The sequence below is a fragment of the Schistosoma haematobium genome, chromosome 2 (assembly GCF_000699445.3).
Source record: "Schistosoma haematobium chromosome 2, whole genome shotgun sequence".
Lineage (NCBI taxonomy): Eukaryota > Metazoa > Platyhelminthes > Trematoda > Strigeidida > Schistosomatidae > Schistosoma > Schistosoma haematobium.
In genome coordinates, this window is record NC_067197.1 from 16,969,319 (window position 1) to 17,025,656 (window position 56,338).

A 56,338-nucleotide genomic window follows, 5' to 3' on the forward strand; every position below is an offset into this window, starting at 1 on the left:
GGTATTCACTGCCTTTTTATGTCTAAAGTAGAATTTAATAGCGTAACGTTTCAAAGGATTCATTTTAAGATCACTCTAAAAGACCATCATACAATTTCCAAAAATTCACTGTGAAAGATATCTAAGGGAGAAAACTGACCGAAACACTGTAACAAGATAAGCAATATACGAAAATGGCGGGAGAAAAAATCACTTAAAACACACAAACTTCGGCTAGTAAAGAAATGGATCACTTTCCTTAAAATATAAGCTAAACATAACAAAACATTGCGTATATTCCAACCATAACCAGTTTAACACTATGATCGATCCATATTCTATTGTAGCTGTTCTGAAAATATTCTTTACCCGATAGGCATCTAATAAGTAAAAACTACATAATGTCGAGTAACGTGGAAACATTTACCAACTTGTATATTTAATCTGATAATGTAAACACTTATCGATTGAAATGAACCAGTTAAAATAGATAAAATCATCCTTAACATTGTGAACATGTTAAGAAAAAATCGATAAATTGTTCAATGACTAATAGTAAACATTAAATCGTCATAAAATTTTCTATTACAGATCATTCGATTCTCAGTGTACACATTCTCTGTAAACTGACTAATTAGATTACAATATAGATCATATGAATCCATGTTCTCGGTATATACATAAATAGACTGATATATTACCTTTAATAAATTTATCTCTCAACTAGAAAGAAAAAGTGATTTCGTAAATAATAATCACTGAAACTCCAAAATGAATTTGAGTTTATGCATCTTTATGCATAGTGACATGTAAATATGCATACAGGCATCATATGACTTGTCATTACTGAAGATTCCATTTACATTCAAATGATTACAGATGTTTGTGAAAATTTAATCTATAATAAAACTGCAAACATATCAGTTGTTGAATAATCAAGATAACAGAATCAGAATATTTGACAATGTAAATTATTATGTGAGTGCATATGCACGCGTGAAGGAGAGAGAGAGAGAAAAGGTAGTTGATTAGACGATATTAATTAACATTAGATTTTGATATATTAAGTTTTTCACAAATCATATGGATTCCAATAGCTAATTATGTACATATTCGAAAACCCTAATAATCATATATTTTCTATTTTTGGAATTAATTGTACATTGTAGTCGCCATATTATTTGAGATATTTTCTAATATAATCTCTTCAAAATCATAATTTATATTTATTGTATGTGATTCACTTATTCATTGAAATGCTTGTCAAAATTCTGATAATTTCATGTGTAGGATATTTTAAGGTTACATAATCTTAAACAAGAGTTTTATTATAAAGCAACTGTAATTGTAAATTTTTGTTGATAACTTCAAAGAACGGTTATATGTTTACAGTATTCTAAATTACGTGATGTTGTATTCATAATGCTGAAGATAATTTTAAATGTAAAGTTTAGTTTATAAGACATTCCTCATTAAGATATTAATCGCATAAGTTTGTAGTGTGACGTCGAGTCGCGGTTGACTATGATCACCACTACAGGAAGACTACGTGCCAGTTAACCGATAAGACCACCTATAAGCCAAATATCAGAAGGCAGTTGATGGCTGTAGTTGAGATGTATTTGTTGGCGATCTCGTGGTATCTAAAGAATACCGAAATCGTGCCAGGTTACAAGTGGAGTTACTGAGCGTAACCGAATTCGTGCAAGGTCATAATCAAAGGAAGAATGTATGTACTTTTTTACAGTTAAACAAACAAGTACGGTAAAACAACCCATGGTACAATTGGTTATAATAAAAATTGTTTCCATTACACCAATCGCGTTCTCTTGATAAAAGTAGGTCACTACAAATTCACCAAAGAAATATTTCTTTTCAATCAGTTCTTCGTCAAATTGTACGTTAAGTTTTAGAATTCAGAATAAAGACATTACCAAGTGAATCATAGTTGGTCAGTTAATGTTTTCTCTAGAATAGTAATTACTTTAAAGCCCAACAAATGAGAAATTAGACATAATGATACTATTAGGTAATCGATTAATTATTAGAATTTGTTATATAAGAATAAGAATAAACTGAGCTCGAAATTAAGGAATTAATTATAAATATTTAATGTCATTTGTCAAATCAATATGTTGCTAACAAAGCGGGTATCAAGAAAATTAGATTAATATAACAGATAGACCACGTAGAATTTTATTATAAATTAAAACAATAGAACTGACTAGTCACCATCCAGTTAGTATTGATTTTATTTTTAGCTGTAAAAATTTCAATATTAGCTTAGAGTATCTATAAGGAACTGTTTGTAACGAAATATTTCTTCCATCAATCTGTATCTTTAATTTAAGAAAATTTAATGGATTTCTTGTATTCATTTTTAATTCTAGTTTACTCTATATTAATTTGTTTTTCAACTAGGCTATCAATAAATATGAAATAATTATTTGAAATGATAACTGCAAGAAAGTGACTAGATTGGAAATAAACACTTCTGATCATTGCCTTAAGGTGTTGTAGATTCCTTGACTAATATTGTTGCATAGTTTTAAGAATCTTACCAGATTGTGTACATTGTGGGTTTATGAGTGAAGTACTATACTAGAACTAACTAGCTGTTCCAATGCTTCCTGCTTTTCAACGATGATCGAAATAATGTCAACCCTTGATATGAGACTACAAGGAGAAATCATTCAGCTGAGAAACCAGTGAAAACTAAAGAGCTATAGATGATCACTTCCTACTAGTTTATGACTCCATGGGAATACTGATTGATAACTCTATATAAGGATGAACTCAAAATTTTTAAGTTTAGTAGTGAGCACGATACCTTTAGACCACTGAATCGAACTAGACGTGTTGAATGACCTGTTGTTAGATTATTTGCCCGTCATTGTTGTTATCATTGACAAACGATTGAATCAACTATTGAACAATTGTATCCCAATCCCCAACAACAAGACTTGTAAAAGTCCATATGAATGTAAAATGTAGCATTGAAAAAGTTCCTAAACACTCTTCTTATCTGTATTCTTTTCATGTAGTAGTGATATCACCAAAATAAACATTACTTAACAAACACGACAGTTTAAAATGTATCTCGGATTAATACGGTACGATATCCGACTTATGTGTTTATCCATCTTCATAATACTCAACTAACTAAACTGGTAGAGGAAGGAGAGGAACTACTTTAGAAATCAGACGTGTCCACTATTATAATTTACAATTCATGCATATTGATAGGTAATCAGAATGATCTAGAAAATGAGTATTTGTGTTTGATAACCTTCAGCTAGATAAATGATCTAGATATTTATTACAGCCCATCGATACATATTTCACTTATCCTATAATTTTGACTTTACAGGCGTTGTGTAATCTCAAAGAGATTAGAGATATTTTCAACCATACATAAACAATTACGTACATAATGTTTTAAATATATGTGTAGTTGTTAATGTCATCCATTTTGATACTGTTGAAAAATATTAAAAAATAATAATCAGCTACATATTTGTTCAAATTGATAGAAAACTTAATCATAGTGGATATAAAGACAGAAATACATCCATTTGGAGTAAAAGATCAATGCAGAAGACAAAATAGGCTTGTACGAAATGTTTCTGTTATGCTTGCTACTTGATTACGCTTAATAAACCATACAACTTCGGGAATCGAATGTATAGAATTCCCCCCCCAAATGGCGAATCAAAAAGGTAGAAAAAAGGACAAGCTTCTACTACTGTAAGTATCAATATGTACAGAAAAACAGGTGTATTTATAGTTTTTGGAATAGTCTGTAAACTTTTTCATAATCCACCCAATTCACAAACAGGAAGTTTATACAATTGTCCAGTCACATTATGCCACATCTACATTCTAGAAGTTCTATCGGACTGTAATTGGATGGAGTCTTTTGGAATACTTTAGAGCGTCTAAAGGCTTCATCGCACTTTCTGGAAGCCGTACCAACGGTTTTTTTATCTTTATATATCTACATATAGGTGATTTATAAAGCTGAAATGACATAAATGTGACATTTTTCAACTGAATGCAGAAGAATTATCATCACTAGCTTTACTCTACCAAAAGTGACTCAAGGTATTTTATTTGTTATTTAACATGAGGTAATTTTACCTCAACTTTTCAATAAAAACTGTATCATTTAAAAAATAAAACTGTTAATAATATTTCACATTCCCAGGCTAATAAAATTGTGATGGGGCTTGGCACACAATGACAGGAAGAAATTTAATTAGTAGTGGTTATAGTGACTTAACATCTCATTGAATAATACTATTGTATTTGGAGAGATATACTCAATTCGTGTATCAATGGAACCACTAGTAATGGTATACTGGTACATCATACTAACGAATATTGAATTCCATTGATAGCTGTCATCTGAAATACAATATGCTTTAACCTAGTTTTACACTTTCTGATACCAGTCTGTTTAAAGTCTGCGACAAATGGTGGTTTCCTTAAACTTGTAAACGAGCAACATTCATCATTTCTACTGTATTTTATGTAGTTGATTCCATTTATAAATGTAAATAAAATAACAACGACAATAATTTCCAGAACACGATGATTTCATCTTACTTCATTACTTTTTATTACGTGTAAGTTAATAAGTTAAATTATATTTATTGACCCTGACACGGTTGAACGACATTAAGTACTGCTAATTATATCATTTTATGATTGACGAGATGATGTAACTGTATTAAGCTTATTTATGAATAAACAAATACTCAAAATATATATATTAAAAGCTCACGTTTTTCTTTATTTTTTATTTATTTAACAAAGAAACAATTATTTACGATCATTGTCAAATAGTTACTATTTTGCTCAATGCATATCTAGTTAATAAACTATTTTATTATTATCACAAGTATGTTGTTAATTAGAATTCAGGTTAACAACACAATGTGTACTTTTCTTAAGTTTGTTTTGTCTTACTGAGTACTATACTATTTACTAAATATCATTATTATTAAATAAGTACATTAAAAGATTTCATCTAGAAAAATAGAAGAATCGTCTAATCGTATTACTTACTTACTTACTTACGCCTGTTACTCCCAATGGAGCATAGGCCGCTGACCAGCATTCTCCAACCCACTCTGTCCTGGGCCTCCTTTTCTAGTTCCATCCAATTCTTGTTCATTTTCCTCATGTCTATCTCCATTTCTCGGCGTAATGTGTTCTTTGGTCTTCCTCTTTTCCTTTGACCTTCAGGATTCCATGTGAGGGCTTGTCTTGTGACGGAGTTAGGTGCTTCCCTCAATGTGTGTCCTATCCTCTTCCAGCGCTTCTTCCTGATTTCTTCCTCCGCTGGGATCTGGTTTGTTCTCTCCCACAGTACGTTTTTGCTAATAGTGTCCGGCCAATGGATCTGAAGTATTTTGCGTAGACAATTGTTAATAAACACCTGTATTTTCTGGATGATGGCTTTCATAGTTCACCAGGTTTCTGCCCCATACAGTAGAACTGTCTTGACATTTGTATTGAAAATCCTGACCTTGGTGTTGGTTGACAGTTGCTTTGAGTTCCAGATGTTCTTCAGTTATTATTCATTAATTGATATAAATCAAGTCCGGTTTAATTTATTTATTGATCATACAACATGGTTAATAATGAACAGTGTATACTGACTACGCGATTACTACTGTAGTGAACAGAACACGGGTGGGGACAATCGAATTATATATGGCACAAAATTACAGACTTACTTCGTAAAATAAAAAAACCATACTATAATACTTAATTTGCAAAATGTTCAATAATTGTCTCGAACTTCATTGTTCTTGTATTTCCATACTAATTGCTTTCTACTCCCGCTCTTCTTTTCTTGATCTTCCCCATCTTCTGCCTCCAGACATTACATTCCTGACTCTCTTTATATACTACTCATGTCAATATAAGTAGCACACACCACACTACAACAATATGATTTTGTTTAACAATTCAGTCCCTTTTACAAAAATAATCAAATTATTAATTATAGAATTGCAAGGAAATCAATTATGGTAATTCAAGATTGTATCAATATGGGTCAGTGTGTATTATTTCATTTACCGAAACTCGAATAATTTTACACACCGTCTAAATTATCGATAGATGAAGGAATAGAGTTAGAAAACTATGTCTATACTTCTGCATAAAAGAGTGAATTGAAAGCATTAAGGTGAAATGGAAGAAATCTTAAATGAATGAATATTTGAAACATCTTTTGATTTCTTGACTAAAAAGAGATGAAGTTAGATCATAGTTTCGTTCTTTTATAAAACTCATATACCTAAGTATTGAAAAGATATGTCGTACTAAATTTCAGGTATCAAATATTATAAAGGGTTAATAAATTATTATCAGACTACAATAACTATTCAAGCAGTACGGATAATTCGATCTTGAAATCAATACCTGTGCTACAGGAGAATACAGGAACACTGAATAATAAAAAGATGTTTAAACGAAATTAAACTGTTACTTGCATACAAAATACTCAATTAAATTAAAATGTATTGACAGTTAGAAACATAATAAATCAAATATGAAAATCAGAATCGAAAAAAACATTCAACGATCGTTTGTTTCTGATATTCGATTTAGGAAGAAGTTAACTTTGTCTGTAGCTCTTCTAGGGTCAGTGCCGGTCCCAAGACCGAGTAAAGGATGACGGTTGGGTGTGGGGTAAACAACCTCATCCCGTACAAAACAACATTGCTAAATAAACACTAACAAGAATAAACAGTCTAAACCAATTAAACTCTGACACCCGAGTTCAACAATCTTCATTCAGAATAATTATCATGCCTCATTGGGGAAGACGAGATACTTCACAAGTCACGAAGCCGATGCCACATCTGACAGCCACAACAACATTCAATACAGACACATCAAATATTCAGACAATATGTGAAACTGGGAAAACAAGTCAAATACATTCGGAAATGAGGAGATACAACAACGAGGTTCTCGGAATAAGTAAAACACATTGGACCCAAGATGGACAGGAAAGATAAGATTCAGGAGAAATGCTGTTGTACTCTGTTCACGAAGAGGAAAATCCTCCACACACTCAACGAGTTGCCCTGATGCTATCTAAAGAAGCACGTAATGCACTCATAGGATGCGAATATCATGGATCCACAATCATCAAGGCCTCCTTCGACCAGGCTCTCTGTTACAGATGAATATGAAGTCCCAATTCGCTAAGATTACACTATGGACGATTAATTCATTCCGACGATTTTAACAAACACTACCAGTTTTTTAAGATATGCATATGTTTAGTGTGATGTCTATTATCTTCATTTCTCTCTTAAAATTAAGTATCTAGTTGCTCCATGTTTCATTCTTTCATTATAAATACGACGAAATTGTCGCTCTACACTATATACACTCCAAACAATATTCTTTTTAACAAAGCATAGTGTGTTAATGAACAAATGAAGAAAATAACTGGTTACCATTATTATCGTTTTATAATTCATATACTACCTGAACCTTTATTTAAATAAAATAGTTAAAAAATTCTAGTTAAATATTTCTCTAATTGTAATGAACAATTAAATAAATACTTAGATAGCTAATTTACCAACTACTTGTACATAATTATCTTGTTTTGAAAAGAGCAAAAATGGTTTGTTTACTCTACACTGTGTTTAACTACATAAAAAGTTTTATTGTATATCTCAAGTAGGAAATATATATGCAGAATACGTGCATGTATATAAAAGTAGTGGTATTTGTCAAGTATATAATTATTAGAATCAAAACAATATGGTTAGTGTTTGAAATTGATGTGTAACTGTAGTTGAATCACAAGAGATTGTGTAAACTAAGTACTATAACACTGTAATTGGGTATATGGAGGATGCCAGACTCGAATTAACATTAACTGGATGTTTAATTTCACTCTAGTTTAGGACTGTTCAGTAGTGGATACAAACTACATCACAGTGGATTGAACTTAATACACTTCTATCTTGTGCCATGTACAATATATTAGGCCTATTGAGTTGGAATTCGATTATCTACGCTTATAACTTAAGTTGATACATGATTTATCGTAACCTTTAACCAGCTAATGACAATTAATGATGTAAACTGCTATAAATTGAGTAACATTATCATAGTTGGAATGAATAGTAAATGAAGACAGGTCGCAGATGGAAACAAAAGTATTAAGATAAAAATAGAAACTTTAGAGTAGAAATTATTTACTAGCACATAAAGCATATCAAAGTAAAATAAATAATAATCAATGCTACTACAATAATCATTCAACTATGGGTACCATTATTATCTAGTACCCGACTCTTTCTCGTGTACAATAGCGTTGGACAGACACAATGTCTTTATTTAAGACCAAGAGAAAAACACTGATTTTCTCATTTTTGTCAGTATGGAGTTGTGGAGATTATTAAGATTTTGATTCAGATCATGAACAGATTGATGTTAGACCACCAAAGAAAACCTGAGAGCATTGGACGGCCATTTCGTCCCATCACGGCACTCCTCAGCAGTGCACATCCACGGTCCCGCTAGCGGGAGCCAAACCCAGGACCTTCGGTCTCGCGCACGAATGCTTAACCTACAGACTACTGAGCCGGTATCCAACGGTGTCAATGTCTAACCTCAACCAATACACGAAATTGCGCAACCATCTTCCATCATACTGAGGTAGATATCTGTCTGTACCTGACACGGATTAATTCCACTCGTCACGGCTTCTCATTAGAACTCCGAGAATTCCCTGACGGTACTAGTCACCAGTGAGCACATGGTAACCATCAGCATTTTTTTAACAGGTTAGGAGATTAAATGTTAGACTGTTTATTGTTCATCCCCGTCTATAATTAATATGAGTTTAGGTAAACTGTCTCAACATAAGACTGAAAACTGTTAAAATGCTCCTTAATTTTTAACGATTCTACCACTGTTATTAGTGAATTCTTTAAATGACCTTTAAGTTAATCAGCTCTTTTGTAGCATTCAACGGTTAATTTCATGTTATACACTAATCAATAATCTGTAAATGAACAAACACGTTTTTTTGTTAAGCCTACATTATTTTTAAATTCATTTTTTATAGACCAATGGAAATCAATGAAGTTCATGATCAAGTCACTCAAAGCTTTGAAAATATAAAGGGACTGAGATTTTTAGATAATCTCAAAAAGAAATTATGTTGAAATGTAAATATTCATATAACTAGAAACTTCGAAATTGAAACACAGATTTAGTTCTTGCATTAACTGGTCATTGTGAATTAACTGATTTCGTGTTTGTATAGACTTTATTGATCGAATTCTTTTGATCGAGATGCAATGCGGTGATCAGTTAATGTAAATATAACAGTCTTACAAGAAGTCTTTCGTGATCCGAACAGTTAAGTAGTACCGTCTAAGCCTGCAAAGCCAGGTGATGCAGATTTGAATCCCATCGAGAATAGAGTTTCTCTCAAGTTTCCAGGTCCACCTTATTGGTGAATGGAAGTTAGCATGTATTAGCTCTAGAATTACTACAGTTATCCATGTAGCATTTACGATCTAAGGAACCATAGCTGATTTAATGAGCCATTCGCGGTTTCACCGTTTTAAGGTATGTACTTAGACATGCATGGCTTAATCTCTGAGACAAGCATATGACTACTGGCAGGATCAACCAGTTTGTTCACAGTTATATAATATACCCTTGTGGGCCAGGGTAATTTTACATTGGTTTTCAGGAGAACCAGACACCATCCGGACTTTCACGTAAAAACCCAAACAGTGCAGCTCAACCCCGTTTAGCAGAGGAACCAGACACCGTACAGGCTTTAACGCTACAATCTGAATAGTACAGCTCAATCCTGTGGCGCAACCACACAGGTACCAAGAACCCTGGTGGACCATTCGCACCATTCATATACATACTCACATCACATGTATAGTTATTCCGATCAATGATCGCGTGATTCAATTATGCACAGCATGAAAAGGCCAAAGTTAACCTATTCCGCTTACGCGACAGTCAAACTCGTTAATATTAGCAATGGCGACATGCCTTACAATGTCCCAATGACAATGGCCCTCGGGAACACTGAAAAGCAACCACCCGTATGAATGAAATCGGTTAACCAGCAAACCAATTTTTGCATGAACAGTCAGCAAAACTTGCCAAAGCAATGCCGAACCGTCCACAATAACAATGGCGAACCTCCAGTCTCATATGAGACCTTCAGCTCTATATAACCATATAGCTTATAGTGCATACAACACATGTATAGGGTAGTAAGCGAAATAGCCCAGCCTGAAGCGTTAGGGCCTAAATAACGCTTAAAACCCATTGTCTGATGTCGGAATACTATAATTAGACCACCAAGATCGTTTTTATCGCATTTGCGAAAATTTCATTTTTCCGACTTTTCAGACCCTGAGTTAGGGGTAGTATCCCTAGTCTGAGTGTTCCTTAATGACTAACTCTAGCCACCTGATATTAAATTAGATTCCACAGTTTGTTTGTTTCAGAGTTCTCAAATAAACATATACACGTATTCACGTTCTCCCTAAAAAAAGTATCGGTGATTGAGATTTCGTTGAATTCATTGTTTCCTCCGTAATCTCTGGTTCTAGATTCTTTGGGTAAATAGTCAAAATGAGGTTTGAAACTAATCCATACCAAAGGCTTGTCAGGTCATGTTAAAGATTTATTTGATCCTCATAAAATTTCTCATTAAAGATATGGATATCCAAGTAGAGAACCAGAAAAAATAGTGAATATTTTATCGTTAAATATCAGGTCTTGCTAATCAAACATATCTTTTAGTTAACATGTCAAAATTTCTTCAGATACAACGGCGTTTGTTAATCCGTAGTATTTTTATTGAATGCTGCGTAGGTTGATTTCATCTACTGAATGTCACATCTGTATGGTCATATGATATTTTCGTGTACATTGTTTCATTTAACTTATTGTTATTCGTTATAAAATATTATAATCATAAGTAGGTAAACACACTATATGAAAAAAATTAATAGTTAAGTGAAAGTACCTGAAATACAAACTTAATAAATGTGCATTTCGTATACAAAATAATTAGTAATTGGTTAACATTATCAGCATTTGACTATGATTTGATGTATGTTGTACTAAATGCAACTTCTCTATTATGCATCAATAAATCTAATGTTAGTGATAATAAAATGGTATCATAAGCAATTCCCCTACCTATTTAAAAATTGAAAATCCTTCATCAATTGGTAGCACTAATATTATATAGTCGATTAACTACTGTTTGCAGGCATCACTAACTAAAAAACTAAACTACTTAACTAAATACAACCTATGTAACATGAGTAATTACTAAATAATTGTTAGTGATCAAACAAAGTTAAGCCTAGACTAAACAGATCCATTTATTTTACCATAAATTAATACTGTAAGCTTACAACCAACTCTCTTCTGTGGGAAGATTTCGTGGAAATTCTCATATATAAAGTAGGGAAGAATACTGATAAAAAATTCAAAATGAAAAAAATAACGAAAATCTTTGTTTCATCCATGTAGATTTAGGTACGATATTCAATAAATAGATCTAGTACTCAATTCATTACAATGAACTTATGGAAATCTGTTTGGTACTAATACTCTGAGTATATTTTCGTTCTGCTTAAATCTCCAGTGGAATAATTCAATGGAAACGTTTACAATAAACCTTTTTCAGGTTCATCACTTACTCCAATGAAAATTTCATATTGATATTTCATAGTCAATTCATTAATTTCAAACCCGTATAGAATTCACACTATGTTAAGATGAGTAAGAGCTATAGCTTTACTGTTGGCAAACGTCAGTTCCATCGCAACACAGAGGTAAGGCACTGATGCCTAGGAAATAAAACTCAATAAATAGGCAGCTTCCTACTGAAAAATAAGTGTTTTAAAAGCAGAAAAGAATCATGAAATACTTTTATTTATAGTCTTTATCTACTTCCGTAGTCACTGAAGTCAAGATGAATTTAAGGTGTTTGTATTTAGTCAAGAGTACACATGGTGACTTGAATTCGAAGGTTTGGAGTTTTGATGAGAGTGACAATTAAATATATTATAACTTTAAGAGAATTTCATCAGAACTCACATGTTTCTGAAAAATACTATGGAAAATTTTTACCAAAAGAGATGATGGATATCATTCCACAAGAGTTCCCAATACCCCTTGATACTTTTGAACTCACGTTTTCATGGAAACAATTTTCAATAAGTCCGAGTATTTTTTTTGATTAACATTTAGTTCGATGATCGACTGACTGATATGAAGTATACCAACTAGCACCAAAAAGGTAATTTTCATTAAAACGTCTCATCAATTGTAAAACCGTTGAAAGCCATAAACTACTAGAAAACTGTAGTGTCCTAGTTCATGACTGTTCAGAATTCCTAATCTATAACGTCACAAAGAATAGAGCATAGGACCTCCCAACTTTGAGGTTAGTATGATATCCATGAATAACAGAGTAGAAATATGATTATTCTTGTTTAAATTCAATCAATTTTTGATACAATACAATTCATCCAGTGTCATTTATGAGTGACTTACAATCTAAATGACTAAAAGGTAGAAAAATCGATTCTTATGCATAAAATAAAATTTAAATAACAAATCAATTTAGAAACGTATTTGAATTTCAACTAAAAATCATGTACAATAATCAATATTTGCACTATAAAATATTCAATAAAAATATGTGCAAATCAGTTCAAAATCATAATAAATTTTTAAAAAAAACTCACAAACCACGATTAATTGTAAACATTCACGTATTCATTCTGTAAGTAAATAAAATCTGTATATTTTACAAATAGAGATTTACACATTCAGATAATATGTGCCATTCAAGTTCAATCACTTGTCAACACTTTTATAAATAGAAATTTACACACTTCAAAATTATTCAGCTATCAGTCAAAGGAAATGAAGAATTGTGTTGTTTTCTTTTTGAGTTAAATCTCTAATTTCACAAATCCCTTCTGATAAATCTCTAATTGATAAGCAATTTTTAAAGACCTATGGTTATTATCAAATCTTAATGTGTAATATCTAGTATTAGTACTAGGCTAAATATACGTTGAATAAAAAAGGAATCAACAGAGATGGTAAATGATTGCACATATGTGTGTATTATATCAAACCAATTAAGAAGACTAAAAAAAAACATCATTTAATTGACATATTTAAACGCTAGTTTTTAGTTTAGTTTAGATAAAGGAAACTAAAATCAATTGAACTGCCGTTTAATTGAATCTTTTTAAGCCTATAATTGATACAATTTAAATCTGTTATCAGAGGCTATTATTTTATGAAATACAGTTCAATGAGTAATATCAACTTTGCATTACTATAGACAAACAATTAAAAGGGTTAAGTATTTTGGGTTAATTTACTGTATTAGGGAAAAATCTTGTAGCAAATTGGTCAATTTATTAAGCCTTTCCTCAAATGAGGAGTCTTAGTTCAATGGCACTGGTTTAGTTGAGGGAAAAATATGTACTAAATCAGCTACGAAAATTAACCCAATTTCTAAATCCATATAATCTGAAAAAATGTATAACTCATTGACAAATACCCACAGAAATCTTATCGAATGCCAGTACATAGCTTCTGAATCTTTGTACCCCTATTTTATGATGGCACAACGGATAAAATAGTGTAGCTGAATAAATGATTAATTAGTTCAACCAAGTACAGAATGATGAATAAGTATATATATATATATATATATATATATATATATATATATATATATATATATATATATATAAATGAATAAAACGGTCAATTTCTTCTACTGCACCATACAATCGCTTGAATAGAAATGCTTAAAACACCAAGCTTGACAGCACGTATTCAGCAAATTCAGTTCACTGATTCGGTAGACTTTTTATCAAAACGACGAGCTACCACATGACACTTTGTTTGAAAGGTCAAAATTTACGCGAAAATTAGGTAAGAATATTTAGTATTGTAATGAACGTAACCACCTTAATTTGTATACATAATCATTTTTTGAGCTACAGGTTTGTCTCTGATAGATAAAAGCCACTAAAATTTAAAATACCTTACCAATACCAGATCGTTGAGAGAAAGGTTGTCACATCAATTATGATGTATAGGTCGTAAGTTTTAACTATATTATCAATAAGTTCAGTATCTTATATACAATTTTCGAAAGATTATAAACCAAATTTTGATAGTGAAACCATTTCGAACTAACCAAAGTACTTTTTTGAACAATTCACACTTTGAGGAAACGCTATAATTTTTAAAATGCTTGAACAGAATAATCTAAAACGATTTTCAGAATTGGGTAAAGTTAATTCGGGTCCATTGAGACTTGCTTTACTAGAGGATAATTCGCAAATTTTATCTAAACTATGAATACTAATGTGTTTTGAATATCGGTCAGTGATGAAACAAGCTCTCTGACTCAATCTTGCATTCTTGATTATTTAGGTTTGTGTCAGAAAATTATTGAAAATATTGTGAACTTGAGTTGTTCACATTCTGGACAAGAAAACAAAAATAACATTTATTTTATTTAAAGAAATTAAAATTATTCACTATAGTGAATGTTAGATTATACGTTTTAGTTTGTATGCTTACTTCTGTTGACTTTCTTCATGTGACAATTTTAGGAAGAATAAAAACATTCTACGGAGGAATGTTTCACTCATGTAATTAATTGAATTCATCATATGAGCATAGCATAGGTACATGACGTTTTTGTTTTTCACTTCGAAATTAATTAACTTGTATCTTACTCTAGAATCATTTGGTTTAAATAAATTGATCTTTATCACTGGTAGTCAATGACTTATCACCAGAAACAATAATAACTGTAATTGGTAATCTACTAAAGCGATAGTTAAGAGCAACCTTGATATTCTCGCCAGTAATTGAGTAACTAACTGATGGTTCTAATTTATACAAAGAAAATAACTTGAAAATCAAGTCGCACGTGGGCAAAGCATCTTGCTATTAGTAAACTCTGAAACTGTTTGAGGTATCTATTTCGTATGAAATTAAAAATACTGTCCTAGACATTTATCTTACAGTCTAAAGGATAATGTACTTTTATCGACATCGGGCAGTTTCTGAGATTAGATGAACCTTCATTCAATGGACTTCGTAGACATAAGTTATTACTAGGTTGTTGATGGACTTCAAATGTGATCGATTTTGGCTAGAATATAAATAATTTCATTCCTTAACAATTTCCGAATAAGTTCTCGTTTGTGATCTTGTACGAAATCAAAGAATTCTACAAATGAAGATTATTCAAGTACAATAAAATACTTATCAAACAGTCAGATGTTTAGTTGATTTTAAGCTGATAAAGTGTATGGTAAAAAATCTTTGGAAATTCAATAAAATATTGACTAACCGAAAGATTACACTGAACGTTTTACAACAAGAGAGCTTAACACATTCAAATAGTCAAATAGATAGCAGTTCCATTCCCTGATATAACTTAATACAGAATTTGAGGTGAACCCTCACAAAAGAGACAAGCCAATCAAAATTAACATAACGTCTTCCAAATTTCTCACGAAATTCAATGGTCGCGCGAAATCATGGATTGATTGAAGTTAGACATTGACATCGTCAAATGCAGGCTCAGTGGTCAAAAAGTTGACCGTTCACTCGCAAGACCGAGAGTGCCGGATTCGAATTCAGCATGCAAGACCGTGGATGCGCACTGATGAGAAGTCTAGTGCTGGGACGAAACGGACTTCCAGTGCTTTAAGGTTTTCAATGGTGGTGTAATATTGATCATCTCGTGATTTCAATGAAATGGTTGCTATTTAATGTCATTCTGACGAAATCACTTGAATAAGATTTATTAAGATAGATGGATTTGTGACTTATGAGAACTTTAAAGAGTATCCCTTCTGAGATTAGTAATTCTACAACTTTTGTTTATATTCCTTTCCTTAGTATTCATACGGTACTCGTCCAGCTCTGTTATTGGCAAAATCCGTAGTGAATTTTCATAGCTCAGTCATTGGGACTAACTTTGAACTAAACAAGTGAACGCCTCGTGAAACATTTACTAATAAACTGGTTAGCGATCGACTCAATCCTTCCTAGTCGATATATATATTAAGGAAGCTAATTATTTTCACAAACATATATACAAATGCGATATAATGAGAATGAACTACATTAATATTAGTAAGAGAAGCAAGAAAATACAAACAAAAATGAAAGACGGTCCATATGTGACATAAACGCAAGAAGTTAATCAGAACTCGATTATATATATGCAAATCTACTGGATGATTATAAAGGTTAACGGCACCTTGAGGTCATGTACATGATAACATTGTATTTAAATACTCGGTGCTAGTGAATCGATACATAGTTTAATAAAACCAGTGTTTCCAAGCGTTAATTATAATTTCATGGTAAATGAAAAATAGTAACTGTAAACAAGTTACTAAGTTTATAATATAACATCTGTCGTAAGAAATTCACATTATTCCACGAATATGATACTTCTCTTGTTTTTTAGATAATGAATAAGTGACAGAAACATATGATTGGTTAGTCATGAAACAAACCAGGATGACAGTAATTTTAATAATGAAGTGCGATCATCTGGATAACCAATAAAGACAATGGAGTCCGAGTCTATAGACTAAGCAAATGTTCGATGATCTCACAACATCAATAGTTCTTCAGTTTATGTCAGCTACATATCTTAATTGGAGTATACTGAGTGAACGTACTATTTTGAACATATCAAAGAGTTCGATTTTCAATGTGTTTTCATAAATCTACCAGTATAGTACTATACGATAATTTATTAAATTAAAATATTTCTAACTGGATAAAAGTTATATATACAAAAGAACATAACAAAAGTCAATAATTTAGAATATATTTCTTAAGTACAAAAACAAATTAGACTTTTTGTTGTGATGGAATCTGGGTGTTGAAGTAACCAAAGTTAGTAAATAAATAGTTGGTCAATGCACTCAGTACTCAAATCTTAACTAAATCTGGTCTTGAGTGCTGTTAGACGTATGAGGTATGCCCACACCGTGGAAGGGTTCTTCTAGAGGTACCTAAAAAAGAAATTGGGTTAGAGTTGGTCTTAGTGACCTGAGTGTGTGACCGCAGTGCCTAAGGGACAACCGCTTGAGGCCTGTCGTGCACGACCTTTTCGTGAGTGATTTTTGTATTAACCCCGCACTTGTTGAGACTATACCGATGGAGACGGATATCCGTGGGATAAGGCGAGGTGTGCATTTTTAGGGTCGACCTTTTCTTACCCTACCCTTCGTTTTTGGGAAGGCAGCATCGCTGTTATGCTGGTTGTGAGGGAAACACCTAACTGCCTTCACACCTCTGTACAGTCAGCAGTACGAATTCACCCTCGGACCTTGTGCTTGCTGCTTTTAGTTATACTTTTATTCAACCGACTTGCCCGACATGGTAGGACCTTGAGGAACGACTGTTCCAGCCAGTATAGCCCGATTGGTTCATCACGATGGGCAACCCCGAACACCACGTCAAGGCAGTAGCAACGGTCGGTCCGAAAAGTAGATTTGGCTATTAACGAAATATTCATAAACTAAGGTGGTTAGGAGACGCACTACGTACGCCTAACCACCACTTATTGCAATGAGTAATGGTTGCTAGTACAAAAATAGGTTGAAAGAAAGTTAGGAGAGGCCAAACTAAAATGTCCCATCAGTCTATGACATCACTGACTGTTGGTCTGAGCCATGTTGATAGATCCAGACTACCTGGTTGAGACCACCGCAATAACCGTGATTTGTAGTTGAAAACTTTTAGTGAAATCACTCAGAATCGTTCACAATGTTGTAGATGAATTACTACCTTTATCTTCCTGATCTTGAATCCCAATATCTCTTCATACATAAATCTCCACTCTGTCTTTTGAAACCAAATACCAAGGTTTAATATTTCTTATTATCATTGTCACTACACTATCTTGATCTACTTTGTTGTTTTCAGCTCGTCGCACTATTCTAGTATGACAACCTGGGCCCAACGTACATTGGTGCCAGGCTCCATGTTAATGATGTCAATTTGTCATTCTGACATTCATAAGCAATGAATATACATTATTTCGTCAATAGTTTTCTTTAAAAACTACATGTTATGAAACTCTTAGTACTGTAACAAGAAAATGAATTTAAATTGGTGCTTCCATTTACTGGCAAAATACTATATGTAAATAAATAGTTTTTTTCATTACAACTATCTTGTCACTTTTAAAAGAAGTAGCATTTACTACCCAAACTTAAATTGGTTTTGTATCTTTACGAATTCAATTGGCATAAGAAATCGATACCAGTTGAAGAGATGCTGAAAATTACGAAGCTCTAGGTAACAGTTAGTCTCATCCCAAATATTGTGACTGTTTAAAATTGCGTACCCAGCACCATGCGCAGATTGAAACCTATAACCTTTAAATTTCAAAGTAACCAGGGTACTTTCAAACTACACAATCAGATTCAAAACAAATTACATTTTCGACTTTCATAATTTTTTGTGCTATCTTCGTACAGTGCATTTATGTTAAAACTCACCTTCAGATTATATCATCACACATAAAAACTAGATCAATAATATTATCATGTGAACATCAGATAAAGCTTCTGAATAAATTTAATATTATTTGAACCAACTATTTTACTGAGTAAGAATTTATGAGCATGGCTTTGAATTATACTGTTTATATGAGGGTTTGTGATACTATTCGATTACTTAAAATGAAGTCGATAGGGCGAGTTTTGAATCTCAGACCAGCTAGCTGAAGTCCAAATAATAACCATTAAGTTTGCACTCTTGTTGTTGTTGAATTTGGAAGCTTTTATAGTGCATGAAGACCCAGTGGAGAAAACTAACTTATTGTTTAATGCAAAATCATAGTGGCCTAGTAAAATATGAAAATCACACATCAAATACATCATTTCCACAACTTCTTTACGTTGTACTTTATATACTTCGTTATTCCTTTAATTCTGTTGTTATTTTGATTGCTCCCCCGATTTCCTTCCTGTTCTCTTCATTTCAATCTTCTACTTCCAGTCATTCCATTTCCAACTGATGCTATATATTACTTGTGTCTGTCAGCATAGGTAGCATACAGTACACTATGACCTGAGCTATATCACAATCATACTGAAGTTGAACATCCGGTAAATTGGGTGTGAACTCAGAAGTCTAGATGATATTTTCCCGCCTTAAAATCTACTGGTATGTCCGGAACTGGGGACAGAAAGTGAGGTTCAGTACTCTCTGTTTCTCAGTGGTTCTTTATCAGTCATCAATTATTGGTTAAACTGACCTTCAACTGATTTTGCGCAAAACAATAAATATGTATATGATTTGAAGAACATGAACTTCACCTATAAACTAGACTCAAGTATACATATTTAAAACGGACTTAAACAGAAAAGTTGAAGATTTACAAAATTTATCGACTTAATTTATGCGTAATTTATTCTGTTTCAACTGATGTGGTTGTTATTTTTGATTTTATCAATTTCTTGTTATTGGATGGATTCACTTCATTCTATGCTTACTGATCAATATTTTCGCAAAACTATCAATAGTGTAATTAACCATTGCCAACATCATCACCATCGCAATGTGAATACTTATTTAACTATATACATATGGATATTTACTGCATAAAATTCACGTCATATGACCACATTTTAGTGAATGATTAAAGTTAAGCCACTGAATGACTGCTTGTGTATATATACAAATAAATACGTACTTACGCTAATAAGAATAACGGTGGTATTCAATAATAGAGAGAAGAAAGTTTATCACTATGATAATGATAATTTTAAGATAATATTCCAGTTGTGATTTTGACTTCTTACTGTCTACATTTATCAATATTAACTAAAATCATCTTACACTTAATTTTATTGTAAAACCAGAGAACAACGTCTTTTATTTTTATTCAAATAGATTAGAAACACGCAACGATAGCAAATAATTAACTATTGATGAAATCATCATGAAAATCTCTGCTTAATAGATAGAGGGTTTGAAAAATTTAAATCTCAAATGGATCAAACCTATCAGCCTCTAAATTGTCAAGTAATTGTAGATAGTTAGCAGGAAACCCTCGACATAAGAAACATCAATCCCATCACGTTTGCAAACATTGCTTGTTGACAAGTGCTAGCTAACACGAAACTTAAGTCCATACTTTCCTCTAAACTACCTCAGACAATCTAACACCTCAATATAATGCATGAGGTGTTGGGTCACACAAACCATATTTTATTTTGATCGGTAGACTTCGACCAACAGTAAAGAACTAAATAAACATGACATTCGTCGCAACTCAGTGATAAATCTATTGTAAGCCTGTGAATTATTAAACTTAAGATGCACCCACTAATTAAATCATACTTCATAAAGCAGAGATTATTAGCGATAGTGAAGTTAGTTTTAGGTAATTAATTTTTTTAAGAGAAGTCCACCATAGTGATAAATTATATATCTTAATACAAGTACTTAAACTGTCACTTATCAGTCAAAACAAAACACAATGTCATGAAAATATTTTCAAAAATATTTCATATGAAACGAACTACTAATTTTCTACGTAATACAGTGATATAAGTATTAATTAGTTCGTTATAATTTTTCGAGTAAATGTTCTAAACATAGAATCATAAGGTTTATTAATAGATTTACGTTGATTTATTTCAGGTAAGTAACAATTTGTACTAACAGATAGCTAATGTGTAACATGATTAGTATGGTGAGACTATAATTTATGTACGATCTTTGAGCGACGCTAAAGAGACCTTGAGAATGTCCACCTACATACTACGGCTAAATGAGGATTATAAACCAGCGTGGGGAATTAGGATTAATATTTACAGTTGATGGTTAAGGTTAGAAATTAGATATAGGGTTTTCATCACGAACTGACATCAGCTATAATACCAAAACTGTATTTAACCAAATGGATGAGTGAATTTTGCGCCAAAATTCAAGACCTGTTATCGTAAATCTGAATGGTTCGTCCATAAATTATAGTCTCGCCATTAGTACTATAGAAATAAAAACAATATCATTAACAAACCAGCAGTCGGTTTATTAATATCGACTTACTTTGTTTTGAAATTAGTTGAATGATCTGGTGACAGTTGGATCTTAAAAACTGATTTCCTACAATTCTGAAATTTTACAACTCATGTTTAGGAGCTGCTATATACATCTAAACAATTTGAGGACAGTTTTCAGATACTTCAGAGAATTACTTTTACATTAATGCAATGAATAAAATTATAGTGGATATGCATTGATATCATTTCGAATAAAAGAAATACATTCAGCTTTAAGCTTCATATTTCAATTCCTATTTAACCAAAGAACAATAGAAAACAATAAGCTTTGTTTTGATGCATATAGATGAGATTAGTCACCATGTCAATATAAATCCAAATTTTGTTGCCGTCTATAGGATTCAAGTGAACTTAGCCTGTATCTAGAATTCAGGTCTTACGTAAGTAGAAGCCATGGGAATACATATCAATAAACATAACCTATGCATACAGAAAACATTTGTACAGCTTCTTAATCTACCCTGGCCTTCTACTTAGTCAATATTACGCCCATCAAATCCTGTCCGAATTTCCAAGACATTTTAGTTATTTATAGTTTATTAAGTACTAATTTTTAATGTGTTTAATAAGCTGACCATCTAATTTTCTTCTCGTTTGTTCTATTAAATACTTATAAATGCCATTGATGACAAAACATACACATATCCAACATCAGTCCCTTCAAACTAAGTGTAGTAATTGACTGATTACAAACTTTCACCTTTGTTTAAATTCCCAGAATCCAGTTACTAACTGAATAGAATTAAATTGTTATATTGACTCACCACCAACTATTTGGAATAGATTTAATACTTTGCCGTATAACCTATAATATTAGAAGAGAACCTTGATAATGAACTATTTGAAAAGAAATATTTCTTAGCTCAATTTATATCTTCAATATCGTAGTGAGAATATTTGGTGAAGCTCTATATTTTTGAGCAGTGTAACAATAAAAATCAAGACTAGAGCTTACTTTCATACCACACACAAAACCTAATTTGTCGCCCAATGATCCAATCATTTCTGATTCAATATTGGTGCAACTCTTTGATGAAATATCCATTATCAGAAATCTGCATTTTGAGTAGACTATTTTGTCTGTAATATTTTAGGTATCTCTTTTCCCAACGGTATAGCATTCATTTCGAAAAAACCAATAACATATATCGCTTGACAGTCTGATGTAAGTACTAAACCTGTTTGTTAGTAAACCAATTTCACATTCTATAAAATCATCACTTAAAATAGGCCCCTATGATAATGAAAGCTGTTCAATTAAACAACCTGATTTACAAAAAGTAGAACCATCAAAAGCTGTTCTTTCTCCATTAAATTACAACAAGAGAACTGATGGTTGTTTAAATCTGTCATATATTTTTCATCTACTACGAACAATTAATGACTCAAAATTTATGTAAACATCATAGACCATTTGTATGTTACAATGGTAGCAACTAGATTTTAGTTGAAACTATGATCGTAGCTTATTAGTATTTCTGCACGAAATTAGCAATTTGAATTAATATTGAATAATGATAAACTTGGTTAACTCCGCCTGTAGCTTCTGTAGGGTTAGTGCCGGTCCCAAGACCGAGTAAAGGATGACGGTTGGGTGTGGGGTAAACAACCTCATCCCGTACAAAACAACATTGCTAAATAAACACTAACAAGAATAAACAGTCTAAACCAATTAAACTCTGACACCCGAGTTCAACAATCTTCATTCAGAATAATTATCATGCCTCATTGGGGAAGACGAGATACTTCACAAGTCACGAAGCCGATGCCACATCTGACAGCCACAACAACATTCAATACAGACACATCAAATATTCAGACAATATGTGAAACTGGGAAAACAAGTCAAATACATTCGGAAATGAGGAGATACAACAACGAGGTTCTCGGAATAAGTAAAACACATTGGACCCAAGATGGACAGGAAAGATAAGATTCAAGAGAAATGCTGCTGTTCTCTGGTCACGAAGAGGAAAATCCTCCACACACTCAACGAGTTGCTCTGATGCAACTCATAGGATGCGAATCTCATGAATCCAAGAACATCAAGGCCTCCGAAACAAAGAAGGAAGGGATCACAATCAATGTCATCCAGTGTTATGTACCCACCAATGATAGCAAAAGAAGACGATAAATAACAGTTTTATGAGAGGCTGGGATCGGTCGTATAGAAGTATCTACGAAATCACTTAACCATGCTGATGGTAGACCCAAACACCAACATCGGAATTGACAACAACGGGTATGAAGATACCATGGGACGACATGGACTGATTGGGAGAAAGGAAAGAGAATGGTGACAAATTAGAAAATTTATGTGCATTCAACAAAATGGTTATGGGTGGGACAATACTCCCACACAATCGCATACACAAGGTTACACAGGTCTCACCGGATCACGCTACACAGAACCAGATCGATCATATTTCCATCACAAAAAATTCAGAAGAACAATGCAGGACATGAGAAGCAGGAAAGGAGCTGACATAGCTTCACATCACCACCTGGTGGTTTCCAAGATGAAACTGAAGCTAAAGGAGCAATGGAAAAACAGCATTATAAAGGTCAAGCTCAACCAATTCAACGCAGCTCCAAGTTTTACAAGATCTACTCAAAGAACATGACAATAATACAAAAAATTGGAAAGGGATCAAAGAAGCACTGACTTCAAAATGCCAGAAAGTGTTGCGCTGAAAGAAGCGTTATCACAAAGAGAAAGTCTCTATCAAAACCCTCAGTAGGATTCAAGAAAGAAAGAACAAGACAGAAACTAACAACAGTCAGACAAGGTTAGAATAAGTCGAGGTACAAGCTGAATACACAGAAACAAACAAGCAAGTGAAGCAGAGCATTAGAGCTGACAAGAAGAAAGACGTCGAAGACCTAGCAGTGACAGTGCGAAAAGTTGTACAAGAAGGAAATATGAAACAACTATATGACACGACGAAGACACTAGCAGGCAAATATAGTAAACCAGAGGTACTGGTCAAAGACAAAGAAAGCAAGCCAATCACTGAGAATCAAGAAAAGAGGAACAGGTTGACAGAAGATTCTAAGAAAATTATTGAATACACCAGCTTCACTGAACTCGACGGAAATAAAAGCAGCACGCACAGACCTTCCCATAGCTGTTTACCCACCGTTAATCTAAGAAATCGCCATGGTCATCAGACAAACCAAGAGTGGGAAAGCAGTAGGACCTGACACTATACTAGTTGAAAAATCATCTTCGGACATAGGAGTAGCTACATACGTACTTCACATTCTATTCAGGAATATTTGGGAGGAGGAACAAGTGGCAAAAGACAGACTGAAAAGAAGAATACCTCATCAATATATCAAAGAAAGGAGATTTCAGTGATTGTGAACTATGGAGGCATCACACTACTATCAGTACCAGAAAAACTTTTCAACAGAGTGCTGTTGAACCGGATGGAAGATTCAATAGACATTCAACTTCGAGATCAACAAGCCGAATTCCGCAAGGATCAGTCACGCATAGAACAATATGGATCATCGTTGAGCAATCAAATGAACGGAACTCACCACTATACATCAACTTCCTTGATGATGAGAAAGAATTTGACAGTGCGTATAGGGAACCTTACTTTGAAGATTACACTGCTGAGTTATGATTTCAAGATAAAGCATCAACCGACAACGGATTTCGGACAGGTAGATGCCCTCTCAAGATTAATTGGTTCCCATACGAAGTTCACACAGTGTTGGCATACTCAGTTTCCGGACTGCCGGTCACATTCGAAGCCATTAAAGAAGCTAGAGAAAAAGGTAATACATCGAAGATTATTCGCCGTTGTATACTCAACAAGTGGCCTTCATCTCGACTTTTACGACCATCATCAAAAAGGTAAAAGTATTTGTAAGCAAATGTCTACACAAAATACTCAATGTTCGTTGACCGGATATCATCAGCAACAGTCGACTGTGGGAGAGAATAAACCAGATTCCAGACGAAGAAGAAATTAGAAAAGGACGATGGAAGTGGACAGGACATACATTGAGGAAATCACCAAACTGCATCACAAGGAAAGCGCTAACTTGGAATCCTGAGGGGTAAAGGAAGAGAGGAAGACCAAGGAACACATTACGTCGGGAATCAGAAGCAAACATCAAAAGGATGTATAGCAACTGGAAAGGACCTCCCAAAACAGAGTTGGATGGAGGATCCTGGTGGGCGACCTATGTTTCTCCACGATGGGCAACAAGAGTAAGTGATAAAATGGGAGAACTAAGTTAACATTTTGTAATTGTTTCTTGCCAATGTAAATGGTTAATACCGTATAAAGTATTTATCACAGATGCGAGTATCAGTTAGTCCCATAAGTTGATGATAATAACATCGACTGAAATACTTGATGAATAGAGCACAAGTCAACTATGATTATCGGTCAAGTTCCATTACTTAACTCATAGATAATAATGTTAATCCGGTTATCCTAAAACTTTGTTAGATTTTAAATGCAAAAATTAAGTCTCCTCTTAGCTTTCATCATCATACTCACTTAGATATTGTCCTGGTTAATACAGTTTTAAGAAATAAATATTTTAATGAATTTTGAGATGGTGAAGATTTGTAGCTCAGGTGGATGATTTTGATGGAGTTTTGTTTTCTGAGCTGGATGGTTTGGTCGTGAAGCTTTCATCGTTCTTCTGAACGACATCTGTTTTATCCTAGCGAAGATTAAATTACGAGTAACTTCTGAAACCTATTAATGGATTAATATTATCTATATATTATTATGGTATAACCATTCAGCAATTAGATTACGTTTTATCTACATTCCCCTTATTATAAGATTCGTTTTGACCTATAGATTATTATTGTATGATTTACTGTTCTTAAGTTATACTCAGTTTATTATTTGCTGTCTCCCGCGCTCACAACCACTTTTGACTATATTTTGTACAAGTGTTATTTTCTATTTTATGGTGCGTTGCGGTCTGTTTGGTTGATGTATAAACTCAGTATGTCTGAAATAAATTATCCGCATAATGGAAGCTGTATTGGTGTTCCGGACCCAACTGGACAGGCTAGGCAAGCAAGGGACCAATAAGGACTCTAGGCTGCTCATACCGGTCGAAAGTCATTGGTTCAGCACACTGTGAAGATCGTTTAAGTCGTATTTCGATTGGCGGATGAATCACGTGATAACTAGCGAACTTAAATTCACAACAACATCATCAGCACGAACTTCAGGTAGAAGCAGACTCCATCAAAAACTAATGAATGTTTACCTCTCTACCAGTAGGGATGAGTGGTATCGTTAACTTTTAACTTGGTACACAAATTTTCATATGGTTACATTAGGTAGGTGAATGTATAATGTACGTACTCTCCTAATTATAACTAGTCAGTTGGATTCTAGTCTGTTAGCTATTCAACTGAGCACCTATTCCACACCCAGGATTATGTAGACAAATACTGCTGATCTTACGTAACTATCGAGTTGGATTCTTATAGCCACTGCCTTAACATAGTGATCAGATCTGTCGATCTCAGAAACCCAATTGTTTTTATTGATGGAACGACTTATTATTTGAAGTTTTAACAAATTAATATAGTAGGTTGACAGGTAGCAAGATTAAAAGTAGCTACTTTCACAGAAAAATTATCCCCTTTAGGAGAAAATTCAAAGATGAAACTGGACTAACGTTTATTGTCGATGGAAAGATAAAAGATTCATCTGTATTCAAAAAGTAGTTAGCTAGAGAGGTGATGAACCTTGCACAAACAGACAGGTTAAATATTGGGAGCAGTGGTTAAGGTAACTGTCTCCATTCTCATCAGTTTGCAAAACGAACAAGAGCAGTGGCGAATAGCAAAGTTAAATAGGATGCGAAAGACACTGATATGATGTTATAAATACCTATTATTCAAGCCTTTTAAACACAGCGATTCGATAAAACCAACGGCAGTTAAGATCGCTATCTGGAAATAACGTGAAAAACTTAGGTCGAAACTCGCGAACTAATATGTAGTTAACTAGGAGCTAAATGGTACTAACATCAGTCCCTTAAGCGATTACAACAAATCTAAAAACTCGTATTTCGTTGGTCATAAGAATCAAACTTAGTCCCTGTCATTCATACCATGTTTTTTAAAGTATTCCATAAGAACTTTAGTACTTCCATTAGATTGCATGACAACTATATCTGAAGTGACGATTAGTAACATTTTGAAAGTTTCAATTCTGTTCAACCTTCATACGGCTAGAGTTAACAAAAACTTTTTAGGGGTGATTTCTTATCGGATTGGTTGATTTACAATACACAAATAATGTAAATCTGTTGTCTTCGGAATGATAGAAATCAGTGGTTAAAGAAATAAGGTGATGTGGTTTTCTGAATCAAATTTAGTTACATAAATCTATATTCACTATACTGTTCCTCCAAGTCGTAAACTATTTTGTTCTCCTTTTCGATTCAACAACCCATCTTGTCTGTTTTAATATCCTAACACTTTTTTCGGTAAATTTTTCGGTTACAAATTGTGATTATTTGAACTGCAAGGTATTTCTGTACAAAAACCTGCGTTATTTTATTTCACAACTTAGATATATTCTCATTTTAAAACAGTTCAATTACAAATTGCTAATGTTTTAATACATGTTCTAATACGATGCATCTATTTTACAATCTATATATAATAGTCTCGTAACATATCGACAGAATTTTGGTGAATTATTTGACAAGAGTCATAGATGTTCTATCGATCGTTCGTAAAACCTATACCTACGTCACATGATACTTAGTTTTAAAGAAGTCTATAAATCAAACAAAAACAAACATCTAATTAAACATTATCGTTTGAATAAAACTGGTTTACAAATCAAAAGTTTCTAGACAACGTTCCAATGAATTTAGACTATACGTTGGAGGATAATTTCCACTTACATGTAAAATGAATAAACCGAGTTTAGATGGGCGTATAATAAGTCCATCACCTGGACTACCAAGTTCCATTGCATCAGTGAACGGCATTGAAGTACAATAAAGACTAGAGTAAAATAATGATAAATGTAATATAGGTTATAAAATAGGTGATAACATTTCAAAATAATTGTAGTGATATAGAGAGTAAGGACATTATGTCTATAGAGTAACAAATATCTATTGTGATAGTCAAAGACGGTTACTGAACCAGTGACAACTCGATGTAATGCTATATGATCATACGTTAAATTAGCTACACCTCAACAGAAGAAACGTACATTTGCAAGACAGGACGAATGCACATATTGGATAGGTGTTTCACACACCACATAAAAATACATATCAGTCAGAAACATTATATTAAATGCCAATCAGTGACTAATTAACAATAAGTTACCAATAAAAGTAAGATATTGTATCAGTTACATAGTTAACTAACTGACCTTCACAAAGTATGGTATTTATAATACGATTCTGACACTAACTAGCTCAAACCTTATACAAATCTAGAGACAATCATACATTGATTCAACTTGTAACAGTCTTCAGAAATTATTTGAAAACAGATAGTCAATATGAAACTATAATTAATTAATTTTAGAGAAAAAAACACCAAGTGTATATTGGACAACAGACAATGATATATTCAACATCCGATAGCGATTTTTATTATCTCAGTGATATTGACTATAATAAATAGTCGCCTAGATAGCTTATACCAATTTGTTAATTGATGATAGGTTTTCTATTTCGACTTAGGATCGCTGTAATATATTAATCCTGATCCAATTATTATGTATGTTGTAGCAATCGATAGGTAGTCAAGCGCCTTATCGATTCATTTAATTTCTTAATCCAATATTGTCCCCTTCTGATACTTCCAACATAGATGTATAACATTCTGAAAGCTCCAAGAAAATAACTTCAGAAATAATTTCTTGAACAAACTAATATGTAATAAAGTAGATGAAAAGTTTGCAGTATGAATAGCTTATTGAATTGCTGATTTTTATCAATCATGACTTTATAAAAAATGAGTGAATTAAATAACATATTTTAAACCTGTTACAGTGGCATACATGCACACTAATTTGATGCCATTATGGAAAACTTCAAGATTTGGGAACTTTTCTATAGTTGACCGACATACCTTATATGGTGTTTTTAGACGGATTTTTAAGATATATTGATTTGTCTATTTCAGTAAATTGAAAAGTATTGAAATAATTTAGATGACAAGCTACCCTACACGTCTATGTAATTTAATTATAAATGTAATTGATAACATTACAATCCATTAGATACGTTATAAATGAATATAAAACGGATCAAGAAGTTAAGCGGTTAAATTATTTGTCACACCTTCAAGTGACCATACAACAATATCACAAAAACATTGGATCTAATCATTTTAATAACTAATGAGAACTGCAGGTGAACTATACAAAACATGTATTTATTTCCTTAATGATTAGTTTCTGTTAGTTGCACGTTTAAAAATATCTCATTGATAATATAACGCAAACGAGATGCGAATGTTTTTTTTGGCAAATATATAAAGATTTAAATAGATTTAATTTAGGTGTCACAAACGATACGGAGTAAATTGGTTAAGATAAAATCAATAACAAAGTACTTAATGTTGACAACCAATAAACAATTGATTGTTTAACGGATTCTACTAAAACTCTTAAAATACCTACACGAACTAATACACTATAATAAAATATACGAAATAGTTATCAAAGAATAAAATAAATTTAATGGAGTGATAAAAACGTTACTTAATAACTATCAAAAATGTTCCATCTTTGTTACATTATTTATTTAATTAATGACAGTGACTAGTGAATTTTCGTCTAGTGTTTGGTATACATTAGTTGAAATTCTATTTATTGATGTTGCAATACAGTTATTACACAGTGTACTCTCCTCGATCTTAGATGCTTAAAGGTTGGTGTCGATGAACAGATATAAAACTTTATCTTGTGCAAAATGGTATTCTTTATTCATTATCCACTAATTTAATTAGACCAATCAATCGTTTTTTTCTGGTTACTGACTATATGCATTGTTTGAATCATATTTATACAAAATTAAAAAAACGAGTTAAAAATCCACTGAGATACATTTTCAAATTTTTTTTTCCAATGGTTCATTATTCGTAAGATCATTTGGAAAATAAAAAATAACAAATCAAAGCCTAATATGTACTGACAAATCCATCACACAAAATGAAATGACAATATTGTGAAACAAAATAGTAAAAATAAGAATAAGAAGTACTGAAGGTCATATTTTAAATGAAAACACAACCAGGGTATCCACTGATTTCAGTCTTGAATAGTTTGATAACGTCTATCGGCAGTGAAACGCCCAACCACTAACAGCCTCATTGAAAGAATCATGATAATTCAACAGAAGCTAACTTGATGTAACTATTTTTTCAATCTAAAAGTTCATTTTATAAGCTAACAAACTCTGTCTTTAACCTTCAGCTCCAATGTCGATGCACATCTATGGGAAGTTCTACGTTGTTTATGATTGATCTGACTTCACCCCAACATCAATAACTAATCATCAGTATGCAAGAGCAAAACATGTCTAAACGGGTGAGGCCACTTTCCCAAGTTGCCACCACTTGTTGAGTGATATAAATTGTCTACAAACACATAGCTGCCCCTCGGCATTACCTGCACAGTGCTGTGACTAAATGAAAGCAATGATTATTAAACACCCGCATCTTTGAGAATCGATTTCACACTAGTAAACAAAAGAACTGGTATTAAGGCACTGTTGTGCACTCGACCCTTTTATAAACAAACTAACGTGACGATCGCGAGAAAATCGACTCAGACTTACAATAGGCAGTTATAAGTTTCGCTGTACATAGAATGATCTCTTCTGCCAGATCATTACTATTACCCATTTAAGTACACTTATTAACCAGTGCTTTGACTACTTCTAAAACTTCACCATCAAAATTAATTGTAGGCGTAAATTCCAGTCAATCTTTAAGAAGTAATTTGTACTTTGATGGTAATAAATACACATCAAACAGCGATAAAATTTATAGTTCACGAAACTATAAACAATAAGTCTATTGACTTTAATCACTGAGTTATTGAGTCTTAAAAATACGAAAGAGAATAAGAAAAACTAACAAACCTTGAATCCGTATACAACAATGGCTTGAAAGGACGCTTTATTGTATGATAACTTTCAGTTTCATTATTCAGTCTTCCCAAAAGCTCGTCAGCCTTTCGTTGACTTTCTACACCATCAAGACCAACTGCCACCGTAGACGGCATTTTTAAAGGGATAGGTAAATGTAGCATACAATCTCGAAGTATGTTTCCACGGAATTCTGGACGATTATCAGAAACTAATGGCATGAACAGTAAATAGGCATTCGATTCCCATGAATCGATCGATGACAAAGTACCAAAATGTAAAGTCGATTTTATATTGTTTAAAATCTGAGCTGCACCTAATCCTGGTCCTTTTGGATACAAAACATTATCTGAAAACCATGGAATGAGATAAATCACCACAAGCATCTCAAACACGTTTTAACAACACACAGACACGTTAGTAGAAGTTAGACTTTAGGCTTTCGTAAAATTTGTTCATTAAATTAGAAACAGAAGACTGGGTCATATCAAATACAGTTAATTTTTGTAGGCAATAAATATGAAGTGCATCTAAACACCAATTGATACTACACGAAAAAAACGCTGCTATAAATAATTACGACAAAGAGCACTCTACAATAAATCTTTTCCTAAAAACTATTTATAAGTCAAATCTTTTTAATACACTCGGATAAAACTAACTAATCCAAAAGGCACTTGATAATGAGCCATACTGCAAGTGTGAGCCCTAACGATACTACCCGGTTACCCAGAACAAAGTAGGTGGAGAGGAGGTCAAACCTGGGACTTAGTAGCTGCGATTCGGACGCTTTAGTCTTAAAGCCGCCTCGATACATTAAATGAACATTGTTACGGTATCGTTTCCTGAAGACAGTTTTCTTTCAGAACTCAGAATAAAATATGTTATAATTCCTAGTATGAAATAACGAATCAGTAAAGTCTAATTAAATTTAAACTTACCTACCAAGTTCTGCAAAAATTATTCAACTTATATAAAAACAAAATAATGATAAGCTCGAGAATCTCTGAAATCTTTACGCACAACTATCAAGTCATAAAAATAAGTATAATATAACATGTTTATCTTGTCCAGTTAGTTAACTTGCATCAATATGTTAACGACACTACCTATACACTTGCCTTCCATTGGTTAGAAACACGTATAGAAGTGTAGACTGAAACTTGAAAATAACGATGGAAAATGCAATAACATTTTAAAACAAAATATTTAGAATATCAGGAATACCACTTCATTACTGAATATTTCTAACAAATCTAAGAGACAATAAAAGCAAACAGCACTTAGTACATGCATACACATATTCGTTATGTGTTGAAGAATCACGAACCGCAGTTTACACTTCAGTAGTCTCAAATTTTAAGAGTTCTGTGTTTGTTAAATATACAGTAGCTGGTTACAAATGCATTGGACTCCGTAATCCAAAGCTTACAACTAATTTACATATTGTGTTTATTACTTATGGTTTAGCTGATAACTTTCACAAAATCCTTTGTGTGATCAAATCATAAGCAAAAGTCCTAAAGAATTCAACCCAGTTTTTGTTGGAGAAGTGAAATAAAAATACATAAATCGAGTTTCTTCATTCATTCTAAGACAGCTCCCTTCTTTTAAACTCATCAGAACTAGAATTTCATTAATATAATAACATCGTAAAATCAGAGGATAGGGAATTACGTTCTATATACACAATGCGTGCAAAGTGGTGTTTACATTTTTAGGAACTAAAAGAGGTAGCCATCAAAAGAAATAATTATAGCTAAGGATTAAATAAGAATATTACAATTCTTTTACAAACTTTACAGTATCTGAATGCTTTGGAATCAGTGAATTTGGATGGGATTTGCAAGCTATTTATCGAAAAATGTAAACTTCGTCTAAGTAAATATGTTAGTAAAAATGATCAATTATTGGTGATCCTCCTTTAAGAGCAAAGTATTCTATTCGCAAATTTGCTTGATATACAAACCTGTCACCAAATAGCAGATAATGTCCGAATTTATGCCCCTCAGTAGTATTAGAAACCGATCGGTTGCAATTGCGGTTCGACCATTAAGATCAATCACCTGATATTATGATAGCAAAGAGTGGGCAATAGTCTTAAGCTTCATGTTTGTTGACACTTATCAAAAAAGCGTACTTGCAGGGTTTTTAGTAATGATTTAACTAGAGAAATTACAACGCAAGTCACTTATTTTGACGACCGGAGACACCACCACAAAAATTTTCGTGCAGCGACCCGATTGAACCCGAAACTATTTGATATCTAAGTCCTTATTTTGTAGTGTATTACGGAAGTAGAAATAAATTAAAAAACAACATGCTACACTTAAAATTAAGTACTTGCTGAGTTAAATAACTCACTTGTTCTTAAAAAGAGAGGTACTAGCACTGTCTCCAAATAAAACAGCATAAATTATTTACAAAGGACGTTTGAGCACTCAACTTCCAGCCAAACTTTGATTGTGTGCAAGCCATCAACAATACGCACATACTCGGAATAAAATAGATAAGACGAGATTCAAACATGAACCATCTCCCCAGTATAGACTATTTCGTTTACTAGTTAAAACTCAATTGTGAACGCCCGGATAATATCGTCGCCCAACTTACCAGAAACTTACCTTTACTTATCTTACATCCAGATCGTAACTGCATACACCTGACTTTGGATCAGTGGATTACAGGTTCACACTATGTACAGCTTACTTCGAAATAGACATCACTTAACCTTATGAAGTGTGGTTTAGTAAAATATGTGTACTTGGTTACTTGGTAATATAATGACATTTCAAATAATTTTACATACCATTTAACGAGTATTTTACTAGGAATGATAACTTTATTTGTAAAAAAAACTAAACAATTCGTGAATTAGATGGTATACTAATCAGCAAAGATATCTGTGGATACTATTGTACAGTTATTAATTAAAACGGTCTTTTTGCACCGTATTCTCAATGTTCATTAACTTATTAACATCACTAAAGCATTAACTCAACTCCATTGCTACTCATCTTGTTAATCTTATCTAGCCGTAGCTTGTGACAATTCAAGCTTTTGCCAAGCCCTAAGGTGATTATGACTGACTGATAGTAATGGTGAGGGAGTGATGAATCTCTGAAATTATTTCGTCTATCAAAGTTTGTTAATTATCTCCTGAGGACGCAACAGCCACTCTTTATAGCAGCCCCATTTTCTATGCGACTATACTGACCGAATCAGAGTGGATACTATCCCAACATAAATGACATGGCTCGGTTATGTCGATCACTAAAGATTCACAGCCATATCTAATTATTCATAATTTAACCACCAATGATTCGGTGGACTCATTGAGTGATACCTGTAATTTATTATAAGTAGTCTTGAGTCGTTTAAATTCTACGATCATTTCCCGAGGAAGTAAAGCGACACAAGACTGCCTTCCATGCAATATGTCAGATTTTTAGGATAAATCCAGATTCATAAGATAGAGAAAGCAAAACAATGATAGTAGATCTCAAGTTTACGCTGATATTTTAACGCTTATGAGAGCTTTCGTATATATTTAACAAAGCAATGAGACTACTCAATTTTAAGTCTAAATGCGTCAACTTGAATTTTATAGGTGCAAAAAACATCATGAACCTCGACAGGTTCTCAAAAATAATTAAAATCTTATTATTTTTGTAATTTAAGTTAAATACGTGTTCTTTAGGGAGATAAGTACGAGGAATCTCTATTTCACATGAATTTCGTCAAAGGTATGTACGTAAAAACTTCTCACGGATTGACCTCTATTCCCTATAGATTATGACTGATTAAAAAGCGTAATAGTTTCTTTTAGTATAATCCAAGATAATGTCGAAGATGGATGCAGATGTAGACCCGCTAAAATCAATAGCAATTGATGTCAGCTGATGTGAAACCTGTTCACTATTTGCTACATTGACTGCAAATTGGGTTAAGTACTTTAACACCTAACTACGGATACGTTATCCTATTTGATACAGAAAGGAACAATTTACAGTATTATCCCAGATTAATGATGTCATTTAGTAAATCAAGTAGTTATTAATAGTTAAAGACTAGAATTTAATGAACATAGGATCACGAGGTTAACGATAGCGAAAATGATGAAATTAAATGGAGTAGTTTGAAAGGGTGTACATTATTGTTGGAGGTGCACACGAATGATAATCCCAATGGACTCTTGCAACGTAAGTTAATATCCTGAGGTGACCGACATAAAATATGTACCCGAACTCATTGCTAACAACAACCCATTGGGGATAAAACAGAATATGAATATTCCGGCGCAAATCTATTTCCACTGACTCTTCATAGAATGGGAATGCTACTGCAGCACAACCTAGTCGAACAGCCTACATCAACTACCAGTACGACCATTGATATCGTTTTACTCTTGAACTCTGAATACAGCATTATTCATCCTACAGTAGCGTTAACTTTTTTATTCAACTGACCTTTCAATAATGGTAAAATCCCACTCCGTTGACAGACTCAACCAATGTGGAGCAAGTTGAATTATTATACCAGAACATCAACACACGTCGATTTGTTAATAAGTTTTATAAGGTTTGTCTTTATACTAATAACTACGTCTTCTAATACTCAACTTGAATAGAATAGTACACAAAGCAGAAAACATAGGTTCCATGAGACAACATTTCACAAAGCCTAGATTATTCATTCGGAAATGTTTGATGTAAAGATAAATGTGCCTACTGTACTTTGTTGTGCCGAAAAAAAATCCATGTGACCAAATATCAGCACGGACAACAATCATCTTCCCAAAGAATCTTGTGTTGGACAGCCTTAGATATGTATACCAAAACCCGTCTACGAATGTAGTCGCATTCAAGCGTTTGATGCACTTCGTTTTAAGTTAGACATGGGAATTATATATAATGAGATTCTGAATCAAGCCAAATTCCGAAACTAGTTGACACTTACGTAATGCAATCAATTGTACTAAGTCCTAAGCGATTTAAGAATGAATATACTGGAGTGCTAAACAAGTCTAAGATAGCAATCACCTGAACCTGAAACCCCATACTTGATCCAAAGGTATGACACAATATAATTTGCTGCGAACTAAGGCTATGCAAGTGAATGTCCTGCACTTAAACCGGACCGGTGGGTACAGAGGATCCATCTGGGGGGAGAAAAACTAATTCCAAACCAATGGTGCACAGGGCCTCCAGAATCCTGAGGGTGACAAATGAAGTGTGGACCTATTTCTAACCACCACCTAACATGGAACCGTATCTACTGACGTTCATCTACTGCTTTAGGAACAAGATGTCCGGAAGCGGCCACCCCAAGGAAACCACCCGTCTCAGTTTAGGCACCCGGATCGTACCCCAGACTACAAATTTGTGCGACATATATATATTTTGGTACTCCTTTGTACCGATGTTTGTGTTTAAATAAATAAATAAAAGATGGTGCAAACTGACTATATATTTCTGATGAATAAACATATTGGATGTTTTAACTTTATCATAATCGCACCTTACTTTAAACAGAAGGCTTGAAGTACACAGAAAGTGGTTATTAAATCCTGTTGACACAAATTGCAACTTGCTATAAATGTGATTTCCTTGCTATCTGCCGTTGGCAGCCAGTTTTAGTTTAATACACCTACAAGAAGTGAACTAATAATTTAGGTTGTTTCCTTTCACAAGACAATACGCACGCTTTGATTATTAACTACTTAGTATGAATAATATATATCTTAACGGAAACTACACACTGCAAAACACTGAAAACGTACAAAATTACGCAAAAATTAACATGAGTTTATGTACGAAGTTTATGAAAAGACTGTACAAATAAGAAAATGAAAAAGATACAAGTCTGAATCTGACCAGTTAGAAATTATTTATCAAACACTTCTGAAAAGTTCTTTAAGGTGATGTTCAAGGCGCTTTACAAGTAAACTTTGAAAAGGAGTAAAAAGGAGTTAGGTACTTCATGCTACATCGACAACTGAACGAGGTAAGTCACCATAATTACGAGATCTGGCGCGCATTAACTGCCTTTGTCGAATAGCCGATGGTGAAGCAACTGACGCGAGACTAGCAGCGGCTGGGCTCACACGATTTCGATTACGCCTGACGACTGACCTTTCACCTCCATTAGCGAAAGCAGCACCAGACTTTAGGGCCTCCATTAAATTGTCAATGACATTTCCCTCTTCCTCTGTAGGTGCCCTGGGTCCTGAGCTATTCAGAATAGCTTTATCCTCACGTTCACGCTGACGGCGTGCTTGCTCCTCTCGTGCCTTTTTCATTTTTTCTTCCAACGCATGCTTTTTGGCCAGGTCAGAAGCAGAACGTTTAAAGGAAACATGGAAGTCTTTCAAATCAGAAAATAAATTCTCCATATGGTATTTGTTGGGGTCAAATGCTAAGTATTTAGAAACGGTCAAAAATTTATCCTGCATTCGTTTGTGCATCATTTCTAACTGTGACATCTGTTCTTTAGCAAATACAAGGAAATCCTGCATTATAGAAATATAATTATCATTAGGGTCTTGAGCTTTGTATGTCTTTAGGTCTGTATCAATATTGGAAACAGACTTCTTCATTTCTGCTATGTTAGCTTTCAGACTATCCTCAGAGACACGGCAAGCCCGTTCAACATGCGAGAAGTCATCCAGAAACCCCTTAACAGTTTCTGGGAATTTTCGATCAAGAGAGTTAATCAAAAAATGGAGTAACGTCTGGGAATTGGATATATCCTTTGTCGCTTCTAACTTAGTTAGAAAACTAATTTCAAATCCAATCGCCTCTGCATTTCTGGAACCCGCGTTCATGTAATTACCTAACAGCAGAACCAATTCCAATATACGTTTGAAGTGTCTGCTGGAATGTATCTCCTGCAATGCTTCGTCTACATCAACTATCTCAGGCTTTACTTCACCAAGTCTCTCATTAAACCTCATTTTAAAATGGATTGAATTTAGTCTTGGTATGAGTTTCTTAATATCGCCAACTTTGCACACAAATTGTTCAGGTTCCGCTAGTGTCTCATATTCATCTTTAAGTGAACTGATCTTTGAAATAACTTGTGGTTCTGGTAGGGCTTTAACCAGCTGCTCTAACATATTTGGAGTTAGTAAACTTTCATCGACAGTTAGGATACGCCGACGAAGCTCATCATATGGCACTTTAAGTGAACCCAGAAGAATTGACAGATTTTGAGCCACTTTATCGTCCAAATATCTTAGCTTTTTCGTCTTACGAGACTGAATACCTTGTAGATTCCCAGCTGAAGCTGCGCCATCTGATGTAGAGTCAGACACCATCACCTTAGCTGGCTTTGTGCTAAATTGAGCACTAAGATTTTTTAACAAATCACCGTACTCAAGCTCATCCTCATGAAGTTGGACCCAGACCGAGTTTTTATCAAGCATATTGGGTTTAATTTTTTCCCAATTGGCCTTTTTCATAGGGACATCCAAAGTGTATTTCTTTTTGGGTTTCATACCAAAAGGAAGTTCGTCAGGAGGTTTGGATGACTGGAAACCCGGTGGCGGTGGCGGAACACCTCCCATGGGTGGTGGTGGAGGTGGCGGAATACCTCCCATAGGTGGTAGTGGCGGAGGAGGAGGGGGAGGAACACCTTCCATAGGTGGCGGTGGAGGAATGCCTGGAGGTGGTGGTATACTTGCACTTGAAGGTGGAGGTAAGATATTAGGAGCAGTTGCTATTACAGAATTAAGTGTCCCTTCCAGCCCAGAAGTAGGCTTGATGGTAGACCTGTCTCCCGAACTTAAATGACTTTGTAATGTTTGCACTTTGGCTTCTGCCTCTAATTTAGCTTGAAGAGCAGCATCTAACTTAGCTTGAAGTTCCTCAACACGAGTTGAGGCGTCAGCTTCCTTTAGTGCATCTACCAATAATGCGACAGTACTTTCAACATCCAAGCGCAGAATGTTCATGTGCGGATCAGGATCGACACCATCATTTTGAATTAAAACTTGGCCAATCAGTTCTTCCAGAAGAGTAAAGTAAGCCAATCTATAAGGCTCATCACGAATAAAAAGAAAATGCTGTAGTATTGACAGGAAGTGCTTCTCTGATTTGCTTCCCATAATAGTACGATGAAGAATGTGGAAAATCTGGTTAGCATCATCTAGATCACATTTGACTGAATCTAGTCGCTCAAAAACATCGTCCAAGTCCTGATCAGCTCTAGAACGGTAGATTGTTATGTGATTTTGAATGTCAGCGTCCAATGAATTTTCAAGTTTGTTAAGCTTTTCAATAATTCCTAAACTAATAAACTCACACCGTAAATGCACTCTGTAGTCAATGTCAAAAGAGTTCTCATCAAGACAACTGCGGTTTACAAGAACATTAATAAACTGCAACGAAGCTCGCGCAACTTCAGGACAATCTAGGGCTTTAACTAAAGGCATGAAGCGTTCGTCTGGTGACCCATTAAGTTCCGCACTAAATGTTAGCCCTTCCAGAACGTTTTTGTAGCCTTTAGCATTACATAGAGCAATACTAGATAAGAGCTCTATAGCACAGTCCACTAGAGGTGACTGGTCACTGTCCAGACACTTAGCAATAAATGTAGTTGCACTTTCATGGTCTACCAAAGCATATAAGCCATAACCGCAATTCCCAAGAGCACGGATACAACGTAAACAATGTAGAGCACAACTTGGGTAGTAGTTCGTCAGAGTAAGGGCCAAAAAGTGTAGCAAATTGTTTAGACCGTTGTTAGATGTATTGTTAAATTCCCGAACCCAACTTACACCATTATTTAATAAGTTCACACGTAGGTTTTCCAACGCATTTAGCAGCTGCTTCGGTGAATAGTTTTGTGGGACCAACAAGAACCTCGCACAATAATCAGGAGCATTTTTTGAGGACCCAAGCTTTTTTCCATACGTTTCAAGCATTTCGAGCTTCGTTTTTATAGGTTTTTCTCTCAAAGATATCGTTTGGTCTTCCGATAAATTCATATCCTCCAACATTTGCAAAAATCTCCGTTCAACTTCATCGTCACTCACACTACCCATATTTACCGATGATGGTGGTGACTCGCTACTTCTCGAATATTTGCTACATTTATCTTTATGCTTTTCTTTAGGACGGTCTCTGGTACTGAATAGTTTCTTCAATTTGTTTCCGACAGTTTCGTCTTTTCTGGGATCCATTTGTGCCTGTAACGGAAGGCAATTTTGATAGGAACGGAGAAAATAACATATAATGACTTAGGAAACATAGCACCGTTACTGACAACTAACCTTTGAGGAAATCCCCTAAGCGTATGTTTGACATTCGCGGGCTTTCAAGACTTTTGTAATACCGGCACAATAAAATGTGCACTTAGGTTCCAATATAAATAAGGAACAACCTATTTGCTTAAAATTGGTCAAAACCTCCCTACACAGACTCGCTTTTTGTTGGAAATTCACTTACGTGGTATAAACGAATAGTAAATGCCACAGGTGACAAGTTCCAATTATCTAGTATTAAGTGGTAATAAGTATCGTTACTTTCACAAGACAAGAGTCGCGTATTAATTTTTTTCCACCTATGCGCTTAGGCACAATCGGTTGGTTAAGATGAGCAACCGAAAGCTCTTTTGCTTAATGTGATCATCCTTATTATTACATTATCCATAGGGTCAACAGTGAACAAAGCAACTGAAAGTCCCATCGCTGTATAATTCGACATCTTACAGTCCCTTACTACGAAACGTTCAAATGATTTAAAGTGTTTGTCTTTCAATGTCTAGTTACGAGCTCATGTCTTGTCACGTTATTCAGAACTGTGATATAAAGTGAATTACTAAAATGAAGTTAGTCTTTGTTATCATGGGCACCAGGATGATATTCGCTCCCATCGCTTTGTTCTGTACAGCCCATAATTTCCCTAATTTGAGGAGAATTCGGTTACTGAAGAATTTAACAAAACTGATGTTCTCATCTCTTGCAATGTAATGTTCTCAAGGTCAAAAAACAATAGGTTGTGAAGGTTGGCAGTCAACTTGTATGTTGTACTCAGAAGTAACCTAATGAACAATTCACCAGGATATTGGCTCAATTAACGCATTCATTAGGGATTTTAAACGTGTACAAAATGTATAAAGTGGGGGGCAATAAATACATTTATGAATTTTCGGAGTTGGAAGCAATGAGGTCTGGAAAATCAGACGGCCGAAATCAAGTTTTTAACTGACTCTAAAAGGTATGTTCACAATTTCTCAAGTGTCGAACTAGATAAAGAAAAACTAGAGGTATTATCCCTAGGTCTAAAATTTTGTGATACTCGTAAAAACTGTAACCATATCAGTACAGATATACAGTTCGAGAATCCTTATAGTCAGACACGTGATTTAGCTGTGAATTCTGATCAGCAATTAGGACATTTTAAATCAACTCTCGTAGACTGCTGTTACCAATATAAGAACAATAAATTTAGTTACAAAAACATGCTTACGAAGAAGCACAAGGAAGCTATCAACCTACTTCTTAAGGATGAGACGTTACTGGTTACAAAACCTGACAAAGGTTCAGGTTTCCTTCTTCTTAATAAAAGTGATTAAATTGAAAAAATGAGTACAATCTTAAATGACAAATCAAATTTTCAAAAAACAACTGACCAGAAAGATTTGAATAATAAGATAGAGAATGAGCTTACCAGATCTTTGAAGAAGCTCAGAGACCAACAGGCTATCTCATCGGGTTTATGTGAAATGATTAAACCAGTAGGAACTCAACTGCCGAGATTGTATGGGTTGCCAAGAGTGAGCAAACCGGGGATCCCATTAACAGAAGCACCTCAGGTGCTGTCGCTGTTCTGCATCACAATATAGTGTTCAACTTAGAAAAGGGTCAGAAGTATGTTCGATGCACTTTTCTGGACTATACTTCAGCTTTCGATTCTAAACCAAGACAACGTTTACTTAACAAGTTAATCAGCGTCAACACTGACAGCTGGATAACCAACTGGCTATGTTCCTATCTCTGGAAGGGAACAGTACACTGTATTTGGAAGAAAGTGTTCAGATTCTCTACTGTCTCATGAAGGTGTACCACAAGGAGCTGTTCTTTCACCTCTTCTTTTCTCTTTTTTTCTGCATGATCTGCCATCTTCCACAGAAAACACTTTTGTGGAATATGCGGATGATCTCATTGTATGTATGCCTGTCTCTTCCTCTTTACATCCCATAGAAATGAATGCTGAAGGCAGTTAGCAAGATGTGTGGTGAATCTTTCGATGTCATAATATGGTTATGGATAGACATCTAAAGTCATGCAAACTCCTGGCAGGTGTTATTTTATCAGATGCTAACCATCCCCTTCACTCTTATCTTTCTCCTTGTATATCTTCTGGTAGAACGAGACGTAATTACATTAAAATCCACGCACACAAGCAAAAGTAAAAAAGTTCTATAATACCTTACCTAGCAAATATACTCTGTGACGAACTGGTTGTTAGAGTTAACCTAGTCAATAACTTGCATTCTTAACATGTCTTTAATTTAACAAGTTTACAGTTTTTCAGATTATTTAATTTTTTAAAAACTTTTTTTGTCTTTGTTTTTTTGTGTAAGAAACTTGTTGAAATAACCTGTGCTGAGAATTTCTATATTTTACCAAAATATAATAATGAATAAAGCCATTAATAATAAATGATAAAAAAGACCCAGTTTAGATATGTACAACTTTCCTTACCATACTATAGCTAAATGTTTTATAACTGTATTGAAACCTTTACACGAAAAGCTTGTAAAATATAGTGTTAAGGATGTGTTCCAATTTGTTGATAAAATAAAAAATGCAAGTACGTTGGGACTAAAGATGATGTCATTGGATGTAACATCGCTATTCACAAACCTCCCACTCATAGAGACTGTAGAATATATAGGTGAACAGCTGATAGAAAATGAAATTGAAACTACTGTCCCTATTAGCGTCGTGAAAGAGTTATTACTCAAATGCACCATGAATGTAAATTTCAAGTTCAACGGTGAAATATATAGACAAACAGATGGTGTTGCAATGGGTTCACCACTGGGCCCTATACTAGCTGATATTTTTCTAGCCAAACTAGAAAATGGTCCACTGAAAAAGATTATTCACAACTTCACATTTTACTGTAGATACGTGGATGACACGTTCATCCTCTGTAAAGATAATACGTCGCCGCAAGAGGTCCTTAGACGATTTAATGAAGTGCATCCAGCCATTCAGTTTACATCTGAAGAAGAGAATGATGGCCGAATAGCCTTTTTGGACGTTCTCTTGACTAAGAGAGTGGATGGATCGTTAAAAAGGAATATAAACAGAAAAAGTACTTGGACTGGGCAGTATACGAATTTCCTGAGCTTTGTACCTCTACAGTACAAACGAAATTTTATCAAAAACCTTAGCTACCGTATTCGCACTATATGTTCTGCTGATATAGTCGAACAAGAGCTTACCACCTTGCATAATACTCTCAGGGAGAACGGCTACCCTAGAAAGTTTATAATTAAATATATGGTCACGAAGGCGAAAGTAGGCGAAATACAAACAGTGAAGAAGAAATCCTTGTTCATGCGTCTACAATTCAGAGGGGATGCGGCTAGCGAAATACTAACTCAGAGACTACGTAGGACAATACAAAAGTCTTTTAACGCCGGAGAACTGCGATTAGTATTTTCTACGCGCCCAATGGTTACACCGAAGCTAAAAGATGAATTACCTAGAATGACCACCTCATTTTGTATTTATCAGTTCAACTGCTCCTGTGGAGCGAGTTATATTGGTCGAAGTTCTAGGAATTTGCATTTTCGTGCTCGTGAACACCTTCCAGCGTGGTTAAACAAAGGTTTGATGAAGAAGGTGAACAGCTCAATATTTGCCCATTTAGTACAAACCGGTCATAGTGCCAGTATAAACCAATCTTTTTCAATTATTTATAAGGTAAGTAATTTTTTGCCAAAACTGGTCAGACTGAAAATCCTTCAAACGGCTGAAGCAGTAGCCATCCGAATGAAGAAACCGGATCTATGCGTACAGAAGAAATATATTCAGCCACTCCTCCTCCCCTGGCCAACATCAAGGCCAATTAATCAATCGTAATCTTAACTATTGAATGACCCAATTTGACTATGACCTTTCGTAGTCAATTGTAATTGTCCCTGTTATCTTTATTCATAAATCTTTGTATTATTCGTATTATTACTCTTTATTATTATTATTATTATTATTATTCGTATTATTGGTTAAACATCACTAATCTCCCTATACATGATTCATTCACTTCACATTCATCCCTCCGTATTACCTCTTACTTATTTGATCGAATTGTAATTGCACTATTATTTCTCTGTCACCCTATTTGACTCTTATTTATTCTGATCATGGATCTTAAATCTCACTTAACATATACGCAGATTCAAGTTAACATTCTACATGATTCATATTAACATTAACAATTTTATTGTATTTTGTTTATCACAATCCTAAATTCACATGCTTTTAACGATGTACTTTGCCCTTAACCTGGCCATTTTTCAGATTATTAATTTAGATATATAATTGTAGAACCTCAAGAGAACTTATCGAAAAGAATATTCTTCGTCCAAATACTAGTCTTTGATAGTGAAATCGCTTAAACAAAAAAATATTCGTAAACGAACTACAGCTATTCCTATTCAGTCGACAAGTTTCCAAATCAGAATGTAGTTGAACAGGAAAGAAATTATATTCCAAATAGCAGGGGTAGATGGAAGTAAGAAGCACAATAAGAAAAATGTCAGTGTATTTATAATTCTCACATGGGAAGATTCTAGAGTCTTCTCCAGGTATTTACCAGCGCTGATTGGATAGGAAATAACCAGTCAGTGTGCACCAAAACAATCCTGCACGGAACATGCTTTAATCCAAATTATATTCCGCTAACAGTTCCTCAATACAGTCTAAAAGTCATTCACAGGTTTAGCGGCCGAAATGACACTTGATGGGACACATAAAAACAAAATCAGCAAAATTCCTGTTTTCTAATTCGTAAATGTTAAAACTATTGTGCGCGATGTAATTAGCATGGATCTGTTCTTTTTTCATCGTAAGAAGACATACGTAAAATGTACTAATGAAAAAAGAGCCTTTCCCTACACTCCATAAAACATTTAATAAGTTGTTTAAAAAGTAACTAGTCATTTAGTAAGTTGTATGCATAAAAGTATATGAAAAATGTATTAAGGTGAACAAATGAACATTGAGTAGAATGGATGTATTAGTGACATACTGAAGTTGGTGCAAGTATGCTGTCAATGAACAGCCGGCTATACACAAACATACTCTGAAACCTCTTAACATTGTTCATGACTTAGGTTTAAGATGTAGAAACAGTTTGAACATTTCTGAGCACATTGAATCTCAAGTATTCAAAGCTAGAAAGCTCATCGGATTCATAATGATAAACTTCAATAATATCGAATCCAGATAGTTATTATACAGAAAATGTATCTTACACATTCTTGAATATGGTGTTTTAGTTTACGTTAATTGCAGGCATAGTGACCTGAATAAAATTGAAGGTGTTCAAAGAAGGTTCACCAAAGTTGTTCAGGGATATTCCGACAACAAAGACTATCACCAAAGATGTAAACGACTCAACTTAGAACCTCTTTGGATCAGACGTATCAAATTAAACCTTGTCTTTATCTACCGGTTTATTAACGGCATCTCCTACTCTTCGGTATCCTTCCATTCATAATCTATGATATCATCTCACAATCTACGCAATAAGGAGAATATTCTAGCGATTCCAAAAACCCACACAAACTAACGTCCGACTTTTTTCTTTATTCCTTACTCAACCATGTGGAAAAGATTGCCAGTGAACCTCCGTTGCAGTGAAACTGCAACCCGGTTAAGAAGTTTCCTTGATGATATTTCCGAAAGTGGGTTGCGTCACATATTGAATGTCAGTGTGTTTAATAATGATTTACACAAACAAGGTTCGTCATCCAACTGTAGCGTGGCGTCGAGTCGCGGTTTACTATGAACACCGCTACAAAGAAACACGTGCCAAATAAATCAGAAGGCGAAGGTAGAACGTAACCAAATAAATCCATAAAATCCCCGAGAGGCCAAATATCAGAAGGCAATTAATGGACCAAATCGAGATATATATTTGCTGGCGATCTCGTGGTATCGAAAGGATACCGAGATCGTGCCAGGATACAAGCTTGGTTACAGAACGTAACCGAATTCGCGCGAAGTCACAATCAAAGTGTAAGTATTAGAATGGAAGCACAAAAAAGTTGTCATTAGCACATTCAAACAAAAGCACGTTAAAACAAACACTGGCACAGTTGGTTATAATAATAATTGTTTTTATTAAACCAGTCGTGTTCTCGTGATAAATGTGAGCCACTACAGGAGCCCCCGCTAGAAAGGGTTTGCACTTTCGGTAAATAGCGGTTTAAATCGTGAGACTGATCGGCTGACGAGCGATTGTAGGACGAAAGAATTGGCGAACAGGAAAGCCATCGTTGATCGTCGAGTTGCCAACGAAGTTCTTTTTCGGAGAACGGTACCAGGAGCGATGTGCTGTATTTATTGCTTGAGTTGGCATGCTACACGAGTGGTTTGTATCCAGAATCTGAAGATTGCGTTCATAGGGAATGCGGACCAGAAACGCTGCAGACGTAGGACGAAACCACGTTGAGCCAAAAGACCAGAAGCGACCATAACGACCAAGTTCGAGACCAAGCGTATGCCAAGCATTCGAAACCAATATATCGACTGAGTGCGTTGACAAGAGCACGGGTGGCCAATCCAGCTTTCGCCAAAGTTGACTGAAGTCGACGGAACCAAACGGAGATGGTCGAAGGCGTGGGCTCAGGAAACAAAAAGAAAATCAAAAAAGAGAAGAGTGTAGCATGCGTGTAGTATAGGAATAATCCTACACCGTATCGGTTGTTGACTGTGCGACTAGTCGCGGAAGCGTACGGGCAACCGTACTCGGCGATCGGAACGCGAGGCGGTAGTCTCGTTCGCGTCGCGTGAGCCTGCAATCTCATCCGAAGTCAAGGGCGGCGTGGCCTGCTGATCTGGACGTGAGACTATCGTCTCGTCCGTAGACGGTGCAGATGACGCGTGCTGTTGACCGGGACGTGAGAATGAGGTCTCAGGTGTATCTAGCGTGGGACCTGAAGATGGTTTGAGGACCCTGCCATGTTAAATAGGTCTAGCATTGAATCTCAGGTTGTCGGATAGGGCACTGTCATCGACGTGTGCTGGTTTGAGACGATCAACGCTGACGATCTCGACGCGGCCATGTCGATCAACCTTGAAGGTCTTTTCGTGACGAGCGATCACGTGAAAAGGGCCTTCGTAAGGTTGTTGCAAAGGTTTGCGTACCGAATCTACTCGTACAAAAACATGTGAACAGGTAGATAACTCTCGAGGAGAGCGACCTGTCGATGTTGTATTCGAGTTGACACCGGAGACAGCGTTCGCATAAATGCAGACAGTCGATGGACGTAGTCTGATTTACCGAAATTAGGTCTGCTCCGTGGTGTGAAGAATTCTCCGGGCAGACGCAATGTCGTGCCGTATACCAGTACAGCGGCGGAACATTGTATATCTGCCTTCAAGCTCGTTCGAATACCTAAGAGGACGAGCGATAAGGTTTCGTACCAGTTGTCGTTCTCGTGTGCTCGTAGAGCACTTTTAAGTTGGCAGTGAAACCGTTCAACTCAACCATTTGATGCTGGGAGGTAGACGTTAATGCGTATGCGAATGCATTCCGTACCAAGCAGCCGGGTCAGCGAGGAGAATAGTTAATAGGGGAAAATTTCTCGAATAAAGCGTGGAATTCATCGTCACGCGAATAATAAGTGACAAGGATTCGGTACACATACATGTGAATCTATTATATTAATACTATTCTTATCGTTATCCGTCATGTCGAGTATATTATATATTAAAAAATATGAAAATATACGACAGACGTGGATAGATAAATCATAGACTCACCGAATTGGCTTCTTTGGAAGATTTGACCAGAGGTTGAGGCGTGTTCCAGAATACGGCTCACCAGTTGTAGCGTGGCGTCGAGTCGCGGTTTACTATGAACACCGCTACAAAGAAACACGTGCCAAATAAATCAGAAGGCGAAGGTAGAACGTAACCAAATAAATCCATAAAATCCCCGAGAGGCCAAATATCAGAAGGCAATTAATGGACCAAATCGAGATATATATTTGCTGGCGATCTCGTGGTATCGAAAGGATACCGAGATCGTGCCAGGATACAAGCTTGGTTACAGAACGTAACCGAATTCGCGCGAAGTCACAATCAAAGTGTAAGTATTAGAATGGAAGCACAAAAAAGTTGTTATTAGCACATTCAAACAAAAGCACGTTAAAACAAACACTGGCACAGTTGGTTATAATAATAATTGTTTTTATTAAACCAGTCGTGTTCTCGTGATAAATGTGAGCCACTACAGGAGCCCCCCGCTAGAAAGGGTTTGCACTTTCGGTAAATAGCGGTTTAAATCGTGAGACTGATCGGCTGACGAGCGATTGTAGGACGAAAGAATTGGCGAACAGGAAAGCCATCGTTGATCGTCGAGTTGCCAACGAAGTTCTTTTTCGGAGAACGGTACCAGGAGCGATGTGCTGTATTTATTGCTTGAGTTGGCATGCTACACGAGTGGTTTGTATCCAGAATCTGAAGATTGCGTTCATAGGGAATGCGGACCAGAAACGCTGCAGACGTAGGACGAAACCACGTTGAGCCAAAAGACCAGAAGCGACCATAACGACCAAGTTCGAGACCAAGCGTATGCCAAGCATTCGAAACCAATATATCGACTGAGTGCGTTGACAAGAGCACGGGTGGCCAATCCAGCTTTCGCCAAAGTTGACTGAAGTCGACGGAACCAAACGGAGATGGTCGAAGGCGTGGGCTCAGGAAACAAAAAGAAAATCAAAAAGAGAAGAGTGTAGCATGCGTGTAGTATAGGAATAATCCTACACCGTATCGGTTGTTGACTGTGCGACTAGTCGCGGAAGCGTACGGGCAACCGTACTCGGCGATCGGAACGCGAGGCGGTAGTCTCGTTCGCGTCGCGTGAGCCTGCAATCTCATCCGAAGTCAAGGGCGGCGTGGCCTGCTGATCTGGACGTGAGACTATCGTCTCGTCCGTAGACGGTGCAGATGACGCGTGCTGTTGACCGGGACGTGAGAATGAGGTCTCAGGTGTATCTAGCGTGGGACCTGAAGATGGTTTGAGGACCCTGCCATGTTAAATAGGTCTAGCATTGAATCTCAGGTTGTCGGATAGGGCACTGTCATCGACGTGTGCTGGTTTGAGACGATCAACGCTGACGATCTCGACGCGGCCATGTCGATCAACCTTGAAGGTCTTTTCGTGACGAGCGATCACGTGAAAAGGGCCTTCGTAAGGTTGTTGCAAAGGTTTGCGTACCGAATCTACTCGTACAAAAACATGTGAACAGGTAGATAACTCTCGAGGAGAGCGACCTGTCGATGTTGTATTCGAGTTGACACCGGAGACAGCGTTCGCATAAATGCAGACAGTCGATGGACGTAGTCTGATTTACCGAAATTAGGTCTGCTCCGTGGTGTGAAGAATTCTCCGGGCAGACGCAATGTCGTGCCGTATACCAGTACAGCGGCGGAACATTGTATATCTGCCTTCAAGCTCGTTCGAATACCTAAGAGGACGAGCGATAAGGTTTCGTACCAGTTGTCGTTCTCGTGTGCTCGTAGAGCACTTTTAAGTTGGCAGTGAAACCGTTCAACTCAACCATTTGATGCTGGGAGGTAGACGTTAATGCGTATGCGAATGCATTCCGTACCAAGCAGCCGGGTCAGCGAGGAGAATAGTTAATAGGGGAAAATTTCTCGAATAAAGCGTGGAATTCATCGTCACGCGAATAATAAGTGACAAGGATTCGGTACACATACATGTGAATCTATTATATTAATACTATTCTTATCGTTATCCGTCATGTCGAGTATATTATATATTAAAAAATATGAAAATATACGACAGACGTGGATAGATAAATCATAGACTCACCGAATTGGCTTCTTTGGAAGATTTGACCAGAGGTTGAGGCGTGTTCCAGAATACGGCTCACCAGTTGTAGCGTGGCGTCGAGTCGCGGTTTACTATGAACACCGCTACAAAGAAACACGTGCCAAATAAATCAGAAGGCGAAGGTAGAACGTAACCAAATAAATCCATAAAATCCCCGAGAGGCCAAATATCAGAAGGCAATTAATGGACCAAATCGAGATATATATTTGCTGGCGATCTCGTGGTATCGAAAGGATACCGAGATCATGCCAGGATACAAGCTTGGTTACAGAACGTAACCGAATTCGCGCGAAGTCACAATCAAAGTGTAAGTATTAGAATGGAAGCACAAAAAAGTTGTCATTAGCACATTCAAACAAAAGCACGTTAAAACAAACACTGGCACAGTTGGTTATAATAATAATTGTTTTTATTAAACCAGTCGTGTTCTCGTGATAAATGTGAGTCACTACACATCTAATTGACTGAAAAATAAAATGTAACCTTTGAGACTTTTCAGGTCTGTTTGATTTTATTGCTATTCATCTTAATATTTGAAGTCTGCTTATGTTCGTATCTATAATTATTATTGTTATTAATATCACTATTGGTCCCCCGACACATTAGATATTCTTTACACCTCTTCTTATCCTTCTAAACATATATTATACCTAAGCATCTAAAGTCGATGACTAAAAACAGATTATCTCATGATACACTTAAACAGATTAACTTCTCAAACTCATTTTATATTCACCGCGCATATATACCACATAGAAATTTATATTTGATTATCCTTTGCAATTAATTGTGACTATCATAGCATCATTCTTAATTGTTATTGCACAAATGCTTATATTAACATCCGGTTTCATTCTGTATACTATTACATAAATCTACATGTATTTATCTGAGTTCACTAAAGGAATTTTTATCTCATTTTATTTTTTTAAATTGTTGGCTTACTTCAGAGGTTGATATTCATTACACAATTATTATTATCATGGTTTAACCCTTTCACTAGGTGTTCATTTCTTTTCTCTCTCTTTTTTCCATCTAAATAAATATTATTCTTAAGATTAAGAAGTTTGTAATTAAGACACTTAAATTAACTTCTCAAACTCCTTTTATCTTCACTATGTAAATATGACTCATACATATTGATATTTCATTAATTTTTCACTTGATTAAGACTCTCATAGCATCACTCCAAACTATGACTGCACAAACATTTATTCTAGCGTCATATCTTACTGCAATAGTCAGTTATTTTTTCCTAGTTATTTTCTATTTTATTTTTGTTACTAATTTGACGATACATACATAGTCGTTTATTCTTGTTCGGTGTTCATAAACAGGCTTATTAAACTATTTGCCTATTTCACGTCTCCTTTATTTCTATTCCCTTATTTTCTCTCTTTCCTTCTTTAAAGTCAATTCAATATACTTCTCAATTACACAGAACCTGATTTATTATTATTCCATTATCATTATTATTTCTTCTCTTTTTTCAAATATGACAAATATAATGCTAACATTATTGAAACTTGTGTATTACTGCATTTTTGAAGAAACCCGAAAGGGTTTCTTAACAACACTTATGTACCCATAAGATGTTTGTGAATAATAACATATTGCAGAACTTGGCGCATGTCCACGTGGATCCAAGTGACCATCGCCCTACAGCATACTAAAGTGTATTTGTCAGGGCAGATCCAAAACATAATAAGTATTAACAGTAATAATGATGATAAAACAGATAAGGGATCGAAGGTAAGATTCCGAGGGAAGTCAACCAGTGAAATGAAAATTTCTATAAAGAATTCTGAGGCGTAGGATCTAAGGAGAAATAAATTGTGGATGCTTCTGAAATACCGAGAAAGATCTTGAGCCTTGTCATCGAAAGTCTTTAATCATTGGTTACAGCAGTCATGCTGACCTGATCAGGTAGTCTTCACCCATCAACTTGGTTCAGTTAAGTAGTAACTGCCTTCACTGAATTATGAAATCTCTTGGTTCGGCCCTTTCCGGTTTTCTTCAAAATTACTCCCTCACTGCCCACCATCACTCATCAACGTGGTCAGTGAATGGAGAATGCATAATGCTTGTAACAATAATTTCAGTCTATAAAGCTTCTTACATGAATGGTTAGCTACATTTATCTGATACTTTGAGTCTGTCCTCAGAATTGCCAAAAAGATAATCATAAATTGAACACAAAAGGTCCGAAGTCGTATATAATCGAATACTAGTAATCTACGGATATCTATTTTCGAAGGCCATGTTGCGCAGACATAAACAAACATGTGCTCTTACTGGAGCATCACAAGAGTCTACACATGTGCTGAAGAGTCAGCAGGAGTCTTCGATTGAGCCTTTTTATCAATGAATAATTGAGATATGGTCTATTTGCATGCATCACCCAGTCGATTGTGGGTGTTGCTTACTTACTTACGCCTGTTACTCCTCGTGAAGGAACATAAGCCGCTCACCAGCATTCGCCATCCAACCCTGTCCTGGGAAATCCTTTCCACCTCCTTCCAATTGTTATTCATCCTTTCTATATCTGCTTCTATTTCCCGATGTAATGTGTTTTTTGGCCTTCCTCTTTTCCGCCTTCCTACAGGATTCCAAGTTCAGGCTTGTCTCGTGATGCAGTTTGACAATTCGCGTAGTGTATGTCCTATCCATTTCCATCGTCTTTTCCTAATTTCCTCTTCAGCTCGAAGCTGGTTTGTTCTCTCCCACAAAACGCTGTTGCTGATGGTATCCGGCCAATGGATGTTGAGTATCTTGCGTAGACAGTTATTTATAAATACTTGCACCTTCTTGATGATGGTTGTTGTAGTTCTCCAAGTTTCAGCTCCATACAGTAGAACTGCCTTGCCATTCGTATTGAAGATTCTCACTTTGATATTGGTTGAAAGTTGTTTTGAGTTCCATATGTTCTTCAACTGCAGGAATGCTGTAATTGCTTTGCCAATCCTCACCTTTGCGTCTGCATCTGAACCTCCTTGTTCATCGATTATGCTCCGCAGGTATGTGAAGGATTCTACATCTTCCAGAGTTTCGCCATCAAGGGTGATTGGATTGCTGTTCTCCGCTTTGAATTTGAGGACCTTGGTTTTCCCTTTGTGTATGCTGAGGCCTACTGATGCAGAGACTGCTGCTACATTGGCTGTCTTTATCTGAATCTGTTCACGTGTACGTGATAGGAGGGCTAGGTCATCTGCGAAGTCCAGATCGTCTAATTGGTTCTGAGCTGTCCATTGTATTCCGTGTTTTCCTTCAGATGTCGAGGTCTTCATAATCCAGTCGACCACCAGAAGAAAGAGGAAGGGAGAGAGTAAACAGCCTTGTCTGACTCCGGTCCTTACTTGGAATGCATCTGTCAGCTGTCCTTCATGCACGACTTTGCACTGTAGTCCGTCGTATGAGTTCCGGATAATATTGACAATCTTCTCAGGAACTCCGTAGTGTCGAAGAAGTTTCCATAACGTCCTCCTATCTACACTGTCAGACGCCTTTTCATAATCAATGAAGTTGATGTACAGTGACGAGTTCCACTCAACTGATTGTTCGACGATGATCCGTAGTGTTGCAATTTGGTCTGTGCACGACCGATCCTTTCGGAATCCAGCTTGTTGATCTCGAAGTTGGGCATCTACTGCATCCTTCATCCGGTTCAGCAACACCCTGTTGAAGACTTTCCCTGGTATTGACAGTAGTGTAATGCCTCTGTAGTTTTCACATTTGCTTAGGTCTCCTTTCTTTGGAATCTTGATGAGGCGTCCTTCTTTCCAGTCCAACGGCACTTGTTCCTCCTCCCAAATCTTTCTGAATAGAAGCTGAAGCATGTTTGTAGTTACTTCAGCTTACTTCAGCTGGTATGTTGTCGGGTCCCGCTGCTTTCCCGTTCTTGATTTGTCTGACGGCCATTCTAATTTCTTCCGTCGTTGGTGGGTTGACATCTATAGGAAGATCTGTGTGTGCTGCTTCGATGTTCGGTGGATTCATTGGAGCCGGCCTATTCAGGAGTTCCTCGAAGTATTCTACCCATCTGTTTCGCTGTTGTTGAATTTCAGTGATTGGCTTGCCTTCTTTGTCTTTGACCGGCCTCTCTGGTTTACTGTATTTCCCTGATAGTTTCTTCGTTGTATCGTAGAGCTGTTTCATATTTCCTTCTCTAGCAGCTTTTTCTGCCGTCGTTGCTAATTCTTCCACGTATTTCTTCCTGTCGGCTCTAATGCTCCTCTTCACTTGCTTGTTTGCTTCTATGTATTCAGCTTGTGCTTGGACTTTCTCTGCTCGTGTTTGGCTGTTGTTTATTGCTGTCTTCTTGTTCTTCCTTTCTTTGATCTTGTCCAGTGTTTCTATAGAGATCCATTCCTTATGATGGTGTTTCTTTAGGCCCAGAACCTCTTGACACGTTGAAGTCAATGTTTCTTTGATGCCTTTCCAGTTGTCCTCCATGGTAGTTTCTTCTTCCTTCAGTAGATCTTGAAAGGCTTGGAATCTGTTGTTGAGAGCTATCTTGAATTCATTGAGTTTGTCAGTATCTCGAAGGAAGGCTGTATTGAACCTTTGTATTGCTGTTTGTCCACTTGTCCAGTTCTTTTTAGCTTCAGTTTTAAATTGGCTACAACTAGGTGGTGATCTGAAGCTACGTCAGCTCCTCTCCTGGTTCTCACATCTTCCATTGTCCTTCGGAATTTTTTTGATGCAAATATGATCTATCTGGTTCTCTGTAGTGTGGTCCGGTGAGATCCATGTAGCCTTGTGTATACGTTTGTGTGGAAATATTGTGCCTCCTATGACTAATTTGTTGAATGCACACAAATTTGCAAATCTTTCTCCATTTTCGTTCCTCTCTCCCAGTCCATGTCGTCCCATAATATCTTCATATCCAGTGTTGTCTATTCCGACCTTGGCATTTAGATCTCCCATCAGAATGGTGAGGTCCTTTCTTGAACATTTCTCTATGATTGACTGCAGCCGCTCGTAGAATTGATCTTTAATGTCGTCGTTGCTATCATTGGTGGGTGCATAACATTGGATAATATTCATTAAAATCCCCTCCGTCTTTGTTTCGAATGATGCTTTGATGATTGTGGTTCCATGAGATTCCCATCCTACAAGTGCATTTCGTGCTACTTTGGACAGCATTAGAGTAACTCCCTGAGTGTGTGGAGCATTTTCCTCTTCGTGACCGGAGTATAGCAGCATCTCTCCCATATTTAGTATTTGTTGTCCAACTTGGGTCCAATGGGTTTCGCTGATTCCCAGTACTGCCAAGTTGTATCTCATCATTTCCGCTGATATTTGACTGGTCTTCCCGATCTCCCACATTGTTCTAACGTTCCATGTACCTATAAAAATTTTTGCTCTGGTTGTTAGAAGGGGCATCGGCCTCGTGACTTCCAAAAGAACTCGGCTTTCACCATGAAGCGTCATAATTCTTCTAAATGAAGACCTTCTAACTTTCAGGGCAGAGTTAAGATGGTTTGAATAATCTTTCCTGGTAAGCGTTTTTTAGTGAGTTAGTTTTCTACGGGATGGGGACGCTAACCCCATGCCCAACCCCCCTCCTTTGCCCGGGCTTGGGACCGACAGTAACTCTGGGAGAGCTACAGGCGGAGTTGATTGTGGGGGTTGGCATTACAAATAATGTTTCTCTTCATGCCTAAGTTGTCACTTGCTAAGAACAGATGGTTATCAAAGTATAGTTGTAGCAGACAGCTGGTAGTATTTGTTCGTTAAGCTGGGACATAATAAGGTTCACCTAAGTGTCTGTCATTTTGGTTTGAACCTTCTGTCCGCACTTTAAAATCTCTTACTACAATTACGTCTGAGTGTTTGGCTTTTCATGAGACAGAAGAAAACTCTTTACAAAGCTCATCACTTACTTCATCCGGGAGACAGTCAGTGAAAGAGTAGGCAGAGGCG

The 56,338-nt window shown here is 35.5% G+C and overlaps 1 protein-coding gene across 1 annotated transcript; it reads right to left on the bottom strand.

Annotated features, from left to right (window-relative positions):
- Positions 1–15,901: 15,901 nt before the first annotated feature.
- DIAPH1 (Protein diaphanous 1) lies at positions 15,902–40,685 on the bottom strand. The gene is made up of 3 exons (XM_051214476.1): positions 40,579–40,685; positions 36,825–40,494; positions 15,902–31,653 (listed from the first exon to the last, which is right to left on the bottom strand). Exon 2 carries the CDS (start codon positions 40,486–40,488, stop codon positions 37,285–37,287), a length of 3,204 nt encoding a protein of 1,067 aa, XP_051067653.1. The 5' UTR covers positions 40,489–40,494; positions 40,579–40,685; the 3' UTR covers positions 15,902–31,653; positions 36,825–37,284.
- Positions 40,686–56,338: the final 15,653 nt, after the last annotated feature.

Coding starts and splice junctions, on each gene's coding strand:
- DIAPH1 (XM_051214476.1), bottom strand. CDS start 40,488: ATGGATCCCAGAAAAGACGAAACTGTCGGAAACAAATTGAAGAAACTA.